The sequence below is a fragment of the Nicotiana tabacum genome, chromosome 23 (assembly GCF_000715075.1).
Source record: "Nicotiana tabacum cultivar K326 chromosome 23, ASM71507v2, whole genome shotgun sequence".
Classification (NCBI taxonomy): domain Eukaryota; kingdom Viridiplantae; phylum Streptophyta; class Magnoliopsida; order Solanales; family Solanaceae; genus Nicotiana; species Nicotiana tabacum.
In genome coordinates this window covers 145,427,952-145,498,701 of record NC_134102.1, presented here as the reverse complement: position 1 = coordinate 145,498,701, position 70,750 = coordinate 145,427,952, and the positions used below count along the sequence as shown (strand labels likewise).

General features: G+C 38.3%; 6 protein-coding genes across 27 annotated transcripts; 3 read left to right on the top strand and 3 right to left on the bottom strand.

Annotated features, from left to right (window-relative positions):
• The first annotated feature begins 5,407 nt into the window (after nt 1–5,407).
• LOC107779655 (uncharacterized) lies at nt 5,408–9,258 on the top strand. Its single transcript, XM_016600113.2, has 6 exons — nt 5,408–6,446; nt 6,531–6,690; nt 6,792–6,968; nt 7,057–7,140; nt 8,255–8,336; nt 8,551–9,258. The coding sequence occupies exons 1-6, from the start codon at nt 6,127–6,129 to the stop codon at nt 8,985–8,987; spliced, it is 1,260 nt and encodes a 419-aa protein (XP_016455599.2). The 5' UTR covers nt 5,408–6,126; the 3' UTR covers nt 8,988–9,258.
• A 6,280-nt stretch (nt 9,259–15,538) lies between these two features.
• LOC107779657 (uncharacterized) lies at nt 15,539–28,748 on the bottom strand. 18 transcript variants are annotated; one of them, XR_012706138.1, is made up of 8 exons: nt 23,201–23,427; nt 22,990–23,118; nt 22,246–22,912; nt 21,363–22,162; nt 21,120–21,174; nt 19,853–19,912; nt 16,818–16,878; nt 15,539–15,804 (listed from the first exon to the last, which is right to left on the bottom strand). XR_012706138.1 is itself a non-coding variant. In XM_016600115.2 (3 exons), exons 1-3 carry the CDS (start codon nt 23,212–23,214, stop codon nt 22,534–22,536), a joined length of 522 nt encoding a protein of 173 aa, XP_016455601.1. In that variant the 5' UTR covers nt 23,215–23,427; the 3' UTR covers nt 22,171–22,533. The 18 variants fall into 18 exon arrangements, 1 of the variants encoding a protein (XP_016455601.1); XR_012706132.1 differs by having other exon boundaries at nt 15,541–15,804; nt 19,793–19,912; XR_012706135.1 differs by having other exon boundaries at nt 15,543–16,729; nt 19,793–19,912.
• A 5,261-nt stretch (nt 28,749–34,009) lies between these two features.
• Nucleotides 34,010–38,772, top strand: LOC107759522 (granule-bound starch synthase 1, chloroplastic/amyloplastic). Of its 3 annotated transcripts, none has more exons than XM_016577487.2 (14): nt 34,010–34,374; nt 35,367–35,735; nt 35,869–35,949; nt 36,032–36,130; nt 36,244–36,333; nt 36,423–36,486; nt 36,572–36,672; nt 36,764–36,873; nt 36,956–37,199; nt 37,294–37,470; nt 37,561–37,752; nt 37,893–37,979; nt 38,088–38,216; nt 38,305–38,772. In XM_016577487.2, exons 2-14 carry the CDS (start codon nt 35,382–35,384, stop codon nt 38,419–38,421), a joined length of 1,845 nt encoding a protein of 614 aa, XP_016432973.1. In that variant the 5' UTR covers nt 34,010–34,374; nt 35,367–35,381; the 3' UTR covers nt 38,422–38,772. The 3 variants fall into 3 exon arrangements, with proteins under 3 accessions (XP_016432973.1, XP_075102895.1, XP_016432972.1); XM_075246794.1 differs by having other exon boundaries at nt 34,138–34,378; XM_016577486.2 differs by having other exon boundaries at nt 34,277–34,496.
• Nucleotides 38,773–40,032: 1,260 nt separating this feature from the next.
• Nucleotides 40,033–42,118, top strand: LOC107759527 (glucan endo-1,3-beta-glucosidase 11). Its single transcript, XM_016577492.2, has 2 exons — nt 40,033–41,387; nt 41,773–42,118. The coding sequence occupies exons 1-2, from the start codon at nt 40,212–40,214 to the stop codon at nt 41,845–41,847; spliced, it is 1,251 nt and encodes a 416-aa protein (XP_016432978.1). The 5' UTR covers nt 40,033–40,211; the 3' UTR covers nt 41,848–42,118.
• Nucleotides 42,119–42,243: 125 nt separating this feature from the next.
• Nucleotides 42,244–51,688, bottom strand: LOC107759526 (ubiquitin carboxyl-terminal hydrolase 9). Of its 2 annotated transcripts, none has more exons than XM_016577491.2 (14): nt 51,467–51,688; nt 51,195–51,362; nt 49,228–49,476; nt 48,585–48,726; nt 47,824–47,883; nt 47,626–47,721; nt 45,991–46,389; nt 45,763–45,903; nt 45,194–45,364; nt 44,571–44,828; nt 44,283–44,431; nt 43,387–43,950; nt 43,028–43,304; nt 42,244–42,819 (listed from the first exon to the last, which is right to left on the bottom strand). In XM_016577491.2, exons 2-14 carry the CDS (start codon nt 51,344–51,346, stop codon nt 42,655–42,657), a joined length of 2,823 nt encoding a protein of 940 aa, XP_016432977.2. In that variant the 5' UTR covers nt 51,347–51,362; nt 51,467–51,688; the 3' UTR covers nt 42,244–42,654. The 2 variants fall into 2 exon arrangements, with proteins under 2 accessions (XP_016432977.2, XP_075102894.1); XM_075246793.1 differs by having other exon boundaries at nt 51,535–51,660.
• Nucleotides 51,689–52,843: 1,155 nt separating this feature from the next.
• Nucleotides 52,844–62,506, bottom strand: LOC107759524 (uncharacterized). 2 transcript variants are annotated; one of them, XM_016577489.2, is made up of 9 exons: nt 62,161–62,506; nt 60,881–61,770; nt 60,199–60,530; nt 55,884–57,026; nt 55,611–55,769; nt 55,189–55,528; nt 54,992–55,062; nt 54,786–54,908; nt 52,844–53,540 (listed from the first exon to the last, which is right to left on the bottom strand). In XM_016577489.2, the coding sequence occupies exons 2-9, from the start codon at nt 61,737–61,739 to the stop codon at nt 53,172–53,174; spliced, it is 3,396 nt and encodes a 1,131-aa protein (XP_016432975.1). In that variant the 5' UTR covers nt 61,740–61,770; nt 62,161–62,506; the 3' UTR covers nt 52,844–53,171. The 2 variants fall into 2 exon arrangements, with proteins under 2 accessions (XP_016432975.1, XP_016432976.1); XM_016577490.2 differs by lacking the exon at nt 62,161–62,506 and having other exon boundaries at nt 60,881–61,873.
• Nucleotides 62,507–70,750: the final 8,244 nt, after the last annotated feature.

Here is a 70,750-nt window from a genome sequence, read left to right as displayed (position 1 = left end):
GATTTCTTGTTTTATGGCCCTAAAATGATAAAAATAAAATGTGAAACGATCACGGTGAAGCGATGACTATTGTTCATTAGGTCGCTTTTATTGGGTCTGCAAAATTTTAGGAGATTCGGGGTCGGTCGGCCGAACTCATGCAAATGGCGTGGACTATGCACACGAAAATCTTAAAATCGTCATGAATTCCTGTTGTATGGCCCTAAAATACCAATAAATGAGGAACTGTCATGGCGAAGCGATGATTATTATTCATTATATCGCTTTTTATAATCTCGCAAAAGTTTAGAAGATTCGGGGTCGGTCATCCAAATTCATGTAGATGGCGTGGACTATAGCACACATAATTATGGGAATCGTCCTGAATTTCTATTTTACGTCCCTAAAACACCAAAAAATAAGAAACGGTTATGACGAAGCGATGGCAAATTTTCATTAGGTCATTTTTCACGGGGCCGCAAAATTTTAGGAGATTTGGGGGTGATCGCCCGAATTTTAGATTGTTTTTATGGGCCCCCAAAATTTTTTGAGATTCGGGGCTGATCGCCCGAATTCATGCAGATGTGGCGTGGACTACGAAAATCTGGAAGTCGTCCTGAATTCTTGTTTTATGGCTCTAATACGCCAAAAATTGAGGAACGATCATGGTGAATCAATGACTATTATTCATTCGATCTTTTTTGATGGGACTGTAAAATTTTAGGAGATTTAGAACCGATCAATCGAATTCATGCAGATGACGTGGACTATAGCACACGAAAAATCTGGGAATCGTCCTGAATTTCTGTTTTATGGCCCTAAAACGCTAAAAACGAGAAACAATTATGGCGAAGCCATGATTAAATTTCATTATATTATTTTTGATAGGCTCGCAAAATTTTAGGATATTCAAGGGTCGGTATCTCGAATTTATGCAGATATCGTGGGCTATAGCACATGAAAATCTACAAAATCGTCCTGAATTCCTGTTTTATGGCCCTAAAAAGCCAAAAACGGGGAATGTCATGGCAAAGCGATGACTATTATTCATCACGTCATTTTTTATGGGCCCGCAAAATTTTAGAAGTTTCGGGGACGGTCGCCCGAATTCATACGGATGGTGTGAACTATTTTGAAGAATTTAGTACATCCCGATTTGAAGAATTTTATGGCTCAAATTCACTTTTTCGTATGTATTAATACATGCTGATTTTGAAGAATTTTTTTGACAGACTCCGATTGACCTAAAATTTGGTGGGTCCATAGAAAACGACCTAGTGATCATTACTTATTGCTTCCCTATAGCTTTTGGGTTCATTTTATGGTATTTCATGGTCATGAAACAATAATTTGTGATTAGATCTATTTTTTTTTATGTGTATTAGTACGTGCTAATTTTGTATAAAAATATTATGGACTCCCATTGGCCATTTTTTCGTGTGTATTAGTATATGTTATTTTTGTGAAAAAAATATTTACCGGATTCTGATTGGCCTAAAACTTTGTAGGTCCATAGGAAATGGCCTAGTGACCAATACTCATTACTTCGCCATGACTTTCGGGTTCATTTTATGGTATTTCAGGATCATGCAACACGTTTATGACTATATCAACTTTTTCATGTGTATTAGTACATGCTGATTTTGTTAAAAGTAATTACAGACTCTATGTGGCCTGAAATTTGGTAAGTCCTAGGAAATAACCTTGTGACCAATAATTACTGATTCGCCATAATTTTCGAGTTTATTTTATGGTATTTTTGCGCCATCCAACTCGAATTTATGATTATATACACTTTTTATATATAGTAGTACATGTTGATTTGGTAGAATTGTTTGACAGACTCCAATTGGCATGAAATTTTGTAGGCCAATAAGAAACGGCCTAGTGACCAATACTTACGCTTCGTCATGACTTTCAGATTCATTTCTTGGTGTTTAGGGTCATACAACACGACTTTGTGATTACATCCACTTTTTCGTATGTAATATACGTGGTGATTCTGTAGTAAATTTTTTCGGACGGATTCCGATTGGCTTGAAATTTTGTAGGTCCATAGAAAACGACCAAGTGATCAATACTTATAGCTTTGGCATAACTAACGTCGCTTTTTGGCGTTTCGGGTTCATTTTATGGCGTTTCGGGGTTATGCAACGCGAATTTTTAATTATATCCACTTTTTCGTGTGTATTAATACTTGCAAATTTTGAAGAAATTTTTTAACGGACTTCGATTGACCTGAAATTTAGAAATTACCCCAAAATGCCAAAAAAAAAGGATGCTAGTCATGGTGAAGCAATGCATATTAGTCACTAGGTTGTTTCCGACGGACCCAACAAATTTCATGTCAATCGGAGTCCGTTAACTTTTTAAGCATTGGTAGGATCCAAGTGGTCATGCATAGTATTCTTATGACCCTGAAATACCAAAACATAACATTAGTCATGTTGAGTATTGCTCATAAAGTCGTATCCGATGGATCCACCTAATTTTAGGTCAATTAGAGTCCGTCTATCAAATTCAATAAAATCATCATGTACATAAACACCCGAAAAAGTGAATATAATCACTAATTCCTATTTCATCTTCCCGAAAGGCTAAAAAATGATATTTGTCAAAACGAGTATTCTTCGTAAAGCTATATCTCATGATCCACTAAATTTTAGGCGAAATGGAATGGGTGGTCCAAATGTGAGTTACAACTTTACAAGACAGAGTATGGAAGAAGGAGTACCACTACATGGGGCAGAAGTTGGATTAAATGGTGAATGGTGTAGCAAATCAGCATCAGTATGATGCACCGGCCACTTTTTGAATTCTGACTTACAAATTTATAGATATATTTTGACATCAGAGTAAGGTTTGGTCGGAGATGAACTATGTTTTCTGCGCAGTTTACTGTTACTATCATTTTTGGCCTTTTTCTTAGTCCTTTTTTTGCTAGATTAGCAATTGATGTCTTAGTATTAACTTTTCTGCACCAAATTTGATTTGGTCAAAGACAAGCCATCCACGTTAAAGTTGGGGGATTTACAAAAAAAAATCTGTTTGCTACTACTACCATACCAGGAATGGAAAACACAAAAAAGGATAAAAGGGAGGAGAATAGTGTGTGCCATTGTGGTCTTCAGTTTGCATAACTCCATCGTGAAGAAATTGTATTTTAGTGGCTAGTACCAATTCTTGGTTAAAAGTCATTTTTGTGATTATATGACGTTAAAAAGCCTAAGGCTAAAATATATATATTAAATAGAATTGAATTTGACCTGCAGAAATTCGCAATTGATAATCCCACGTTGTTACTTAAGCTGTCAAAGGGAGAATGTAAATGTTAATCGTTCCAAAGCTTAAACAAGTCTAGGAAACTAGTTGTAATAGTTTAATGAGTTTGCCAACAACTATCCGCGTCAAGGGTTTGATCCTAATTAAACTGTTTAATCTGACAATCAACTGCTCATTTTATCCTACTACTAGTACTAGTATTGCTTCACCTTAATTTTCAATTCTATAAGATTTTTTACCTCTAAACTTTCTCACATATCAAAATCCCCTAATTGGAAAATTAAGGAAGAGCAATGAGCGTGGCGGTCGAGGCCTTGTGACACTTCAACTCTTGAAGGTCACGACATCATAGATCTCTCCGAGACTATACTAATGAAGAAGAAAAGACATACCCACCATCACTAAAAATACTAGGTGTTGGTTCTTCCGTGAAATGGCATCAAATTGTGTGTAAAACGTGAAACTTTTGTGATAACATTATTTTCATGCTATTATCAGAAGAACCCCACCAACCTACCCCATCAAGAGAGAACAAAATAAAAATAAAAACAAAAACAAAAATGAAGTCCACTAATAGCCTATTTGCCAAAAAAAAAAAAATGAGCTTATTTTGAGAAGTGCTTTTTTCAAAAGTGATTTTGAAAAAAGTACTTTTGAAGAGAATCAGTTTGTGTTTGACTAATCACTATGAAAAACACTTTTGATCAATAATTTGTGTTTGACCAAGCTTTTCAGAAAGTGCTTTTAAGTATCAAATTACGAATAAGGACATGAATAAATTTACTTAATAGTTAATTAATAAGTAAATAAATAATCTTAATTTTTTTTATTACATGGAATAATTAAATTTTTTCATTTTATTTAAGTAAAATATGAAAATAAAATTTAAAAATACTTAATTCTTTTAATATAAGTTAAATATATTAAAAATCATTCAACAAATATAAAAGCATTCACCACCCCTAAAATCACTATACATTAGAAAGCTATCCTAAAAATAATAAAAAATATTTATACATTAATATCCTAAGTATTAGGTTTAACGGTTATTTTGGTATATACTATATTTTGTTAAAGGTATTTTTGATAAGAAGAAAAGTCAAAATTGCTTTTGATTCTGCTTTTGGGGAGAAGTTACTTTTTTCTGCTTCTTCCCAAAAGCACTCCCCCTCCCCCCCTCCCCTCCCCCCCAAAAAAAGCTTGGCCAAACACCTCAAGTTAGAAAAAAGAAGTGCTTTTGAGGGGGAAAAAAATACGTTTGGCCTCTTGAGAAGCTTGGCCAAACAGGTTATGAATTGACATCACTGTGTACTATTGGGGATCGTTTGGTTATAAGGATAAGGTATATAATCTCGACATATAATATATAATTATCGTTTAATTGAGTTTTATTATAGTATAACTAGTCCTCACCCAATTTATACCATAATTGTGGACTAGTATTTGTTTTTTACCTTATTCAATGTGGGATAAGACAAGTGACGCTTGCTCAGTTGGTAAAGCACCTCCACCCACGACCGTTAGGTCATGGGTTCGAGTCACGCTGGAGGGGAAATGTGAAAACGCTATATATCCTCCTAATTTGGGAGGGGGTTAAAAAAGAACTGAGGGATAATAGTCCGAGAATTACTAATCTCACACCGAAACAACAAAATAAGATATTTGTCCTCTCTCCTAAAGTCTTTTAAGAAAGTCAAGGTTAAAATTAAAAATAAAAATTTATTCAAGTTTTCTAGTATAAAATCAAACACATATTCTATATTGTATTCCGTACCTACTTTTTGACTAATGAACCAAACATATACTAATAAATATATATTCACTAAATAATTTTATAATTATTTAATTCCGTATAATTTATATTACACACACATTATAACTTGTCCATAAACCAATGGCTCCCTTATAGTTTAATGAGTTATAATAATAAATTCAATATACCATGCCAAATCCTTTTAATCACACATGAAGCATAAGAAGAGTACACAACTATTAGTCGTACAACGTTGATGTAATGTTGGCTGGTCAGAACACATAACGAGATAGAGAGCCAAAGTCAAATGGTTTGAACGAGAAAGATAAAAACGCGGCGATACTACTCCAAAGTTGGAGTCGTATTTAACCAACCCTTTTTCATTCTAAAGCCAAAGAGCATCTTTTCCTAACACCTCTCTTTCTCTCTCTAAAGAACCACATTAACCTACCAAACCAAAATACATAAAACCAGCACTAATATCCCTTCTTTGTGTCAATTAAAAACCAATGTTCTCATCTTTTATTTTCTCTTTCTAACTAAAACCTCAGATTATAAAAGTTGCACCTACAATTCATTTAATTAATTTCGAAACCACAACCATCTGTCCACTCTACAATAACAACAAAGTAGTAGTAGCAATTTATTCAGCTGGATTTTCTTATTCCGTGTGGCTCTCACGCTTAGAAGCTAAATTGTGAGGAGTACAAGAGAAGGGCGTGAAATGAAAGAGGGCCTACCAGCAATCGAGTAACACGTTTCTCTACCGCTAATATCTCACATCCTTATCCTCTTTCTGACTATTCCCATTTCCCCCCCACCCCCTTTTGTCTCCTCTCTTTCTCTATCTAAATCTATTCCTTCATCTATCTAGCTTATTATCTTTTCTTATTCCATCCATTTAGTATATTTCTTCTGCTTCTTCTTCTTTCTTTTACTTCCCTTTTGCAAGTTGCTATCTTTATTTATCCTTAGGGTTGGTTTTCTCTATCCTTATCTTTTCTTTTCTTTTTTGAAACCCTCGACTCATCGCCGTGCTCAAAGGTTGTACCTTTTTAACGATTGAATCGGGGGTTGTATCTTTTTTGTTTTGTTTTTTGTTGCTTGTTATTATGGCTTTGGTGGCGGCTTTGCTTGAGATTTTAGAAAGACCTAGTTTTTGGGAGGTATTATTAGAGCTGGTGATGTTTATGGGTCCCATCTGGATTGCTGTTGTTGTTGGGGTATTGGTGGGATGGGCATGGAAGCCCAAGTGGGCTAAGCTTGGCCCTGATGATGTTTCTGCCTCCTCTTCTTCTTCCGGTATGCTCCTCCAGAACTTGTCATCTGGGTTTGCTTCCCTCAATACTCTCAAATTCCAACTTCCCACCTGCAACATTCCTTGGATCAAGGAAACTCAGTCCCCGCCCACCGTTTCATGTTCGAGCTTCAGGTTAGTTGGAAAGTCTCTTATCTTTTTGTTTTGTTTCATCTTGCATAAGATAAAATTTCATTTAATTGAATGTGCTGTTAACAGTTCATCCGAGCTGGAAGGCGAGAAATCAGTAGTAACAGAGGCAGACCTTCTTTACTTAGACGGATTGGTTGAAGAATCAGATGGAGGACCCGCTTGGATTCAAATGATGGACCGTTCTACCTCAAACATGTCCTATCAAGCTTGGCGTAGAGATCCTGAGGTACATTTCTCTTCCCCCTGGCCTGGTATGTTGTGTGCCCTTTTAACTATGTTGCACTTAATTGGCTTAATTGGATTGCATTTGTAATATCCTGATGCTAGACTGGACCCCCGCAATATCGTAGCAGAACTATATATGAGGATGCCACTCCAGAAATGGTGAGGGATTTCTTCTGGGATGATGAATTTCGGTTGAAGTGGGATGACATGCTTATACATGCTGAAACTTTGGAAGAGTGTCCTAACACTGGAACCATGATGGTTCAGTGGGTGCGTAAGGTATGAGCGCCTACTCTTTCTTGACTTGTGCATACCTTTGAAATTGCCTAATTGAACTATGGCTTACATAAATTCATTTTTGGTCCAGTTTCCCTTCTTTTGCAGTGATAGAGAATACATTATAGGCCGTCGAATTTGGGAGTCAGGGCGAACTTACTATTGCGTCACAAAGGTAAGAGAATGAGAGCTTTGTCATATATGCACAAGTAGTATATGCCAATTGCAGATAGAATGCTTTACGACTTGGCATGCCATTTTCTACCTAAATTTAAAATCCTTTATATGAGTGGAAGCCAAATAGTCAATACGCGAATCAAATTCAAGGGTGTCCCTAAGTAAGACGTTTTTAGACATGGTATACTAGTTGGGAACCTAAACCTGATAAGCAAATCTACATTTTCATTATCTGAGTAGAGCTCATAGAAGCAGAGTTAGTAGATATGTTTTCTGTTATCTATGAAGAATATGGAGAAATCGGAGTGAGATTACACAAGTCAAATTTAAGAGGGTGTAGTAACCTCTCTTCAAACCCTTTTCCCCTCCTGCTTTTGGCACCTTTTTTAAAGATATCCCAGTTTTGATATGGAATATACTGTGCTTAGTCTTAACTCATTGATGGCCAGACCGACCTCTGCTCTAAGATACTTACCATCTTCAGAGTCAAGCCTTCTCTTAGATACTTACCATTAGTTGACTGGTATTGGAGATTATTTTCTGTCTGGTTTGCATTTAAATAGCGACGATACTTCTAAATTAACTTCCGAAAAAGAATATTCACCTGGCCCTATGGCTTTGGTCTAGTAAGAGCACATTATGTGATGTGTGGTTGTTCGGGTTAGGCGCACGCCCGGGGTTCAAACCCTGCCGCGGATGAAAGCCTGATATTTAAGTGGATAAGGGATGTGTGTGTGTGTTTTTTTTTTTGGGGGGGGGGGGGGGGTCAATCCACAGAGTTTGAAACCATGCTCCACTGGCGTTTCGGGATTTCTCGATTATAAAGAAAGAAGAAGAATATTTTACCTGTGGGAGAGGGAAAGACCCAATAGTACATTGCAGGTACCCTAGTGGGAGCACCTACCTCATGTTTTTCAGTGTCAGCCTAGACGCTGCATGAGTACTGTTGCTTCAGGAGAATAGGGTACTGAACACTAAAATACTGTTTTGACCTGATATTGGTTGACAGTGCCCTCACTCACATTCATATTCTCCGTTGTGCATTATCTTGTTGAAATGTTTAATAGTCATCGTTTAAGATCTTCAAAAATTGAGTTTCTCTTATGTCTCAGGGTGTACCATGCTCCTCTGTGCCCCGTCGCAACAAACCAAGACGTGTTGATCTCTACTATTCAAGCTGGTGCATTCGTGCAGGTAATTTAAAGTAATATTGCTAGCTTGATTGCTCAACTTCCTGTAAAATAGTGGAAGTTAGTGAAGCAATTATGATGAGTAACCATCAAATTCAGTTTCCCTGGGGGTCACGATAGGAAGTATTAAAATTGAAAATTGAAATGTTTCACTTCAACATCTGAGAAGTGTTACTTTAATGACTATGCCTCTAAATTGTTCTTTTTCCCATGAACAGCTGAATCCAAGAGAGATGGTCTGATGACTGCATGTGAAGTGTTACTCTTTCATTATGAAGACATGGGTATACCTTGGGAAATTGCAAAACTCGGGGTTAGACAAGGTATGTGGGGAGCTGTGAGGAAGATTGATCCTGGTTTACGTGCATACCAGAAACAGAGAGCATCCGAAGTCCCAATTTCAAGAAGTGCATTCCTGGCGCAGGTCAACACCAAAGTTGACATTGATAACCTCAGATCACTGGGGAGCAGAGCCATTCTGTCTGAGATTGAGCCTGAGGATTCATACGAGAAGCCTGCGCGAAGGAACATACCAAGGTTCCTAGTTATCGGTGGGGCAGTTGCCCTTGCTTGTAGTCTTGATCGTGGACTCCTGACAAAAGCGGTTATATTTGGAGTTGCTAGAAGGTTTGCAGGGATTGGGAAAAGGTTGTGAAACTGCTCTAGTATGTCAAAGGCATTTATATACATCATCTGACCCATAGGAGAACATACTTTGCCAGCAAGGCAGCCGTTGTGAAGAGCTATGCGAGCTATATCCTCCTCCACCGCGAAGAGCATCGAGAGTTGTATTCTGTTGTTTTCTGTCGAGCTGCAATGCAGCCACTGTTCAGGAGAATCCAGATAATATACATGTATTCTTTGAAAATTCTGGTTATCACTGAATATCTCATGCTGCAAATAAAAAGCAGAGCTGATTCTTTTTATGGACCTTTTGTCGTTGTCTTATATTTTAATTAAATTTTTCTTGCTTTTCTTCTTCGATGGATCGCAGATATTCCCCGACTTAAGGACTGGGAAAACTGGTTCAGATATATGGTGAGAAGAGGCTCAGAATTGGCATGGCCTTTGCATTGTGCTAGCTCACCTTCTATAATAATCCCCAATCTAATACAGTTTGCATAAGACCGTGTAACAAGTGCCTACAACATGACTCATATGCTTGTATCAGGTCAACTGAAATATTACTGCATCGAATAATAGGGGGAAACGTGACATACATCCTCTCCTCTTTTCTTTTCCTCCTGGATATAGGTCTGTCACGAAACCCTTAACCTTTTTTTCTTTTTAGGTTGTTCATTCTAAACAAGTATGGTCTACTTTATTAAAGTGGAAGTTCTAACAAATTTTAAGTACCATAATAAGAAATTCTATGAGAATAGAGCTAAGATTCATAATTGCTGCCCAAATCAAGTTTCCTTACTTCTTGCGGATTGCGTGGGTGGGGGGAGAGAATAATTCTGATGGATAAACTCCAACTTACATCCTAATCTTTTCCGTTAACAATCATGATCAAACTTGTCCTTTTTTCTGATTTTTCTTATGAACACCCAAAATTAGCGCAAGGTATGGGTTTAAGGAGATCATGTTGTATACGGTGTCCGATTTTACTATTTGACCTAGACCGGGAGGTTGCATCGAAGGATGGCCTCGTAACAGAAGACTAAATCACGAGGATAAGGTACCGAGTTCAGAATCGAGGTACCTGTCGAGATCGAGGCTAGTAGCGATCGAAGCCAAATGAGACAGACATCGAGCAAGATCGAAGATAGCACAATAACAGAAAGACGAGATATCTGTAACTGGTCGAGGATCATGGCGTAAATCTCGGAACGGATCAAATCAGAAACGGTTAATTAGCTAATCATGGGATTTCATGTAATTAGAATTATACCATAAGTGAAATTCCTCTACTATTTAAAGGGGGTTCTAATCATTTGTAAGACACATTGTTCACAGATATAAAAACAATATAATTCTCTTTCTCGTTTATACTATTGTTCATCAGCTTGTTATATTTTAATTGTTCTTACATCAACCAGTTCGAGGGTATCCAAACTCGAGGGTTGAGTTCCATTCTAACACTGGTTTGCTTTACTTTATAGTTCATTTCTGTTATTAATCTTCATATTTATCAATTGGTATTAAGTGAAATCACGTGTCCTTAGAACTACATTATAAGTTTAATTGTAATCCAATTTTAAGGGTAAACAGTTTGGCGCCCACCGTGGGGCCAAGGATAATAGTGATTGCTTAATACTGATTCCGATAACACACACTGCTTTACACTTGTTGTCGTAAGAATCTTCGTTTTCGGATAAACATGTCAAACTCACAAGCAGCGCCTACACATGGTGACAACGGCCTCAGATTTCACGGGAAAAATGACAATATAGCCACCCCAGGGATCGAGGCACCTCAGGCTGACCTTGAGGGAGCACCAATTGCAAATCCCGTCGATGTCAGTTCGCATGTCGCCCTAAATGCAAATTTGGGCGTTGATCCCGAAGGTAGCGTACGCAGGGAAGTTCGATAAGGTGGTCAAGTTACGCAGGGCGGAGAAGATGGTGGAGTTAGCCTCCAATTGATATTCGAAATGTTACAGGCTCAACAAGCCGCTATAGCATAACTACAAAATCAGCATCGAACACCGAGTAGGATCGAACCAGAAGTCGTCCACAGGACTGAGCCTGTGCCGGAAAGGTCGAACGCCAACGAATCGGGGACTGACCCCGCCATTATGAAAATGCTCGAGGATCTCACTAAACGGATTGAATCGGGAGAAAAGAAAATCGAGGCAAATGACAAGAAAGTAAAGACATACAACTCCCGGGTTGACCAAATACAGGGGGCACCACCGATTCTAAAGGGTATGGATTCAAAGAAATTCGTACAAAAACCTTTCCCTCCAAGTGCGGCTCCGAAATCCATCCCAAAGAACCCCCAATCAAATATGCAAATACCATGGTACACATGGTCATAGAACCGAAGACTACAGACAACTAAGGGAGAAGGTGGCTCGTCTATTCAACGGGGGTCACCTTCGAGAATTCTTGAGTGACCGAGCTAAAAATCATTTCAGAGACATGGATGCAAACAGGAAAAACGAGCAGGAAGAACTACAATACGTGATTCACATGATCGTTGGGGGGGTCGATACTCCACAAGGGCCCGTGTTTGAACGCACTAAAGTATCAATCACGAGGGAAAAACGAACTCGAGACTATGTGCCAGAAGGCACTTTATCATTAAATGATGAGGAAGCAGAAGGGATCTCACAACCCCACAATGATGCTTTGGTAATCTCTATCCTTATGAATAAAATTCAGGTTAAACATGTTTTAATTGATCCAGGAAGCTCGGCCAATATTATTCGATCGAGGGTCGTGGAGCAGCTCGACCTATAAGATCAGATCGTACCTGCAACTCGGATTCTCAATGGCTTCAACATGGTGAGTGAAACAACTAAATGTGAAATCATCCTACTAGTAAATGTAGCCGGAACTATTCAAGAAACAAAGTTCTATGTGATCGAGGGCGATATGAGATACAACGCACTGCTCGGAAGACCCTGGATTCACAACATGAGGGCGGTCCCCTCAACCCTTCACCAAATGCTGAAGTTCCCAACACCGGATGGAGTAAAAATGGTGTATGGGGAACAACATGCTGCCAAAGAGATGTTCGCGGTCGACGAAGTAATACCGGTATCGGTGCTTTCGTCAAAAAAGGGATCGGAGTCCAAAGGAAAACAGGAAGCTAAATAGCAACCACAACCACCAGCCTCGACTCAGTCGGAGAAGCAGGGAATGCACGAGGACGATGACTACTGGACCCCTCGATCCTTCATAATCCCCGAGGATTCCGACGCCACCAAATCGACAGTCGAAGAGTTGGAGCAAGTCATACTGATCGAGCATCTACCCGATCGAAAGGTATACCTGGGTACGGGATTAACCCCCAAGCTCAGGGAAAAACTCATTAAATTTCTTATCAATAATATGGATTGTTTTGCTTGGTCCCACTTAGATATGATAGGGATCCCGCCAGAGATCACTACACATCGACTGAGCTTGGACCCGATTTCCGCCCGGTAAAATAAAAGAGAAGACCCTAGTCCAAGGTAAAACATACATTCATCAAGGACGAGGTAGCCAAACTTCTCAAAATAGGATCCATTCGGGAAGTAAAATATCTCGAATGATTAGCAAACGTAGTCGTAGTCCCTAAAAAGGGAAATAAACTTAGAATGTGCGTAGACTATAAATATTTAAACAAAGCATGTCCTAAAGACTCATTTCCTCTGCCGAATATCGACCGCATGACCGATGCCACGACCGGCCATGAGATCCTTAGTTTTCTCGATGCCTACTCCGGGTACAATCAAATACAAATGAACCCGGAGGATCAGGAAAAGACTTCGTTCATCACTAAGTACGGCACCTATTGTTATAATGTAAAGCCGTTTGGACTAAAGAATGATGGTGCTACTTATAAACGCTTAGTAAATCGAATGTTCGAAGAAAAAAAAGGTAAATCAATGGAGGTTTATATTGACGATATGCTAGTTAAGTCCCTACGAACAGAGGACCATTTGACACATTTGCAGGAGACCTTCGATATACTAAGGAAATACTACGTGAAACTCAACGAGGAGAAATGTGCATTCGGGGTCGGCTCGGGCAAGTTCCTCGGCATTATGGTATCAAATCGGAGGATCGAAATCAACCCCGATAAGATCAAGGCAATCGAAGACATCAAAGTCGTGGACAATGTTAAGGCTGTACAAAGATTAACAGGGCGCATAGCCGCCCTAGGCCGATTTATCTCGAGGTCTTCAGATAGAAGTCACAAGTTCTTCTCACTGCTCAAAAAGAAGAATAATTTTGCATGGACCCCGGAATGCCAACAAGCATTGGAAGAATTAAAGCGGTACCTCTCGAGCCCGTCACTGCTTCATACTCTGAAAGCGAACGAGCAACTCTACTTGTACTTAGCACTCTCGTAAATCGTGGTAAGTCGGGTCCTAGTTCGAGAAGAGCAAGGTACGGAATTTCCTGTTTACTATGTTAGTCGAACTTTAGGTGAGGCCGAGACCCGGTACCCACACTTAGAAATATTAGCGCTTGCCCTAATAAGCGCCTCTAGGAAATTAAAACCATATTTTTAGTGTCACCCGATCTGTGTGGTGACTACTTATCCCCCTTCGTAATATTTTTCATAAGCCTGAACTTTCGGGCCGATTGGCCAAATGGGCCGTCGAGATCAGTGGGTACGATATCGAGTATCGACCCCAAACGACCATCAAGTCTCAAATCTTAGCGGACTTCATGGACGACTTTACGCCATCCCTCATACCTGAGGTCGAAAAGAAACTATTATTAAAGTCGGGTACATCATCGGGGGTGTGGACCCTCTTCATATACGACACTTTGAACGTGAAGGGGTCTGGACTAGGCATCGTTTTGAAGCCGCCCACGGGTAATACAATTAGGCAAGCTATCAAAACTTCCAAGTTAACTAACAATGAGGCCGAGTATGAGGCCATGATTGTAGGTCTCGAGCTAGATAAAGGTTTGGGAACAGAGGTCATCGAGGCTAAATGTGACTCCCTGCTTGTGGTAAACCAAGTCAACAGAACCTTCGAGGTTCGAGAAGATCGAATGTAGAGGTACTTGGACCAACTACATGTGACTCTACATCGGTTTAAAGAATGGAGCCTATAGCATGTGCCTTGAGAACAAAATAGTGAGGCCGATGCCCTTGGAAATTTGGGGTCATCAGTCGAAGACAACAGGATTAGATCGGGGACTGTCGTCCAACTTTCAAGGTCAGTAATCGAAGAAGGCCACACCTAAATCAACTCCACAAGTCTGACCTAGGATTGGAGGAACAAATATATCAAGTACCTAAAGAACGGGAAGCTTCCATCGGATCTTAAGGAATAGAGGACTCTACGTACAAAAGCTGCACGATTCACATTGGCCGAAGATGGAACACTATATATAAGGATATTAGATTGACCATTGGAAATATGTTTGGGACCAGGAGATACTGACTACGTCCTATGAGAAATCCACGAGGGCACTTGTGGTGCCGAATCATTGGTTCATAAAGTCATCATAGCAGGATACTATTGGGTCGAAATAGAAAAGGATACAAAAGAGATTGTTCGAAAGTGCGACAAATATCAAAGGCATGCGCCGATGATTCACCAACCCGGAGAGCATCTCCACTCAGTCTTATCCCCATGGCCATTCATGAAATGAGGAATGGATATCGTCGGCCCTCTACCATCGGCCCCAGGTAAAGCTAAATTTATTTTGTTTATGATTGACTATTTCTCTAAGTGGGTTGAAGCACATGCTTTCGAGAAAATTAGAGAGAAAGAAGTCATAGACTTCATATGGGACCACAGTATATGCCGATTCGGGATGCCTGCCGAGATCGTATGCGACAATGGAAAGCAATTCGTTGGCAGCAAAGTGACAAAGTTTCTCGAAGATCAAAAAATAAAAAGGATCATGTCGATGCCATATCATCTAGTGGGAACGGACAGGCCGAATCGGCAAACAAGACAATCATTAAAAATCTAAAGAAAAGATTGAATGACGCTAAGGGAAAATGGACAGAAATATTGCCCGAAGTCCTTTGGGCATATCGAACAACGTCAAAATCTAGTACGGGGGCAACACTGTTCTCTTTAGTATATGGAGCCGAAGCTCTGATCCCAATGAAGTCGGGGAACCTAGCATCAGGTTTCGATATGTAATGGAAGAGTCAAATCACGAGGCTATGAATACAAGCCTCGAATTGCTAGATGAAAAATGGGAAGATGCCCTCGTTCGAATGGCCGCACAGAAACAGCGGATCGAAAGGTACTACAATCGAAGAGCCAATCTTTGACACTTTAAAATCGGGGACTTGGTTCTGAGGAAGGTCACCCTCAATACTCGAGACCCAAAAGAAAGAAAACTTGGCCCGAACTGGGAGGGTCCGTATCAAGTCCTCGATATCATCGGAAAGGGATCCTACAAACTTGGCACGATGAACGATGAACAATTACCAAACAATTGGAATATATCACTCCTCAAACAATATTACTCCTAAGGTACTGTCACGACCCAAAATTCTAACCTGTCATGATGGCGCCTATCTCGATACTAGGCAAGCCGACAACCTCAATAAACCACAATTTCTTTTAAGTTTGAAAATATAATATTTAAACACAATCCACAAGTCTTGCAAATACCGATACAAACACTCCCAAAACTTGGTGTTACTGAGTACATGATCATCTATATATTACAAGTCTCTAAAACGTGGTCTATAATAATCTGAGACCAAATACAATAAACAAAAGGATAGGGAAGGAGAGACAAGGTCTGCGAAATATGACAGCTACCTCTGAATCTCCAGAATATCGACTGTGTAAAAGAATCAACACCCACTGTATCCAGGATCACCTGGATCTGCACATGAAGTGCACGGTGTAGTATGAGTACAACCAACTCGGTAAGTAACAATAATAAATAAAGAACTGAAAGTAGTGACGAGCTTCTTATCTAAGTCCAAATACAATACTTTCTAATATAAAAGAGTAGACATTCTCTCAAGTTCAACCTTTAAAATTTCAGTGAAATTTCATATCATGTTTGACCGAAACAGAAAATAATATTTTTCCGAAATTTCCAAAATAGTGATATATGACAGCTAAAATGCAGCAAATAATGGAATCAATGCATCCTCTTAGAGTATCAGTCACTCAATCCTCCCATTCACTCCAAACTCACAGTCACTCTTTCCTCACAGTCGCTCATTCCTAACAGTCGCTCATTCCTCATAGTCACTCTTTCCTCACAGTCGCTCATTCCTCACAGTCACTCATCACTCGGCACTCAGTAGGTACCTGTGCTCACTGGGGGTGTGTACAGACTCCGGAGGGGCTCCTTCATCCAAAGCGCTATAACAAGCCAATCATGGCATATAACAATGAAACATGCTGCGGCGCGCAGCTCGATCCCATAAATATTCTCACAATTAGGCCCTCAGCCTCACTCAGTCATCAACCTCACTAGTCTCTCGAGCTCTCAGAAATCATGATAAGCAGCCCAACAACAATGATATGATGTATCAATAATGAATAAGAGAGAGTGAAAAAATAAATGTGCAAATAGAACTGTGACTGAGTGCAAAACAATAATTTAGCAAATAATTTCACAAGTACACGACCTCTATGGGTCCCAACAGTGTAAACATATGATTTAAACATGATTCATAGATCAATTTCTCTAATACGGGGAAAAATAAACGGATAACAACAGATATTTCAACTACACAGTTCCATGGAGTTGACCAAGTTATAATTGCTACGGTGAACGCCCACACGCCCGTCACCTAACATGTGCGTCACCTCAAAATCAATCACATAATACATAATCCGGGGTTTCATACCTGCATGACCAAATTTAGAACTGTTACTTACCTCAAACCGTGTAATTCATTATTCCGCTATGCCTTTGCCTCGTGAATTGGCCTCCAAATGCCTTGAATATAGCCACAAATAATTCGATTCAGTTAATAAAAATTGTAGGAGTTAATTCCATATGAAAATACAAATTTTCCATAAAATTCCGAAATTTCATCCAAAAATCACCCGTGGGGCCCACATCTTGGAACCCGACAAAGGTTAAAAAATACGGAAGCCCATTCAACCACGAGTCTAACCATAATAATTTTACTAAATCCGACCTCAACTCGACCTCCAAATCTTCAAATCTTATTTTCAAATCCCCGATTTACACCTCAAAAATACGTAATCTAGTCGGATTATTCAATGATAATTCAATATTATGGAGTAGAAATGATCACAAGTGACTTACCTCAAGATTTCCCGTGATTTCTCGCTCAAATATTGCCTCAACCCGTGTTTGGAATGTCCAAAAATTGAGAAAATTATTTTTCTCATTTTCGTTTATATTTTATACTAACCATTTGCAGGTGTTTAATCGAAGACACCAAAGGATTCTTCAAACACATAGTCCTTAGGACTAAAAGCACGCGTTGCACTCTTTTTCCCTTAGACCGGTTTTTGTCCTAAATGTGTTTTTTCGACGAGGTTTTTTACTAGGCAACCATTGTTCGTGCTAACTTAGAGCAATTCAACAGTATCCGAGGCTCCTTTACAATCAACCTCGAATATTGGGGGGTATCACCCTCAGATAATTACAAGGAAAATACTTCATGTCGACAGGGTCTCGATAGGTAAAGGACCAAACGGTCAAATGAACCGTGTCCATGTAGATTACTCGAGTCCTAATGGCAAAACATGTACGCATGTATAATCTATTGAAAGAAATATTTTTCCTTACCAGATGTTCCTTGACTTAGAGAAATTTATACTTTACAATTTCATACGTATGATCTATTGTGGAAACTGGCTTAAGGGCAGATCACAACTGAAGTTCAAATAATTTACCCTATACTCGGGGACTGCCGTCCAAAAAATCGACATGATCGAATAACTAAACCTCGAAATCGTAAGACCTTAAAAAGGCAATCCTCGATTTTATAGGCCACGACCACCTCACTCGAGGACTGACACTTCGAACGAGTTCGAAGTATAGCAGGAAAACAAGCCTAAGGGGCAAATCCCAAACTAAAGGCTACGGCCAAATTAACACGGTTCGGAGACGTCCGAATTCCGTTATAAAACAGGCCTTCAAATATTCTCATAAACCGATTAAAAAAGGCAACCCTCGGCTGAATTACTAAGGGTCTCGATAATATCGACCCTCAAAAAACCCTAAGGGGTAGCGAATTGTTCGAACTCCCGGACAATTTTGTGCTAAGGCATAACAAAGCAAAGGATTTCGATAACACCAATCCTCGAAAAACCTAATGGGTACAAATTTATCTCGTGCTAAGGCATGACAAATTTTTATGATTAATTTTTCAAGACGAGGGGGAAAAGCCATTCTTTTGAGGCCATATCGGCCTAATTCAAGAGCCTAAAGGCCATTTTATTTTTTGAGTTCGAGAAATCGTCCTTACTCAACTAAAACTTAAAGGTAACTCTACTTCGAGTTCGATCAAGTACTCACTCGATTTTAAAGACTACACTGATCCGACTTCGGTCTACTTGCCTAAAGTCCCAAACTTGTGAGCAAAATCTCCATAAGGCATGAATGCATGAATGAAATAGAAGTTTCACGAGGCAGGAAATAAAATAAAGATAAGTCAAAGAGAAAAAAGATCTTTTATCTATACGAAAATATTTACAAGGACCGATCAGGGTCCCGCACAAATAATCAAAAAAGAAAAAGCCTAAGATTCCTAATTTTCCTTATGGGCAACTTCTTCTCCATCGATGTCCTCCCCATTCTCGGACCCGCTCTTGCTGCCATCATCATCATCGGAAAAGGCCAGCGCTCTAGCATCAACTTTATGCTCTTTAGCCTTTATTATCTCGTCGGTAAGATCGAAACCTCGAGATAGATCTCCTCGAGGGTTTCCCTTAGAGATTGGCATTTGGCGAGTTCAGCAATCCAATGTGCTCGATTTTGAGCGGTCTCGGCTGCCTCTCTCGCTTGAACTTGAGCGGATTCAGCATCAGTCCGGTAGACGGCCTCAATTGCCTATGCCTCGTCCTTTGCCTTTTCGGCTTCAGATTTGGCCTTTGCAAGTTCGGAAGACAACCGAGCCTCGAGCTCCTCTATTTTCTTTGCCTGAGCTGGGATCTTCTCCTTCATGCCTAGAAGCTGACTTTCGATCGCTGACAATTGGGCTCGAGCAACCTCTTTTTTAACAGCAAAACGGTCCATACTTTCTTTCCACCCCAAGGTCTCCGCCTTCATCATGTTGACCTCCTCGCAGAACTGCTCGATCCTCTCGACCTTTTGCTGCAGCTGTGAGATTGAAATGTTATCCATCGTTACCGAATCAAGCCCATGAGCTTTTAAGATTTTCATTACCTGCTCGATCAGGTAGGTCTGATCTTGGTGAGCCTTGGCCAACTCGACTCGAAGGTCCTTGATCTCCTCTTCTTTTTGCCCACTGACAAGTTTAAGGGCATTTCTCTCCTCCGTGAGCCCTCGGAGGTCGGCTGTCACGCCCCAAACTCAGGGAGCGCGACCGACGCTCAACTGAGAGAACCCAGCCGGGCAAGCATATTAGACTTACTTCTACCCAAACTCATCCATGAATAAAGAGGAGATGTACTCCATTAATCAATCACTGAAAAGATTTTATTAACAACTTCCTTTTCATTCCCATTAGTAGCTTCATTCATAATTTCCAAAACATTACGAGTTTATAGAATTAATGAATAATATAATTTCCAAGTACCAACATTTCTAATTCAATTTCCAACATCAACCATAACCCACAACCTGTCTACAGAGCCTCTAAATGCAATAGAAAAGTAATATGGAAATGCAGGCAACAAGGCCCCGGCTATACCTCAAAATACTGTACATGAGAAGCAAAAGATACATGACCCCGAAATGAAGTGGGGCTCACCAAATCAGCTGAAAAGAGTGTACTGCTATCACTGATCAATGCCGCTTGCTGAAGAATCACCTGCATCCATTAAAGACAGCGCCCCCGGCAAAAGGGACGTTATTACTGTCGAATAACACTAGTATGTATAGCTAAAAATCCTCTTTCAAAATAGAATGCCCATATAAGAAAAGGCAACATATAGAAACAACAAGTCACAATCAACAATATCCAAACGTCCAGTTAAAACATAATAATTTCCAAAATACAAACTTCATATATAATTTTGGTTGAGAGATCATTAGCACCGATATACCACCGTCTTTGTTAGCACGGAGTCCGATCACGCCCGATCGGCTAGGCCATCTCCCCACGAACAATGTGGTTTGACATGTGATGTGAAAGAAAGTTGTTACCAAGAGTAGTACCACCATATACGCAATATGGCGTCTGATCTCCACCCGATCAGTTAAGCCGCCTTCCCACATATGCCGTGTGGGTTGACTTTTCCAATCCACAAAGGTTCCAGTTTCATCCCAATTAAGGGGAATAATATCACAATCCACCCCTACACCGGCACGTGTAGTTTCAGGTGTGGGCCTTATGACCCACCCTTCCTCGGTATTGCTAATGATGCTCCCAAAAATAGTTTTGATTTGATTTGCAAATAGAAATATCATAAATAAAATTGTACTCACCTCAACATCTTTCACATTGTATGAATTCTCATTAATATTTCCAGTCATTCACAACGACAATATTTCCTTGGCTCATTAGGCCATTCACAAGATTCTTTATTTCTGGCACGATGGCCATATTTCATATTCCACACTTTCACCTCTTTCAATTTCAAAGATCACCATGGAGTATCAACATATAGGATATTTTATAAATCATATACTTCAAATCCATTTGAAATGGAAACTTCAAACACAAATGGTTTCTTCCCAAAGAATGAAGCATACCAATAAACAATAGAAACACACATGAAAAATCATAAACAGTCAATACACTATTTACTCTTGCAATACTCTCCCCCAGAAATGACAATGTACAATTTCAATACATGAGTATGTAGGACTCGAATCACACTAGATATATTTATAAATCAAAACATTAGTTAAAGCAGCCACTAATGGGCATGAATTTAGGACAAAAGTTTTTAGACAATTCTATCTTTCATTGAAACACGACTCAAGCCATAACCTTTTAATACGTAATCTGCACTTTGAAACTTACAGAAACATTATGGAATTCAATTCCAAGAGAGAAAGTTTAGCCAACATACCTCAATCGCGCTTCTTTAGACTCTACAATTATCCGGAACCCTTAGCAACCTCAATCTATTTCAGCAATATACAAATTGAACCCAAAATTAGGAAAACGTTTATGGTTCTAGTTCACTTTTTATTTTTCCCACACTCTTTATCACATGCATGCAAGATGAACCACCCTCATACCCATGAAGTATCACACTAATACCCAATTATAGCTATGTTTGAAATTAAGAGCTGGGGTGATGATGCCTTACCTTTTAGGGTGAAGAATTTTGGTGCTCTACTTGAATATTTCCAAGGCTTTGAGTGATGGTTGAAGATCAATTGATGAAAATTAGCCTCTCCCTCTAGAACCCTCTCTCTCTCACACTAGAAATATCATAAATGAGCTTCAAAATAGACTAAAGGGGTGTTTCAACAGAATGGGGGTCGGGTTTTAAATTAAACAAATGGGTGTCCCGACACAGGTCTGCGGTCGCATATGTGACCGCATAATGGTTATGCGGTCCGCAAAGTGACAGCAGAAATGGACCTCAGGGGCCTGAACGTTCGGCCCAGGTATGCGACCAGTATGCGGTCCGCATACTCGTTCTACGGTCGCATAATGCACCGCAGAACTCCCTCCGCAAAAACCCAAGAGGGATTATAAGACAGATATACGATCCGTATATCGATTATGCGGTCGCATAATCGACCGCAAAACGGAACTCAAGTTGGCCAAACTTACTGCTTCACTCTGCGGCCATTATGCGGTCCGTATAGTGATTATGCGGCCGCATAAACACGTTTTTCCGCAAACAAATTTCTTTTACTTTCCGGTGCATTGTTCAACCTAAAAAGTCCGAACCGCGGCGAGTTTGCTAGCCGCGAAGATCTTATACCATCCTCAAACACGTAAGCCTACTCCGGCACCATGAAACCTTGAATTCATTTGCGAAAATTACGGGGCTTTACACTTAAATACTTCAAAAATTTTCCGGGGTGTTACATCGGCCTCGCATCGGCTCAACTCTGCTCGGGACTTTGAAAACCTCTCCTGATAGAGCGCCAAAGCCTATACGGAAAAAAGAAAGAAAATTAGACAGGAAGAGAAGAAATAAACTAAGTATGATATCAACAAAGGGAGTTGAGACTCACCCGATTCAAGGCTTGTTGAGCCTTATCGAGGAGACTCGATACTTCACTCAGGTCGGTACAATCCTCGACCCTGATAAATTAACCACGTAAGGGGTCCTCCCCTCCATGGGCCCCATCTATTTCGGGAGTCCTCGTAGCTTGGACCTCACGAATTTCCTCATCGGAAAATGCAGGGAGAATCGGCGAGTCTCCAATATCTATTTCCCCAAGTGAGCCACTTGGGGCGTTCACCTCGCTATGAATGCCCTCGTAGCCGGCCCCTTCAAACATACCCGCCTTTTGCTCATCTCAGCGGGAGGCATCTTCGATCTTCGATGACTCGGGGACTTTGCCCGAGTCCTTTTCCAAGACCCCCTCGGATCGAGGCAGAATCACCTCAACCACCACCGACTCAGCGGCCTTTGGGGCCTTGATGGTTTTCTTCACTCGGGCCACCAGTTCCGAGCCATCGTCTTCATCATCTTCTTCTTCCTCCCTTAGCCGTTGAATCACATCCGCAGGCAGGGCAACAATGTCTTTCTTCGGCTTACGAACCAGATTCTTCTCAGGCTTTGGATCCTCGGAGGTTGAGGTCCTATTCCTCTTCTTGTCCTTCGCCGGCTTCGGAACTGGGGTCGAAGTCTCCGCCTCACCAGACGGGGGCCTCATGACCGCATCTTTGCCCAGGCTTGTACACGAGAAAATTGAATAAGTAGATGAAGGGCATCTTAATCAAATCATCAAATACATAAAAAGTGGGCTTACCATGATTCTTGGCCTCCCATCTGTCCTTTGTTAAATCGCTCCATGAGCGCTCGGCGTATGTAGAGGTCAAGGCCAGGTTCCGAACCCAGCTCTCGAGGTCGGGAATCGCACGGGGCATCCAAGCGACCGCTACAACATGGAAAAAGACATCAATGAGAAAAGACAAAGGAAACAAATAATACATGGAAGCTAACAGTGAGACGGTACTTACGATTCATGTTCCATTTCTCAGGAAATGGCATCTTATCGGCTGGGATTAGGTCGGAAGTCCTCACTCAAACGAACCGGCCCATCTAGCCTCGATCCTTGTCCTCGTCTATGCTCGAGAACAACACTTTGGTAGCCCGACTGGTAGAATTTGAGGGTCCACCAAACTCTATAGAGAACCAGGTTCTCTATAAGTTCCCACAGATATAAGTTCGCACAGAAACCACGCACACTGCAGTAGGTAAATGACAAGAGGAATTTTACGTGGAAAATTCCCAGCTCAACGGGATTAAAAATCATGACCTACCCTTGTAGGATTTCAACTTCACTATGAGCAACTTTCAGATTACAACCTATGTAACATAGGAATTAACCTCTTAATCCCTCACTAACTTGTAACAACTCTATTACAAGCCACTTTGTAATAACTCTATTACAAAGACTTAATCTCTCACTAACTTGTAACAACTCTATTACAAGCCACTTTGTAATGACTCTATTACAATGATTTCCAACTCGACTAAACTAGCCAAGACACAAACACAAGGGTTTATGATTTACAAAGGTTTTCCACACAATGCTTCTAACTAAACGAAGTAGGAATTACAAGTAAAGAACTTTAACAAAGGTACAACACAACTAAGGACATGTGATGACTCAATTTTGGAGACTGGTCCTTCGTTATGTTACTCTTTGTTCTTGACGCCTTGAAGGTCACTTGCAGGTTGGCAATACACTTGAGAGAGAGCTTGATTGATTCTAAAGTATGCAAGTGTTGTTTTGCCTTTCCTTCATGTTAATATTGTATAAGTGACCTCACTTGAATGATGTAAGCATGTTTGGTACAAAGGCATTCCCCATAAAAGTTGAATACTCCACTGTTTACACTGTTGCGTGTGTGCAGAGGAACAGTTGCAGTCACTTTACAGTTGTGGGGAGTTGACTGGTACTGTTAGCAAGGGAACTGATGTCGATCTGTTCCCCCTGTTATTTCTTGGACTCTGAAGAATTGAACCACGTCCCCGAACTGAGACTTGTTGTTCTTTAAGTACTTGAGGATGTATATCAAGTTCCTTATCTGGTTCTTGTCATTAAGTCCCTGTTGTTTCTTGGACTTTGAAGAATTGAACCACGTCCCCGAACTGAGACTTGTTGTTCTTTAAGTACTTGAGGATGTATATCAGGTTCCTTATCTGGTTCTTGTCATTAAGTTTGTTAGATCATCAAAACATAACAAGGTACATATAACCTATCACCGACATTGGAGTTTTATTAACCCGCCTCGATAGAGGCGGGGGCTATACAATCTGATAAGATAATCGAGGGTGAAAGGAAGCCCCTCGACTTCACTCACGAAGAATCGGAGCAGAATAACAATTCGCCAAAAGGAAGGATGGATTTGGCCTAGGGTTATTTGATATTGACGGCAAAAATCAACGATGACGGGGTCGAGGGGGCCCAGCATGAAAGGGTAAGTGTAAACACTTAGAAACCCTTCCACATAGGTGGTGATGTATTCTTCGGGGTCGGGATCACCACCTCTTTGCCCTCCCAGTTGTAGTCTTTCTTTACCTGCTTAAGGTATCCCTTAGTTATCGAGCATATATACCTCGACATTGGCTCGCATCGATCAGGAATCGACGAGGCTTTATCGGTCTTGATATCGGAGTTTAGCGCGCACCCCCCAGGAATGCATTCCTCAAAACGGGGTTCCACCGGCGTTTTCCCGCCGGCCGGTTGAGAAGATGAAGCAGCTTCTTTGTGTGGTACCGTTTTCGATGTTTTTGTCATTTTTGTGTAAGTTTGAAGAAGAGGAAGATAATAGGATTTGACGTTTGAGAAAGGATTAACAGCAAAACCTGAAGATTTGTAAAAGGGAAGAACTTAAGAGATGTAAAAACTTTGGAGATTAGAAGGAAGTGAAAGTAAAGTTTGAATCAATGAGGAAGCAGTCTATTTATTGGATTCACGGCGACGGTTCAAAGGCACTAGTGACCGACCACCAACTGACACTCATTAATGACTTGGGGAACTGCACCAACGGGACGTTTCGGTCACTCCCGTTGCTTACGTCACGAGGATGATGTCATGACAGGTCGAGGTAAAAAGACTCAATTAGTTTCTTGTTATTTCACTCCAAAAAACGAGGGGACTATCTATATACGGTTAAAATCGGGCCCACCCGATTTTACTTTTTGACCGAGACCGGTAGGTTGCATCGAAAGATGGCCTCGTAATGGAACAGATTAAATCACGAGAAAAAGGTACCGAGTTCAGAATCAAGGTACTTGTCGAGATCGAGGCTAGTAGCGATCGAAACCGAATGAGACAGACATCGAGCAAGATGGAAGATAGCACAATAACAGAAAGGCGAGATATCCGTGACTGGTCGAGGATCATGGCGTAAATCTCGGAATAGATCAAATCAGAAACGGTTAATTAGCTAATCATGGGATTTCGTTCTGTAATTAGAATTATACCATAAGTGAAATTCCTCTACTATTTAAAGGGGGGTTCTAATCATTTGTAAGACATATTGTTCAAAGATATAAAAGCAATATAATTCTCTTTTTCGTTTATACTATTGTTTATCAGCTTGTTATATTTTAATTGTTGTTACATCAACCAGTTTGAGGGTATCTAAACTCGAGGGCTGAGTTCCATTCTAACACCGGTTTGCTTTACTTTATAGTTCATTTCTATTATTAATCCTCATATTTATCAATTGTTATTAAGTGAAATCACGTGTCTTTAGAACCATATTATAAGTTTAATTGTTATCAAATTTTAAGGGTAAAATATGTTCAAATTCTGACTTGACGCCAATTGACCTTTGGGATTAAAAATGAAATAGCAATAAAACATGTAGTACACGGGTTAAGGTACATTTCACGTTTATAATACGCATAAATCATTTTGTTTGACAGCAAAAGATACTGTCTCCGATCAATTTTAGTTGACTTGTTTCTTATATTAGTTTTAGGGTATACGCGTTGCGCGTATATTCCGTCTAAATAAGTACATAATTTCAAAATCACATTAATAATATATTAACGAATAGTATTTGAGCAATAAAATTGTTGAGGAAAAAAGAGTAAATTCCTAAAAAATAATTATTTTTGTCCTATATAGCTAATTTAACGAAGAAAGAATCCGTTACACAGAAGTTCTTAATCATCTTGGTCAACATATTCAACTAAAGGTTTATTCCATCGTTATAATTTCATTAGTATTTCACAAGTTTTCATGCTTCTTTTTTAGTATTAGTACGAACACATAAACTCTTGAAGATTTAAGAGTTTTTTCTGATTTTATTTAAATATATATGTTTTTAAGTTCATTCTATAAATACAAGCAAGGTACAAAAATCTTTTTTTCGTCGAGAGAAAAATATAAATTCTTCTATTTCTTTAATTAATAGAAATACTATAAGAACGGTAAAACAACTCAAAAAACATAAATAAATTTTGAGAGTTTGGCCAAACAAGCCCAATGATTTTATTAAGGTGCAGATGTATTTTAGATCCTTATCAATTATTACTCAATTTATATTCTAAGATTGTAAATATTTAGTGGCATTCATATTCCTAGCATCTACCGGTAATAAGGCCAATCACATCTCTTTCGTATTCTTCAGCCACGCGCACTATCAACTGTACTAAATTTATTATATATTTCTCTAAGAAGTTTAATTGTTCTAATTTTAAATATTTAAGGCTCATTATTTCTAATTTCATGTAATTGCTTTCTATTTTTCATAAAATAACAAATTACATGTCCACGGAAAACAAACATGGTAATTTGTTATATTTTTCTGTATGAAGTTTGATTGCACAATTCTAAAATATTTAAGGCTCATTGATTTCTAACTTCATGTAGTTACTTTTTTTTTAATACATAATTTCTTCATAAATTGAGAAAGAGTTTCCCTTTTATTTTACGAAAATTTTTTCTCAAAAAAATAAATATTTTATTTGTATTTATAATTTTATCCAACATAAAGTACGAGGGTAAAAAAGACGAACATATTTCGCTAAGTACCTTCGTGCTTTTAATATAGTATAAATATAATATAATATAATATATGAATATGATATGATATTTTCATCATAAAAAAATATTTTGCTAGAGAAATAAAGTAAAAAAGAATTGCGAGAAGTGGTGCTAATGCATTGCATCTTCGTCAAACGTTGAAATTTATCACTAATCCCTCTTGTTCACTTTTAGTTGTCAAATATTCTAAAAATAAATTTTCAATTTTATTTGTCATTTTTCGCATATCAAGAGAAAAATAATTTATTTTTTTTATTTTGCCTTTAACATTAATTACTCATTTCAAATCATTTTTCAAATCTATTAAGACTATACACCAATTAATATGAGTATCATGATAAATTATGCACTTTATTTATTATTTCTTAAGGGTTGTGCAAAGTCATAATAGACGAGTAAAAATGAACGGGAAGAACTTATGTTTCTGCCCAGAAGGAAGAAAAATAAATAAATGACTTGAAGATGTACATAATTGTACTTAATTCTTCCATGAGAGATGTGAAAAGTGAAATTAAACACCAAAAAGTCAAGCTTGTCAAGTCCACTCATACCTCGAATATTTGGTGTTTGTATGTTAACTTGGGTAGTCTCTTGAGTTTTAATTGTCTTTGGCATTTATCGGTGCTTACGTATTGTAATAAATTCTAATTGCTTCTGTCTTTATTGAATATGGACATGTTTTGTAGGATTTGCACTAAAGCTTAATTAGATAAACCTTGCCCGAGAAAATCGAAAGTCTTACTAAAAGCTGATCATATGAGTGCTGTGCTTGTAATGAATTGGAAGGGACTCACGGGCATTAATAATGAATAATCTAGCTGAAATTATTTAATATTTTTTTTGGTGAAGGGCAAAATAGTCAATCAGTTTATTACGAATATTTTTGTAATTTAACTTTAGGCTTCCCACTTTTATATATATATATATATATATATATATATATATATATATATATATATATATATATATATATATATATATATATATGATGATGATGATTAATCAATCCCAATATTCTAATAATCTCTTCATTACGTAGTATACATTTTCCTCATTCAACGAATATAAACTAATATTGTCTTATACTATTCGGCACTTAATGTAACAATTGAACTAACATCCCAATAATCTATAAACAATTCTTCAAACTTTCTTTAGAAAATTCAGAACGAACTATATGAAATATCAAATTCTAATGGGACGCGCGACATGAGTAATTAGAATCTAGGAGAATAGAAAATGGATAAAATGAAAAGATAGGAGTAGAAGGCACGCAACAGCTAAAAAAGGAGGACTATTTGATCGTCTCGTACAGAGTAAAAGAACACACAAAGTAATTAAATTAGATCAACATTGACATACCACATAATATATACACTTACCCTCTTCCTCTGGTTAATAATACTGTTATATAAAAGGAAAAAGCATCGACAAGTATATCTTCAAGGCACAAGAATTACGTACGGATAAAGAGAAGAGGGAGCTTTTTCATGATGAATTCACGAGCAAAGCCAACAGATACTGCTGAAGCCTTGGCGTTGGTTAGGGCAGGGCTTTTTGATTTGTTTTGTATTTGGTTGAGCAGCCATGGATATTTGTGTTGGCGGAGAACAATTGTGGTCCTCTTCTTCTTGTGGGAAGACATGAGCAGCAGCACAGGGCATAGCAGCCCCGACTTTTTGCCCCAAGAATTCAGCACAAACAGCATCAAATGAACTGAACAATGAATTCATGATTCCTGGCCTGTCACTACTGAGGATTGATAGTAACAGCTTGAATTGAATAGATGGTTACCGAAGGAGATAGAGTAGAGAGCTATAGATATATAGAGGAGCCAAGGAAGGAAAGCTGGATGCCGAGTGTGGCTAAGAAAAGCTTATAATAGGACAAAAATTGTGTCACCTGGTTGTCCCCACAGGCACGAATCACATGATCGGAGGAGGGAACTTCATATTCATATATTACATGAATAATGCCTTATTGGATTGGAAATTGGAAATGGAGAGCGTGATACTAATATGAATATTGACCGCCCGCTGTGTTACAGCTGAGCAGTTTTGGGTCCCATTTCTAGCTTGTTAGAAAAGATAGCCATTATCGAGCTTCATATCTATCTATAGCAGACTAGCAGTAAAGCCGCCAACGTACGACAGCATTATACAGCTATTTTATGTTTGGCACATTGTGCAATTTTTAAGATGGCAAAACCCAAAACAATAAAATTTAAATTCTTTTTAAAAAAAAAAATAAGATGTAGGGAGTTGCTACAAAAAGGGGAATAATTTTCCGAGTGCACGACTCGAGGGGGAGTTAAGCTTACTGTAAAAACTAGTCCCAACAAATTCAGCAAGCCAAGGACTTGATTTTTTTTCAAGCCAAGTACACAATCATGTTAACTATTCCCTCCGTCCACTTTAAGCGATCTTTTAATTTTTTTTTTTTATGATTTAAAATATTTAATTTTTTTAGATACTAGTTGTTTTATAAGTCAATTGACCAAACTCTATTTTAATATAAATCACTCACCAAACTTTGTATTATTTCGATCCCAACATTTATAACCTTACTTATTCACATACTAGAAGCGCATAATATCATCTATTACGGATGAAGTAATTTGTGAGAGGTTTCATCATTTTACAGAGTTACACAGCCGACGAACGAAATTGAAATACCCAAAACGAGGACATCTGTAATAATGGCGTCTAATGCATCTCCATGGATTTAGACAGTGAGATCTGTTTTTCATCTTTGAGGATTAGTTTATTTTAAAATGCGTGTTGACCTAAAGTCCAAATTAACGGCGTCCAGAGAAAGCATATCTGCGACAACGGGACCCAGCATCTCCTACTTTCCAGAACACAATGAATGCAGTTGAAAGCTCTGCGTCACCTTTCGCGGTTTCCAATGCAACGACTGACGGGCACAACACTTTTGAATCAAGTTATTCTTACACGTTAGCACTATACGTTTTCAACTAACAGAGTATGAGGGAGTAAATTCAAGAGCGACACAGAGAGTTGTTGAAAAGATGAAGCTGTTAGTCTATCGAAAATAAATTTCTTATTTCGGAATATAAATAAAATTTGTATATAAATTATTTTTTATATATTTTATTAGTAAAAATTATATTGAATTATTATTGTTCTTATTCTTACAAATAAATTTAAATTCATTTCATGTTCCAGCCACTTAATTATTCTAATTTTGCTTTTTTTTCTTGCTTCTTTAATAAATAATTTAGGTAATGAAACTGACTCTAAACTGGCGTTCGGGTTTTAGTTTAATTGTCAAAAAAAATACTTGAACTTGTTCTCGAGGAAATAATTATGCACCTCCATTTTAGAGTAGATAGTTTAAGTACACACATTTCTTTCTTGCCAAGGGAGTCGTTATGAGTCATACTTACATTTTTACATAAGAAATACTCCTATTTTAGATGATTTTTTTTTTCTAATTTAGGACGCGAAATAAAAAATTAAGGACGCGATATACGAGGAAAGAAATTAACCTGTGATAGGCCACATGGGGAGAAGTAGATACGTCCCCGGAATTAACATAAGCTATTAAATAGGGTTTGATAAAATGGGAAGCGTCCAAGCCTTATTCAGACGGAACAGAGTATTTAGACTGAAAAGACGCCCCCGCTGACGCAAAAAGAGATAACATCTACAGGTCGAGATCCGGCGAGTTTCGTCGGATTTCGTCCCTAACAAACTGCATCTCCGGCGTACGTCTGTTTGATTATTTCCTTTCTTTTTTTTGTTGTTTCCGACGAAGAAATGAAGGGCTCCTGCACTCTCGTTGCTTCCATGCTTGCCGCTTCCACCGTGGCTATTAGCTCCACTTCCTATTCCTCCTCCTCCGCTGAGCCTGATGTCACCTTTCACTCGCCTTCTACCGAGGTAAATGTCCTTGCTATGTGTATATGTGGTGTTATCAATGTTAAAAGAGAATGTTTTCTTTCATGTTTGTCTAATTATTTGATTCTAAATTATATTTCAGCGGAATTAATAATGGAGCTCTTCAAAACATTAAGTTATCTATCTGCTGGATATCCACGTTTAGTGTCTCAATCATTTCGAAACTTTGTGATTTTTTTTCATGCATTAGCCTAAAGTTTCTCCATTGCTAATGTAATTATTCGATAGATTGCATGATATGGATCTTTTATTTTCGCTGTATTTGGCTATCGGCTCGGCTTTGTTTTATCTCTATAACATCTGATTAAAAATGGTGCTAATTATTGGCGAATGATAGATTAAAAGAAGAAGAATTTGAATCGCAGGGACTTGGGTGTTCTTCGTCGACGGAGAAGCGCAGATCTGACAACTCAAGGAAACAGCCATTGAGATCAGAGAAGGAGAAATTCACTCCTAGATTTGACGGCCTGAGATTCATCGAGACTTTGATTACGGCTCACAGGTGAAATCGATCATCAATGTAATTACAGGGTCAATTAATAGGATTTGAGGAACCGAGGTAGCATTAGGCCCATTTGTTTATCGACTGAAATAGTCATGATTCATGAACATGGCATCTTTGTGCAATGTGATTGATTGACTTGTTTTATTTTTCTCTTAACACTTATTTTGGAAATTGCATCTCTAATGGATTTTTGGAAATGCTTGGTTGATCATCCTTCATTATTTGGTAGTACTAATTACTCTGGAGCATGGACGTATAGTTGTTCTTGTAACACGGTTTTGTTGTCAAGTTTGTTTGGCATGTTGTTTCAAGTCATGGTCAAATCAAAATTTATATAAACACTTGATTTGATTGTTGTTGGTGAAGATATGTTAGTATTGCCATGATTTCAGAGCTAAAATTTTAAAGAACTGAGGCAATGAAAAGAGGTGCAAAAGAAGAGAAAAAAAGGAGAGGAAACAACAACATACCCATTATTATCTCAGGTGGGGTATGGGGTGGGGTATGAGGAGGGTAGTTTGTACGCAGACCTTACCCCTACTTTTGTGAAGATAGAAAGAATGTTTTTAATAGACCCTAATTGTTTGAATATGCAGCTTGAGTTCCGACCTATCCATCTTACAGTAAAGCAGTCTCCTTTTGCAGTTTTTGAGTTCGGAATTATCAAGTCATTCAAGTGTTATTTCCTTGTACATCTGAGTATAGTCTATTATGATCTACTAATTTGTATAGTCGCTATTTTCCAATTGGCCCGAAGCGCTTTATGGAGACTAAAGAAACTTTGTATGCTATAAAAATTGGTCCAAGAAGGTTTGGTCAATCGCGAACAAATCTGTGTCGCAAATGTCGAATACCATTGTGCCTTGTACATAACATCAGCAAGTTCAATAGTTTATGTACCAAACCTTTCATTTACGGTGGCTATCTCTTCATATTCTTTCCTATTCTAACCATTTAGAGTCGTAGCTTTTGACCAAAATCATGTATTCAAACAATATTGAACTTCCTGAATATAACGATATTGTTTCATTATGGAGCAAGCAATACTTGAGAGGTTAATTTGTGGTGGGAAATAATGATGTAGGTTTGTTGAGTGTCACACTAACTTGATTGCTGACTAATCCCTTAGATTGGCTAATCCCCCAGATAAATTGTAGTCCATAAAGACTATGAGGTCGCCTTCCCCACCTCCCTCCCTTCCTCCTTTAACTACAGATTAGCCCATTGTTACGCGCCATTAATTAGCTGCAAAAGGTATATGATGAATGACATTCACAATTTCTTCCTACTGGCCCGCCACGCCCCACCTAGTATCTCGTAATTCCTTTGCTCTTTGGATATTTTCTGCCAAGTGGAAGAGCATACAAAACCTAAACAGGGACAGGTTACGTGCTACTAAGTCACGTGAAGTTCGTGTGTATGTGTGTGTTAATGGTCATACATCTCAGTATCGTTTTATAACGATTTTCCTTTGTTGCACAGTATCAAATTTGATAATAAATTCACTGGTGATGAATATAATACTATTTCAATCCTAATGAAATAGATTAACTTTGACTTGCCTTTTATTTTTGTGAGATGATACGTTTTTCTTCCTACAACTGCTCAATTTAGCGCTAAGTTGTATTACACTATCCTAATTCAACCATTAATACCCAACGACTACTAAAACACTTATTTTACCAAGCCTTATAATTAGATGTTCTTTATCATAACAAATGAAATGTCGATAATTGAGTTGATATATGGATTTGCATAACTTGTCTTGAACGGCATATAAAGCTCTGAAAGAGGATGGAAATACAAGCGGGCAGAAGTAAGATATGTGGCTCAAGTCCAACTGAAACACCAAATAAATGTAGTAAACGAAATGAGATGAAGGGAAATTTTGAATAAACAAGCTAACAGGGAGTTGTGAATTTGGGGTAGCATGTTAGCCGTAAATTTTGGACGGGTAGGAAGTGCGCAAGAAAATCGTGGACATAAAAATCTAGTCGATAGACCACTACCCGAACTGACTTCTAGAAATGCATGAGATTTTTGCGCAAATAGACTTTACTTTTTTTAGATTATATATAATTTTATATATATATATTCATCGATTATTTTTAATTTAAGTGATAGGATAAACGATTATTTGAGTTAATTATTCTGCTTAATACATTGATATGCCACTTGAAATACATAGGAATGCGACAGGAGATCCAAATTGGTGTATCAAATGACACAAAATCTAGTGGTAGTCGTACGATTTGTTTAGTTGATCACATGTTCATATACTAGGAGACAGAAGACCATATCACATCAACAAGAAGAGGAGCCCTTTGCGAGGCCCAAGTTGAAGTTGAGCCGTGAATTGGAAAGAAACAAACAAATAAACAAAAATTAAGCAGCGACGTCGTTAGCACTTAGCTCAACTTGAGATAAAATCTCGATAACCAAAGTCCAAAACCCAGCATATTCGCAGGAGCGTTAGGTGATAAGTCCCTACGTACCATGTGATTTTCTACTAATACTGAGGGATAGCCACCCATTATTCTAATGACACGTGTCGCCAATAATGAAGACTGAAAACTTGCCACCTGCTACAAATAATGAAGACTCTCAGCCGTTGGTTCCTCCTCATTCATTCACAGTAAAATTCATTTCACCAACTCAGCTCACATCACTGCCGGACAATCACTTCCCTGTGAACTGGTTGGTATATTTTATTCGTCTCATCATCTTCCCTTTCTTATTGATCTTCTGCCCAACTCCTTAATACCCTCCCTCTTTCACTTACTTTTTCACGTTCAAATCTAATACTAGCTGATTTCCAGGTACAGTGATCGATTATCTTTACTTTTTTATGTCTAGAATTGAAAACATTAAGTGATAGCCTTTCAGTCTTATTCCATAGTAATATATATTATTATCTTGATTCGTTCCGCAATTGAAGCATTTTTTTAATGTGCTGTTGTATTTCGTTAAATGACAGCCTTCCAGTCTTATTCCATACATATATATTATAATCTTTGGTTCACTCCGCAATTGAAGCATTTTTTTAATGTGCTGTTGTATTTCGTTACTACTCACTGGTAAGTGGTAACGCACAGGCTTGATTTCCTTTTTCTTTTCTTTTCATTTTTTATGTTGCGAACTGAGAAGTGGTAATGTAATAAGTGTCTGATGCTCTTCTAATTTTGCTTTGTCTACACATTTATTAAAGTCCTCGGCAAAAAGCAGATCTTTTAAGCATCCACCTTTTTGTGGTTGATTCTTTTGCCTAAAAGGTGCAAGTCATCTGTTTTACTTCCTACATCTTTAGACGGAGCACTAAGTCCAAGCAATAGTTCACTTTTAGAGTGAACAGTGACTGAAAATGATAACTTAATGCTTTCCCTGACATATGCTGATGCTGGCCTCGAATTCACTGTGGCTTTGGTAATACCCCATTGCTGCTTTAATTTCTTGCTGTAATAGGAGCACGATGAAAATGACATGATTTATTTATTGCATGAATGGGGAATCATCAATGATAAACGTTAAGGCTCTTAAGTGCATTTATGTCAGAAATCAATTTCTGGAGGGTAAAGTATACAACAAAGTTTTGCAATCCTATGTTGTTCCTTTAAGTTGGTATAAGACTGTAGCTTAGTCTCTCGTAGATTCTCATTCTGAATATTAATATACCCCCTTCCTTCTTGTAGACCGCAATATCACACATGGCAAGCATCACAGCTTCACACTTTGTGTCAAGAAGCTCAAATGTCTGCAGTGGAGCAGCCTCTGTAGACACCAGAGCAAACTTGTCACAGATAGGGCTGAGGAACCATGCTCTGACTCACAATGGGTTGAGGGCTGTTAACAAGGTTGATATGCTGCAATCAAGAACTAATACTAAGGCAACAGCCAAGAGATCCAGCAAACAGGGATCCGGAACTGAGATGGAGAGGCCATCAGGTACAATTGTTTGTGGAAAGGGGATGAACGTGATCCTTGTTGGAACTGAGGTCGGTCCTTGGAGCAAAACTGGCGGGCTAGGTGATGTTCTTGGTGGACTACCACCAGCCTTGGCAGTAAGTATCAGTCTTTGGTTTGGTTTTTATTACATTGTCGTACTCATTATTTTGTTTTAGTTTGAACTGCATCAGTTTGCAACTGATCTATGTCTCAACTCTTAACGTGTCCTAACATACGATAATCATTTAGGCCCGTGGACATCGCGTAATGACAGTATCTCCCCGTTATGACCAATACAAAGATGCTTGGGATACTAGCGTTGTCGTTGAGGTACTCCTGTAGTAACTGCCTATGATTCAATATATCTGTTCCATTCCCCGATTCAAGCATGTGACCCCTGCTTCGTTTGCAGATCAAAGTTGGAGACAAAATTGAAATTGTTCGTTTTTTTCACTGCTATAAACGTGGGGTTGATCGTGTTTTTGTCGACCACCCAATGTTCTTGGAGAAAGTAAGCATAGTCTAAACCCTTGGAGAGGTCCTGAGGGATACTCCAATGTGTGAATACACAGAACACATCGATTTGAATTTCTTTTGACTCTACTGGTGCTTTTACCCTTGAAGGTTTGGGGCAAAACTGCTTCAAAAATCTATGGCCCTAAAGCTGGACAAGATTATTTGGACAATGAACTTAGGTTTAGCTTGTTGTGTCAAGTAAGTTAATTGTTGGACTATTGTCTTGACTCTATGTGGCATTTTACTCAGTCAATCCTTATTTAACCTTGTTTTCTTGTCACTCTCAGGCAGCTCTAGAAGCACCTAGAGTTTTGAATTTGAACTGCAGCGAGTACTTCTCAGGACCATATGGTAACACCTCCCAGTTTCAGAAAGCTCCTTCGCAGTCATAGTATGTCCTAGTAGGTAATCATCTTTATTGTGCCTATTTCTACAGGAGAGGATGTTGTCTTCATTGCCAACGATTGGCACACTGCTCTCCTTCCCTGCTACCTAAAGTCGATGTACCAATCAAGAGGAATCTATGTGAATGCCAAGGTAATAATCTCATTGTTGTCACTTTATTGCACTTTAATCTGCCAATAAAAAAGATTGTACTGATATATGATAAATTTCACATTGCCTCCAGGTCGCTTTCTGCATCCATAACATTGCCTACCAAGGCCGATTTTCTTTTTCAGACTTCTCTCTTCTCAATCTGCCTGATGAATACAAGAGTTCTTTTGATTTCATTGATGGGTATGAATTTAATTCTTGGAATCAAACCACCAACTTTAGAAGTCTTTTGATGCTAGTAAACTCAGTCTTTTTAATCTTGCAGATATGAAAAGCCTGTTAAGGGTAGGAAAATCAACTGGATGAAGGCTGGGATATTGGAATCACATAGGGTGGTTACTGTGAGCCCATACTATGCCCAAGAACTTATTTCCGGTGTTGACAAGGGTGTCGAACTGGATAACGTCCTTCGTAAGACTTGCATAACTGGGATTGTGAATGGCATGGATATCCAAGAGTGGAACCCAGCAACTGACAAATACACCGATGTCAAATATGATATAACCACTGTAAGATGGGATCTTTCTGACTTCAGGATATGCTGAAATATTTTGTAGGTTTATGAAATGAAGGAGTTCTGTGCTAATCAAAATCTCTATACAGGTCATGGACGCAAAACCTTTACTGAAGGAGGCTCTTCAAGCAGCAGTTGGCTTACCTGTTGACAGGAAGATCCCTTTGATTGGATTCATTGGTAGACTTGAAGAGCAGAAAGGTTCTGACATTCTTGTTGCTGCAATTCACAAGTTCATCGGGTTGGATGTTCAAATAATAGTCCTTGTAAGTAGTGAATAGACTCATGATGTCTGCCTTGTTGTGGTTACTTGTGCTGAAAATTGAAATTGGCTTGCAACTTGTCCTATGCATTAGGGAACTGGCAAAAAGGAGTTCGAACAGGAGATTGAACAGCTCGAAGTGTTGTATCCTAACAAAGCTAAAGGAGTGGCAAAATTCAATGTCCCTTTGGCTCACATGATCACAGCTGGTGCTGATTTTATGTTGGTTCCAAGCAGATTTGAACCTTGTGGTCTCATTCAATTACATGCTATGCGCTATGGAACAGTAAGAATCTTAAGACCTTAGTACCCTTCTACTGATTTTTAAAAAAAAAGAATCATAAGACCCCAAAACTTGTTACTCCAGCAGGCTTTTCGTTGCTAAAAATTGGTTATCTGGTTTTAACATAATCATCTTTGAATCAGGTGCCAATCTGTGCCTCAACTGGTGGACTTGTTGACACTGTGAAAGAAGGCTATACTGGATTCCATATGGGAGCCTTCAACGTTGAAGTATGTGATTTTACATCAATTGTGTACTTGGACATGGTCCATCTCGTTCTGAAGATATATCCCTTATTGCACAAACATTAACTTATTATGCTTCTTGAATCTGGTCAGTGCGATGTCGTTGACCCAGCTGATGTGCTTAAGATAGTAACAACAGTTGCTAGAGCTCTTGAAGTTTATGGCACCCTCGCGTTTGCTGAGATGATAAAAAACTGCATGTCACAGGAGCTCTCCTGGAAGGTAGGGATCAATTTGATAATTTCTGTAGGTACGTGTGGGTTGTGGTTCTCGTCAATGAGTGATAGCAACTGTTCTTTAATTTATGCAGGAACCTGCCAAGAAATGGGAGACACTGCTATTGAGCTTAGGAGCTGCTGGCAGTGAAGCCGGTGTTGAAGGGGATGAAATCGCCCCACTTGCCAAGGAAAATGTGGCCGCTCCCTAAATGAACTTCGGTCATATATATATCCTTGTTTCAACAATAAGGCCATTAAACTAACGTGTCCAGTAAAAACATGTGGAATCCAATGGCATCAATCATCAACTAGATGATTTGGTTTCTCCTAGCAAGCAGCGTAGCAGGCTGTAAAACTCTGATTAACGTTTTTGTAGGGAGGGCTATTTAAGGTGGTGTTGATCAATGACAATAGTAAATAGTTACTACTAACCAATGCAACTTATGAGATGGATAACTAGTTGTGTCATTCACTCGATGTGTGAATTCGTTTTTCTTTACTGGCATAATTATTTGCAGTACATGCATAATGAAAATTAGAAAAGGAATCATGTTTTCCTACCTCTAAGGCTTTCATTTATGCTCATCCCGCAGTTGATGTCTACAATTGCCGCTTCATTGTATGATCCTCCACGTTCTCATTAATCTCCAGAAGTTTACAGTTGCAATCTAGCACATATTATTTCTCTAAGTGGCAGACATATGTATAGGCAATGGAAATGGGGATGGACCATTATCACATACCTAAGGAACTCGTAGCTCTCCCAGGAGGTGACGTGGCTTTAGTTGTCATCCATCCAAGATGACTTTGAAATTCAATTCAATATAGAGCTAGAAGTTTAAGTTATGAAATTCTGCGTAAAAGTCGTTTTTAATAGAGAATGGAAAGAACTCAATCAATTACAATTTACACAAGGTCAGAATCTCAAATTATTTGGTTGATCACATGAACGACGCTTAACATGTGCACAATTTCTTCGAAAAGGAAAAGTGGTTATTCTCAGTCCTTGATGACTGTGAATGTCATTAAATCAACATGGCAAGATTCTCAAAGTTAAGAAATGAAATTCTTCATTTTACTTTAATAGTTGTCAACAAAATACTGCTGTATTACTCCACGTACTATAAAGTAATGTATCCGTCCTGTCAATTGCTGATTGATCCATTGATTCAGAGGTAAAATGAGCAATAGATTAGAGGCTATGATTGATATAATTACCTCACTAAGCTGGACGTGAAAAACCAAACCATCTGGTTTGTCCATTTCCTATCAACATTTTCATAATTGCATTTAGGTATCACCGAAAGATTTTTTGACATTTTACAACCCCCCCACCCCCCCCACCCCCGCCAATTTTTTTTTTTTTTTGTCTGCTTCGCATTCAAAAAGTAAGTAGCATGATTGAGGAGCGGAATGGCCTCCAGCTCAATCAAGGCATCTTCCTTTACACAATCCTATAACGGCACCTGGCTACTACTCTATTAGTATTTCTTGTCCAAACATCACACGGAGAGAGAGTTGCGTCTAGGCATGTGTCTTTTCAACTAATCAACTATACTTACAAATGTTACACATCTATTTTATTCAAATCGAATCAATATGATTCTAAATTCTATGTCTACTGTCTACTAAGCTATTAATGCAGCTAAATTGATCTACTTAAAAGTGTTGTTAGTTTTATTCTTTCGTCAAACTAAAGCAACAAATTTAATTCCGTTGAAACTGAATGCATTTAGGACAAAGATCTCTATGTTCCGAACCAAACACAAGTCGGTGATAGTCTCTGTTCTCGCAGATATTTTATTAATTACTAAAAAGAACAAGAGATCACAAAAAGCAGCCGCCGTTAATAATCTTTCACTCCGTTACTTATTACACTCCCTTCTCCCAGTCATTCACCACTCTCTCTCTTTCACCTTTTTCTAGGCTTTCACCATTTTGCTTTAGCATAGAACTTAGCTTTAGCTCCTTTCTCCGGTATCCATTTGCTGCTACGGTAATGGAACCCTTCACACATAGGCACTGCTCTTTTACCACATTGCTTGTTGCATGCCTGTTTTTCAGCCCAATAATGGTGACTTCTCTGGGTATCAACTATGGCCAAATCGCCAACAATCTTCCCTCGCCGGAAAACGTAATACCCTTAGTCAAATCCATCGGAGCTAGCAGAGTGAAGCTGTACGACGCTGACCCGAAAGTCCTCAAAGCATTTGCTAATACCAACATTGAATTCATTGTCAGTCTTGGTAATGAGTACCTTTCTACTATGAAAGATCCATCCAAAGCTCAAGCCTGGGTTAAAAAGAACGTCCAAGCTTACTTACCTTCCACCAAAATCATCTGTATCGCCGTCGGTAACGAAGTCCTCACATTTAACGATACTTCCTTAACCTCCAATCTCCTCCCTGCTATGCAAAGCGTTCACACTGCTCTAGTAAACCTCAAATTAGATAAGCAAGTAACCGTCACCACCGCACATTCACTTGCTGTTCTAGAATCTTCCTACCCGCCTTCCGCCGGAGCATTTCGTAAGGATCTCGTCGATTGTGTGACTCAGATCGTCGACTTCCATTGTAAAACTGGATCGCCTTTTTTAATAAATGCGTATCCTTACTTTGCTTACAAGGGAAATCCGAAGCAGGTGTCACTGGATTTTGTTCTGTTTCAGCCTAATTCTGGTATTGTTGATCCGAAGTCCAATCTCCACTACGATAACATGCTTTTCGCTCAGATCGATGCTGTTCACTCAGCTTTAGCTTCGATTGGGTACAAAAACGTGTGCGTACAGATCTCGGAGACGGGATGGCCGTCAAAGGGAGACGCCGACGAGGCCGGAGCTACACCGGAGAATGCTAGGAAGTACAACTGTAATCTAATAAAGCTTATTGGTCAGAAAAAAGGAACGCCTATGAGGCCTAACTCCGATTTGAATATATACGTGTTTGCCTTGTTCAATGAGAACCTCAAGCCTGGTCCTAGCTCGGAGAGGAATTATGGCCTCTTCAATCCCGATCGATCTCAGGCCTACCCCTTAGGTGTCCCGGCAGTCGACGCCTTCAGTAAAAATAGCAGCAGCTCCGGTGGTGGTTCTGGAGCTGGCACCGGTGCCACGTCGTCAGCGTCATTGCCCCCAGCAAGTTCCTCCTCCGGCTATCTTGCCATTACTTCCGATTCAGTGAGCCTTTTACCTTCTTCTTTTCATTTATTACATTTTAAATTTTTATTTTCTAGAATTATGACTTAATATATTTTATAAAGTTGCTCTCTAAATATATTTGAGCCGATATTAAATAAAAGAATTGATACAACTTGAGGTTTAGATTTCATAGTTTGGAAATGAAAGGTGAATGCATTCTGCTTAGTAAAATGAACTTGTGCCTTTGTTATACGTTCCAAAGTATTAACCACCCCAAAAAAGAAATGTAGTAGTATCAATGTCTGGCATACTTTTCAAGAATGGAAATTTTTTTGGGTATAATTTGTTGTTACTAGTAAAGTATGAAGTTTCTCTAGAATCAAATGATACTTCTCGCACTGCTAATATTCTCTTTTTATTTCAGGGAACAATTCTTTCCAGCTGCAAGTCCTTGTCTCTCTACCTTTTGGGTTTTATTTCATTGGCTCTCCAATTTTGACATTTGAGCTTTGGACTATGGATATTTCAGTCGAAAGATAGTAGTCTAGTTTCTGCCCAGTCCCCAGTGTGCATGGAGGAGAACTGCCGTCAACTTTGTAATAGCTATTTATCATAACCTTAGAGCCAGTAGTCTTTGTATTCTTTGATTATTTTGTTCGACCCCTAGCGGCAACTTGGGTTATGGCATTAGGTTTACTATCATCCTATTCATCTGTCAGATTTTATGGCTGGTTTCTCCTAGTTTAGCTGTCATTGAATTTTCAGTTTAATGAGTTGTCCCTTCGTCCTATCCATTTACTCTGCTTTCTCCCATAAATCTCAAGAAAAAACCACGAGACTTCAATTGTATCTAAACACGCTAAAACCAGAAAAAGTATGATAGTGCTTCCAGAGGTAAAAACAAAACGCTGATGTATCATTAGATTGAAGGAAGGTTTTGCCCTTACATATAAGTTTTTGTCATGAATGGCAAAAACAATACTACTCTACAAGAGTATAATGCCTCTTAAGAATAACTTGGATACCAGCTGATACCCAAAAGATACAAAATTTTTCTGCAAAAAAAATTTAACTTTCAACAGACAGCCAACGCTCGAGCCTACCCAGTTTCTATTTTCCCCTATGTGCCAGTCTTACTAATACAACACTATCACCTGCTTCTAACTGGTTGGATAAAGCTCAGCCATGTTAGCTGACATCCGAGCAAGCCATGCGATCCCAGCCAAGAATTCAGCAGTATTTGCCGCAAAAAGGGAAGCATCCAAAGCTTATCATTGTGATAAAAAGAGCAAATGGCCCATGGTATTCAAGAGCTTCTATTGCACTGGGATGGCCCTCCTACAACTCCATTTTGTTGAACTTTAACTCTTCGATAGAACAAGACATATGCAGCTGAAGTTTTAATATCAGATTCAGCGGCAGCTGAAACATGGGAATCATCAAAATGATACCATCTATCATCATCGATCAACTGCAAATTAAAAGAACCCGTCAGTTGTTTGTAGGTGTACAATGGACCTATAGTCGACCAAGATTATAGGAGCCCCTTGAACGACTCATGCCAAATCTCCAAGCTACAAAATTAACTAATTGCTAACTCGAGAAAAATATATTCTGGGGTGCAACATAGCCGACGAGAACAATACTCTACAACAAAAGGACAAGACAAATTAAGATACCTTGCAGTAAGCAGTGTAATGCCCGCCACCTAGTCCGCCATAATGGTTGCTTATTGCGTATAGCTCATACACATGTGAGCTCTCAGTTGCATCCTTACATTTCACATACTTGCTTAAATCCAAATTATGTATGGGAAAATTCACAAAGGTATCAAGCTTGTTCTTCAGCCATCGGCTATAAGAGAACCGCTTTAAGTGGAAAACAAGTATGTCAGGTAATCTCCATAAATCTAACTTCTTGGAGGCTTGTCTATGCTCCTTGCAGCCAGGACAATACCTGCATTAAAATTATAAACAGCCAATTAAATCCACACTAAAGGAGCAACAAGCTTCTTAGTACAACACATGTCATTACATACCACATATCATCTGGTCCTAAAGGTTCTTCCTTCAGGAAGGCCTCCAAGCATGAAAATAAGGATATAGCTTCTTGCTTGGTTTTCTTCACTGTAAGTCCACTTTTGTGAACCTCAGGAAGATCCTTGAGGTAGCTGGCATCATATAGTTCATATTCCTTCTCAGTCCAATCCAAAATCACCTTTAGCATTCTAGCTGGTTGTATCACCGTATCTTTTACAACTGGCCTGCAGCAGGTGCCCTGTTCATCAGTTAAACAAAGATGAAATGCCATCCCCCTGCTGGAATTTTCCACCGGTTCTGTGTACTCCATTGATCTGCCTTCATGACCAAATTGAATAGTACAGCTGTTCATTGGTTCTTCAATTATTTCCGAGGGAGAACCATTTTCTGCACCATCCTTAAAAACAGGTTCTGGTGAGATGAATGTTTTTCTTCTCAATGGAGAAAGCACCTTATCGACAGAAAAATCAATATCGATTCCATTACGCGGGTCTTCCAAGAAAGTGACAAGCGGTGTCAAGAACAACTTCCTCTCACTAGCCTTCGAACTGTCTATGATACATCTGGAGAAAATGCATAAAGATCAATAGGAGGTGAAGAACAAGATATAACATGTACAGTCAAGACACTACTCCAAAAGCTACTTCTTCTTGATGAGCGATTAGTAACTAAGAAATTTAGAATTCACCAAACATGTTCACAAATCCACATTTTCACTCCAGCTGCTAAGAGCAAGACGGGCAAAACACTAGTAAATTATCAAATGCATGAACAACGGGATAGCTGCTGGGAAAAAACAGCAGCACTTTTCAATTTTGACCGCTTGCATATTAGCTACAAGATTCAAGGATTTTTTTATGAACAAGTACTACAGAATTCAACAACTTAAACTTACTTGTCCTGGTACCTATGACTAATCTCCAATCTTGTTAATAGGGCCACGTTTTTCGGGAGTCTATATGCAACAATATGTTCATCATCCTTGATTGAATTCAACATATCTGTAGGGTTCTCAAAGTATCGAAATATCCGATGCTCATAGACCTGTTCAAGGAACATTTATGTGAAACAAACAGTAGCAAAGCATGCCACACCAACACAATTCTACGTACTATTCTAGTACATACATTTGCATAAGCATGCACATGGCTGTACCAGTGCATAAATGAGCAAAGAGAATTACCTCTGCAAGTAGCAGGTATTCATCAGTCCTTAAGCAGCATGCACTTTCTAAAGCCTGTATAAGATCCTTAATGTAACCATGTTTCAAAACAGTAACAGTATATGGCATTGGAAGGCCACTGCCATCACTATAAAACACTGTTACTGTCATTGTCCTTGTCACTGTTGAAGGAAGTGGTAAAGACAAATACATGAAGGGGTCAAATGTTATTGAGATTTTGTTGCAGACCGGACAAACCAGAGTAGACTTATATTGACCCTGCAATAAATAGTTTCAATATGAGTAAAATTGCTGGCCATAGACACTAAAACAAGCTAATTCCCTCAAACAACAAAACAAATAGCAATTTCAGATATTTTATATGCCAGCAGGGTTCTGTCAAAGAATTACTGGAAGTGACATAGCCTTAGTTGACAAACAGAAATAAGTGATTATCCGCCTCCATTGCTGAAAGGCATTGTAGATCTCCAGCAGACCAAGGTAAGAGAAAAATAAAGTAATTCCCAGGTCTAGTCAGGGACGTAGAAAAGAAAATCAATTAAATAAAAGCCAAACAAGAAACAGTCCTACTCAATTTTAAGAAAGTTTAGCACAGAGACAATAAAAGACAGAAAGCTGAGAACCTGACAAGTGTCAACTATAACAGAGTCATTTCTGGCTCTGTGATATCTCCAAAGCTCGTCAGCAACTTCTTCATCTGGACGACCATCTGAGTCTTTTGTCTCAAAGTACGGTTTTTGCTTAACACGATTAAGATCTTCATGTAATCCATCCAAGAGGAAAGCAAGTAGTTCCTAGAAAGAGAAGCACAACACTTTATAATATATCTACCAGCATTTTACCAGAGACAATGGAAACATCTCAACATCGGACCATCTGCTCATAGTGAGAAGCCCTACCAGTAATATTCTAGGCGACGAAATATAATATAGGCTTTACTAGTGGCAAATGTAGGGTACTTTCATCCAAGACTAAGAGTTCCATTTCTCCACTTACGGAGGGAATAGGAAAAAATATTTTGGGACATAAAACCTAAAATCTTTTTAAATAAAGGAGGACACATACATGATATGTAAACAAGTAACCATCTAATATCATCAGATGATTCAAAAGCATTCCCAAAGACCAAAATCAATATTGAGAAAAACGTACGGCAGATATGGCAAACTCGGCCAAGACGAGCAATACCAACCTGAGAATCATGCTGGTTATATCCACTAAACTGGGGAGCAAATCGACCAAGTTTTCCTTTGAATGCACGTGGCGCAACAGGTGCCCGGCCGGAGGACCAAAGTTTCCTCAATAGTTCACCAAATGCAAATGCAAGTTCACCCTGTAAAACTAAAACAGATATTAGAAACTTAAATCAAATATCTTCCTAACAGAAAGTTCACACAATAGACAAAAAAACCAACATTACATGCATCCCCAAAGGATTCTGCCTGTTGATCTCATCTGTGTAATCCTGCAAGAAGTACTCAACAAGTGGAGGGGTATGAACCAGACATTGAATTGCACTATTCATGAAGCATGTGTTGCCCAAATTCTGCAGTCCTGCCAACCCTCCCTTTTCGCCTCTACTTGCAGGTCTCATACTATCATATCCATCCTCCATGTCACCATAAGTGGAGCTCAAAGAACTCCCTTGATAAGCATTAGAGCTATATCCAGCAGAAAAACCATTGGACAAAGTCGGACCACCAGCGATTGTGACAGATGACCTCAGTGGTTCAATTGGAACCAATGCCAAGTCGTTTCCAGTTGAATCGAAGCCAAAACCAGAAAGCAGCAATCCTTCAGCTTGCACCTCCAGGAGAATCTGGCGGGAGTGCATTCCATCAGCAATATTAACTAGAAAGAATGTATCAAATAATTTTAAGCCTTCTTAAATTTTATTTACTTAATAACGTGTTATTGTGTATCGTAAGGTTCCCCCACACTCTAATCTCCATCATAAGAACTCTGCATCTTAGTAGTCAGGAATCTCTCTATGTTTCAACAGAAAGTAGTCATCACCACCCCTCCCTCATTTCATGTTTACTTGGGAGTTGGAGGGAATATGAATTCCAGTTAAGGAACACAATACCCAATTTGAAGCTTACAACTCTTTCCTTTTTAGTCAATTTAAAACAGAATGCCACTTCCCATATTATTTTCTATTTTCAATATTCCCATTTTACCTTAATGACACTACCTTACAGGAATGGCATGGGTTAAGACCACATGACTGAAGGGTATTTTGGTATGTTATACAAAATAAAGATTCAAAAGACCACAAGATTAAGGCCACCTATTTATTTCAAGATTAAAGATTCAAAAGCCTTCTTTACACTCTTAAACTTCGTGCACAGTCAAACTAACACACAAAATGAGATGGAGGAGATAACAAGAATATAACTACATGCCAGCATGTTGCAGATTATTCCAATAATTCCTCAGGTCGTTTGGTTCACAAACTACTTATTCATGCATATAATGCAGGGAATGTGAATAATAATGGAATGATTGTTATACTGGGATTGCTTGCTTTAAAGAATTTTTTTTTTAATTCCCGAGAGCCCGTGGTGCACGATCCGGAACTCCGTGGATAATGGTCCCAGCCCACTACCCTTCTCCACTTAAATACTAGGATTTTGTTTGCGGCAGGGTTCCAACGCATGACGTGCGCCTAACTCACACATCACAAGTTGCGCTCTTACCACTAGACTAAAGCCCTAAGGCCACGCTTATCTGTATAAACTATAATAATATTAGATTACACCTATTTTTATTTCATGTTCTATCCCGCAATGTAACTTGTGCAGGTTTTAGCAATGCAGAGTTTACTAAGGCCTACCATATGTTTTATTAAGTTATTTGGCGACTTTTTTGGTACAGTAGACCAACCATTGTATTACTTATGCGGAATTTTTATACTGGGTTATTTTTGTTAATGTGGTAAACCAAACAACCCCTTAGTGTCTGATTAATGCATAGCACTGTAATCTAATCTTTCTCGTTTTCAAAGAAAAATAAAATGATAATGCACAGATTGCATATTGCATGAGAAACTCACATCTTGATCCATCTGCAAGTTGGAGTCCTCAAGTGTTTGGTCTGAAGCAACTAATACTGTATGCTTCCTTTTATTAAAATAATCCCAGATGCGTGCCTGCATAATCCAGGAAATGATAGATAAAAGCGTAAATTTTTTTCTCAGCTTAATGACATGAAAATAGAACTAGATAGTGTCCTACTCTAAAAAGAAACAAACCTTTTCTGGCGCTATTCCTTTGAGCCTACACACTATGCTATAAAGTTCATGTAAAGATGCCTGAAACATATAACACCATTTAAGAGTTACTTAAGAACTGGAAAAAAAAACAAATCCATTAAACAGAGGAAATCACCAAAAACACAAAGAAAAGATGCAGCTAGTACGTCACATTGATGAATATCCGGACAAAAATGAAATGAACGTGCCACAATATAACCTTATGAGCAGCCTCCATAGAGCTAGCAGTTTCACCCAGTCACTAAGTTAAAGAGGGTGCAAAAGTACAAAAAAAGACCATGAAAGTTTATGTGTGCTCCAATAGCATATTAGACATCATTCTCCATGCACCGCTCCTCATTTTCTATCACATTTGATCAATTTGGAATTTAAATTGATAATGATAATGATGAGGACAGCAATGACAATAACGACAATGATGAGCGGATCTAAGTTCCACAATTATACGATGATGATCAGCGGATCCAAATCCCACAATTATTTATTTAAACTAAAACCGACTGACAAAACGATTGATATTTCTCCAGCGAAAAACAAAAAAAAAGTAAATAGTGTATTTAGCAATATTCTTAAACAGCCACGACACTACCGGCTGAAAGGATAAGTGGATGTAGACTGATTGTTAATTAGAGATCAAAAGCAAAAGATAACAAGAGGGCACCCTGACATAAGGTGATTTTTTTATTTGAAGTGGCAAAAATGAATTTCCTTTAAATAGAGAGAGCAAGGCCGTACTATACCTTTTTACTTAACCTTATAACCTTGTGACTTCTATCTCTAGTATCGTGTAAATTGAGACACAATGGGAACACTTCCACGCTAAGTTGCTTGGCATCTCCCATAGAAATCATCTTTCGAGGCAATGCTGGTCCTCCCTTGTACCTAAAGGCAGTAGAGTATTTATCCCCAAAAAAAAGATTAGGAAAGGAAAGCACGTGAGAACCCAGATACTTCACTCATGATATTAGCAGATCACTAGCATGTATTAAAAACCAGGGCAAAGAATGGCACGGAAATCCTAGTGGAAAGTCAATACTCGTACAATCGGCTCTGAAGAAGTATTTTGAAACCCTAACTAGCACAGTCACTTAATTGCAAGAAGAAGAACTACTGCTCTGATTGAGTTCCCCCTTCCAATGAAAACGAAAAATTATTAAGGAACAGAAAAATAATCTAATCTTGACAGTCAACCATAACCATCCATATACATAACTGTTAATTCCAACCATATGGAAAATTGCATAGCTGTCATTTCAACAGAAAATGCCTCTAGTACAAAATTGGAGTACTTTCCAGAACATCATAAGAGGTGTTGCCAAGATAAGTTCCACTGCACCATCTGCTAATGGGAAGTGTAAAGAGAAATAAACAAGAAAAACTTACCATTCAGAGAGCCTCTCCCATACTTCTTGTGCGACCAACACATAATCACGCCCTTCTTCCAAAGTTATGATAAGCTGGGGATCATCACTCTCGCCATCAATTTCCCTAATTATTATATCACTATTATCGATTGGTCCAGGTCTACTAGCTGTGTTTGGCAATAGAGAAGGCTGAGATTGAGTAGCGTCCTCGTTAAAGGGATAAGCACCCAGTGGCTGGCCAACGTACCTCTGCCAATCCATGAACCACCTAAACATACATACAAAACCAAATGAGCATGCCTAATATGTTTTTCCCTTTATTTGACATGTTTTAATTTTCTTCTTTCAGCTATTGGAAAAAAATTCTGGCTTCCACAAACTATCCGAACACTACCAGTGAAAGCAGAGAAAAGAAGTAAGAAATAATCAAACAGTTGGGAAGTAAGCAGTGCTGTGATCAGATCAATTTCTTATCTGGAAGTGGTTTACGTGTCGATAGGCAACCATATTCTGGAGCAACAATCTTAAAGTTTAAGATGAAAAAGCAAGATGGAGAATTCAATAGAAGGGAAGATCTGAAGAGAAGACCATACAACTAGGTGAGAAGAAAGCAAATAGTAGCTTTTTTTGCCTCTGTTGCAATTCGAAGCCTGGTCTCTACCAAATACCAAATATTAAGCAATCATTTTCAACAGATCCAAACAATCATTGTGAATATAGCCCTTTAGCTCTCATAGTTTCTATGTGATTCAGCACATTCAGGTCGTTGATGATTTTAACTTGACCAATGTTGCGTGCTTACTGCATGAACTCGATAACTCTTTGCATGGTGTAGATTCTGCCAAGAGGAGAAAAAAGAGAGGCGCACAGAAAACAAATATCTTCATTTTCTTCCATATAGGTGAGGAAAAAACCGAGTTGTACTATGCTGCCTGGAATTATTATTTTTTTGTGATGGCATTGCAGTCCGGGCCAGCTTACGCGCACCTAACTATTCCACTGTGTACCTGCTACCTCCCATCAGCCCAGGTGCCGGGTAACTCAATCCACTAGGGCTAAGCAAATCACCTATTATTTTTTGTACTCCATTGGAATTTGAACCTGAGACCTCATGGTCTCCTTCCACTTCATTGACCACTAGTAAGCCACACCTTAAAGTGTGGTACGCTGCCCGAACACTTGAGCCATTTTTACCGTTTCAACGCGCAAGGAATAAATTATGTTTTAATATCGCACCGACATGGGGGAGCTGACAAGCTAGAGTGCACCTCAACTAATTCCATCGGGTACATGCTACCTCCCACCCGCACAGGTACTGGGTAATTCTGTCCACCAAGGCTTAAGACAAATGGTAAGAAAAAACTTAGTATTTTTGTCTCCATTGGAATTTCAACCCGAGACCTCATAGTTCTCCACCAACTTTATTAACTCTCACAATTATGATTCTTATACCTTGTTGTGATAATTACTGAGAATTACTCCCTCAGTCCCAAAATACTTGTCATGTTTCGTTTCTCGAAAGTCAATTTGACTAATCTTTGAAGCTAAGTTAGATTAGATTAATTTAAAAAATTTAAATTAAATTTTAGATATTCGAAAACTATATGAAAAATACTATAATTTGCAATTCTTGTCATATCAATATGGTGGAAAAATACATATCAAAATATTGATCAAGCTCATGTCCTTTGATGCTCGAGACGTGAAACACGACAAGTATTTTGGGACGGATGGAGTAGCACATTCACCACCTTATAATTAAAACAAAGAAGAATCCTTTCAACATGCAGAAGCACAAGTTAGCTGATAGATGTGAGTGGATAAGATAAGCAGCATAACAGCGGATTCAGAATAAGCAAATCATCATTTTTTTTCATGTTTAGAAAGAAAAAAGAAACACAAACTGAGAACTCCGTGCAATGCCTAGTTAAAGCATCAATGGCAAACAAAAGTAGATAAAAGAAAAGCAAAGTAGGGATGAGGAACCTGTTAGAAATAACATAATAGGTATTGCCTTCTCGCAAATTGGATTCAGCTTTGCGGGTAAGCTCCTGAATGATCCTAGCCTCTTCTTCGGGCGTGCACGGCAATTCAATAGATCCATTTTCCATCATGTATCCCGAATCTGGAATCGTCATGATCCACTACTCAATTCTACAAAATACCAAAAAACAAATAGAAAAGTGTCAACTATAAATTAAAAATCTGAATAAATTGGATTTTCCAAAATAAGAGTATAAAGAAAAGAATATACGAACCCTAAGGATCGGAAAGCGAAAAAGGGGAGGTAAATGGGAAGGAAGAACCCTAGATTACAGGAGAATACCCAAATTTCCCCCGATTTGGATTTTTGAGGTGATGCACAAATACACAAACCGTCTCTCTCCCTTACTGTCTTTTGAGTTTTCCTCCACCTACCTTTTATATATGATATACCCAATCACACCCTGTACTTTCTCGAATTCACTACTCTTTCCCTCTTTTCTTCAATATTGTATTTCCTTATTTAAGTTTATTTTTTTGGTAAATTGAATATACTTCTTCTTCTTTTTTTTTCTTTTAGATTATCGAAATGCTCCAAATATTACCTGAATATTCAAACCAACAAAGACAATTCCGAGCCTCCTTTTCTTCTTTTTTCTTGTTTGACTAAAATTTAAAGGAAACAGCGTCGCCCGGCAAGGCTCAATCCTATACCGAATTATACTTAGTTTACATTCAATTTTTGCGATTTATTTGATGACTTATAATTTATTTTTTTAAGATTAAATTAATTTAAAACATTATCCGCATCTTCATTAAGTCAATGGCTCGAAAAACTTAAAGCTACTCATCTCAAAAAGTTGATATGATTAGTGTAAAGTCAAAGCACTTAATCTTCTGTATGAATAAGAATATAGTTTTTTTTTATACTTGAAATAAGACTTAGGTATTAGAGATTGTTCAAAATGTATTCTAAATTTAAACCTTTCATAATTGTTAACAAGACCGTGATGGAAGAGAGATATTTAACCCCTCAAACAATAACTCACAAAGTCTTTTAATTTTTAAAAAAACGAAGAATTAAAGAGGTCTAAATTGTTTCTTATTGTCCAAGTATTATTTTCCGGTGTAATTTATCTGTACTTTATTATACTAGTATATATCTTTAATAGATAGCAAGGAGGCTGCAAGAACTTTTACTCCTTACAAAATGAAATGCAGCAAGTAGAACTTAAGCATGGAGCAAGAATCAAACAGAGACGGCTTCAAAAGCACTTTGCGTAAGCTGCTCAACGTTTGCTTCCCCAATCCGCCGATCCAAATACTAACGAATCCTGCAACGAACAAATCACCGAGCATCTTTTTCGACAGCATATCAAAATTGTCGAAATGCGCTCCAAGAGGGCTTACACAACATATATAAAGCCATTCAGCATTTTAATTAACCAACTTCCCTAACCGAGAGAGAGAGAGAGAGATCCAAATGTGTTAACCAGCTTAATACCGTGAAATCAGAAATCAACTAAAAGCAAGGGAATAACTGAAATTGTCAAGCTTCACTCCACAGAAGCTTCAAAACTTTCAGGAGCACAAATACACAAAAATTTGCAGTTTAGAAGTTGTGGAGCATCTAAAATATTTACAGCGGATTACAGCTTCCGCAGACAACTTTCATCTACTAATCACTGCATGAATCTTAATGACAAAATCATAAGGTATCAACAGGCAGCTGATGGTATACCCAGGCCACCCAAGAACACATACCAGCAAACATGCAAATAGGACTGGTACATGACATGGCCAATGCTACGAGTCAACACACCCTATAAACAATGACTATAGTGCCGTAACCTCATGTATGCAAGAATCTGCAGTGAGTATAGAAAGTTATTGCCACTTAACAAGATCTGCGAGTTAGTGTTGCTAATCATAGATGTCATGTATTAAACACCCCACGAAAAAAAAAGCACCTAACACAAATTATAACATGGTCACTCTCTCATCAGAGCTAGCAGAGGCCTCATTTCCAGCTGGAGAAGTTTCACCACCTTGTACCTCATCTTCGCTGAACATGCTGTCCTCACGCGATTCAGAGGATGAGGCAATCTCCTCATCACTAGAAACCTCAGCCTTGTGCCGCCTCCTCACATCCTTTATGCCTCTTCCTTGAAGAGCCAGTCGCCTGCGCTTTCTCGCCTTCCTCTTGCCTTTGGGAAACTCTTCCTGATTTGATTCAAAAGTCCTGTTCCTGATATCTTTTGCAGCTCTATCCATGCAATCTTCATTATCCTCTGATTCAGTAAATTGGGAATCAACATCAAGCTTGCGTCTCTTCCTACTTGTACTGGTCTGATAAAGAAAAGTTAAACATTAAAAGGATATAAGTCAAATAAGAATCCAAATGGTAAATTGAATATGCACACCATTCCTTAACAAGCATTAATCAACATAGTTCCTTTCAGCAGTAACCTAAGCTTCATGGATGGTTTTCTGCCTTATTTGGGTGGGCACGCAAGCGGGCAGGGTTACAAGGAGATCAGTAGGTCAAGACAACAAACTTCGACATTCACTCTTTTTCGAAAGAAATCGAGGTGAAGCATAAATCAGCCGCAGAGCCTTCAAAACTAACTATTTTCCCAATATTTGATGCCCACACCATCGATTCTTCCCAGTGACCTCACTCTAGGACAAGAGACTGCCTCAAATTGAACCTTCCCTCGCTCAACAATTAAATATAGCCACAGTAACATATTACTTTAAGAAATTTCATCAACTCAACCATTGATGCGACAAGTTTCTTTAATTGCAAGAGCTATCCAGATTTACTGCAGGAGTTTGGAAAGGTAAAAGGAAACATAGCGCAGTTGCCTATTTCCTTCACACAGTATGCTCAGGGAACCAGCCAAATCGCACTTTGGCGGCTGCATACTGAGAGAAACCCTTTTTAATACTCCTAAAAATTACTAGGAGAATTATTTCTTTTATAGTCAAAATAAAGACCATTCTTCTTCTCCCTCATTTGGGGTGCAATCACCACTTTGGCAAACAGGAAATGGTATCTCCGGGATTCTATGAACAAAGAGAAATCCATGGTGAACAGAAGAATTTTCTTTTTTATTCCATCGTCTAATAAATGTGAGGGACAACAACTTTTTGATGCCATATATATGGCAAGCCAGTGTTACCAACTTTTTCGACAAGCTTCTGAAAAGGTAAGAATGTGGAGATTCTCATTGTCAGAAAGATGTACCAGTTGAACCCACAGAGCTGGATATTGAATTTGAGTTTTATCTCCCATAACTCTCTCTTTCTCCAAGTCTTCCCTTCTTTATTAGGAAGTGTAAAAAAGCACTTGGCAGATGACTTAAATGGCAACCTTAGCTGAGTCTTTCAGAATTGGAGAAGGCTGAAACATGTCATTTAGTTTACAATGGAGGCTTTGTTTATTCACTGTTAGTCTTAAACATTAAGGGTATTTCTTGTTAGTTACAATATATTAAGGATGAATTTAAACTTCTAGGTAAACTTAAGGGATATTTTAAGTTAAAAAATCAAACCAAGTGATAAAATGTCACAGGAATTGTTAAAGCATACCTTGGGACCTCGATCGACCAGGCGAGACCATTCACTTCGGTTCCTTAAGCAATCAAGAACAGCCTGAGAGTGACTTGAATACGCGTAACGTTCTCCGTTGTGCTTCCTCAAGTTGGGCCAGTGCTACAGCAAAAGAAGGAAGATGAGAAGACAAATTAATTAACACCAGAAAGAGATTGTATCTTATCTCTTTAAAGCAACTGTACCGGAAGGACTGCATTGCAAAGCTCTTCATAAGTCATTCTTTGACCTTTGCTCATAATCTCAGCAAGCAAGCCTAAAAATGCAGAAAAATATGTAGCAACAATAAGGAGGAATTTCATAGTAACAGTCAGAAGATCCAAAATATAAGGAATTATTTTTTAAGAACATCCAGCATATATAACTCTCGAGAAGGCAAAACCTGGTAAAGTACGACGCGAAGGATGTCCAACCACTTTTGCATCATCAGCAGCAGCTGCACTTGGTGAATTGTGCATTGAGGACAAGTTCTGCTTATTTGCCTCTTTTGAGGCACACAAACTACTACTTGCAGAAGTATTGGAGGCAAGTATGTTACTCTTCTTCAGAGACTGCACACTTTTTGCTGATCCACCATCTCCTCCTCTCTTAATAACAGAATCTTCTTCTCTCCTACAACCAGGAGAAATTGATCTCTCGGATTTCTTAGTTTCCTGAACCACCTCTTCCTGGGAACAGTTTGAACCATCTTTGCCTATATCCTTTGACTTTCTTTTAGATGTCTACAGCAAATATAAACTCATATGTCAGAATAAATCCAAAAAAAGCAGATGATTGCCCATTACAGGAAAAAATCTAGCTTACCAAACCATGATCTTTTCCTCCACCACTGGATGTTCGCTTCATTAGCACACTTGTACCCGTTGGAGAGGTTAACTGAGGTAAGCTACCAGCATGACGCATCCGTGGCACTCGAGGAACTCTAGGAGAACTATTAAGTTCTTGATGAAGCAGTAGAGCAAGCTACATATGGATGATGGACAAGTGTAAGCTAAGTGAGAAAACAGTAAGCTTTATCTTTTTTTTTTGAAGAAGAGAAAACAGTAAGCTTTATAAATTCATTAATTCAACTTCTACCTCTTCATCACTTAGTGCCGCAGGAGATGACGAAGATGGAGGATGCATCAGATGTGTATTCACTTTAGAAGATGGTTGGGAATTGGGCTGGTTTATCTTTTCACCTTTCTGTGTCAAATGTGTACCTGTAGCTTTATTATGTACATGTGAGGCACTCTCACTTTGCAGTGAAGTAGAAGACTCTGCAGAGTGTGAACCAGCAGGGTTGCTACGCACAGCTGATGTTTTAGCAGACGAATTGAGGACTGAATCCTTTGCTTCTGATACTGTTCGCTTCACTGGAGCATGAGAGAGCTTGGTCGACTGCGAGGTCTTCGATGCCGAACCAACTGATGACTTTGGGAGCTCTTTCAACATTTTCTTTGGTCTTTCACGCCTCTCCTCATCCCTACCAGAATCCATTGACTCTCTCTCTCTTTTATTACTAAGATTAATCTCAGACATTCCTCTCGGTCTACCATTAGAATCGTGATTACGAGCTTTTGAGGATGTTTGATTCTCAGGAGCAGAAGACTTGGTTGTTCCAGTAGATGATTTTCCCATGGATAAAACTACTTTACGGTGATTAGAAGCTGGTAAAGGATTTGTGACTGGTAAGCTGGATCTAGGTGCATCTTCAGCAGGTTTTGAACTTTCCTTGTGTCCTGAACTCTTCCTTGGTCCTACCGCAACTTCAGCAATCTTAGATTCTTGATTCGATTGACAGAGAGCGCTGGGTGATTCATCAGTATTAGTTATATTATTATCACCCATTGGTGCCTTTTTATCGTCTTCCTCTAATTTACAGTCACTATATTCTGAATTGACTACAGTGGTAATATTTACTTCAGCTTTTTCAGACAAGCATCCTGAAGATATCCCTGAAGGTTTTGGCAAGGATTTTGTTATATCCAACTTACCATTGCTTGAAAGTGAATATTGAAATTCAAGGCCTGCAGGATCAGAATGGACTTCTGCTGTCAATTTAGCATCGAGTTCTGAAGAGCAAATGACCTTATCATCACTTGAACTTTCAATATTTGGGTGCCTTTTAATGTCTGAACCACGACATGTAACAATTTCTATCATGGGCTCCACCATCTGTGATTCAGTCCCAAGACATACCGCAACCTCTTCCTTATTGTTGGTAGCATTAGTAGCAACCTAATTTCACAATCAATGTTATAACACAAGAATTCCTTAAACAGAAAAGAAAAATCAAGAACAAATAATAAAGAGAAAATGCATAAAGTACCCATTCAACTTGTCCGGGAAAATCATATACACACCTAAACTTTACGGGCGACCTAATACCCCACTATTCTCATCTAAACTAAATTTAATACCTCCTTCAAAATACTGAACCAGTCTTGTGTTGGGCTGTGTTAACAGGCGCCATGTATCAAATGCTACACTATTTCATTTTTTTTACTTCTTCTTTCCTTTTCCATTCTTTTTTTCATTTCATCTTCTCCACCTTCCTTCATCATTATTTTTGCCGCCCGCCACCATGGAAGCCATTCACCGCCGCAACCTCCCATAAACCCATCAACTCTATCTCTATTCTTCTTTTTTTGTTGTAGATAAATTTATTTGTGGCTTTGACATTACACGAAATTAAGGAGAAAAAGGGCCGGAAAGCTTGGGATAGAGAGAAATGTTTGGTTGGCCGGAAAGCTTGGTGTCGTCGGTACCGTATTTTTTGACAAGGTGGGTTTGTGCTCCTAATTCCCTTCGCTGGGTTTCCTTAGGAGAATTTTTGTCACTTTATTCCTCCTAGTTTTGTATTGGAAGATTGAACGAAACCTGAGATATAGAGCCACTAGTTAAGGACCTATAAATTTTCTCCGGCCGGAGAATTTTCTGGTGACACCTTGTCTTCTTTTCAACACTATTTCTGGTTCTAAAGAAGTATTTTTCAGCAAATAGATGAAAAATCGAATGGAGAAAATCTCAATTGGAGAAGGACGGAGATAAGAATAAGGTCACCGGAAATGGATAATTTAGCCAAGCTAGAGCCATTGGTTCACTGCTTCTGTTAAAATGAAGAAAGAGAAGAAAAACGAAAAAGAAAAGAAAAATGAATAAGAAAAGAGAAAAAATTAGTATTAAGTTTAATTAGTTATAATATCCAATAGGAAAGTGACACCTGGACAATTAAATTAGTTTTAAGCTGGTTTTTTTGCCTTCACGCGCATGAAATGAACTACACTTGTCATCTCTCAAGAGGGTATTAAATTCACTTAAGTTTAGAATAAGGGGGTAAAAGGTCGCCCGTAAAGTTTAGGTGTGCAAATGATTTTTCTGGACAAGTTTAATGGGTACTTTATGCATTTTCTCAATAATAAACATTAGCATGATGCAAAGCTCCCTTCTCTCCACAACTTTATAAAAGGTAGGGCTCAGTAAGACATTTTAGATCCAAAATCTGCATCTTAACCAGACCCATAACCAGGAGGGCATAGTCGATAAACTTGCATTTCTCAAGGAACTACATAGCCCTAAGCTTGGCCAGCATAAAATGCTAATGACACTGCAAACTTGACATGCAATGACAGTAAAACATGAAAGTAATGCATATTCTACTTGGTAAAAGAGAAATCCGGCAACTGACAATAGCTTTAACAGAAACTTGGCCCGAAAGAACAGCCAACTTCGCTTCATATTTAATATGAATGAGAACGACCATCAAAATAATGCATATTCTACTTGGTAGAAGAGAAAGTCGACTACTGACAATAACTTCTGCATAAACCTAAACCCATTCAACTGTTATAGCCCCTTTCTTAGATTGTAGAGGGAGCAAGGGAAAAAAGAAACAAACACCATCTTATCACCTCCCATTCCGTCCCAGAAGAAAGCCAATAACTATCTATCATCTTCTATTTCTTTAATCAAAATCCAACCAGTTGCCCTACCACCACGGTTGATCCAGCCCACTTCAGATCCACATGCTTCACCATAATGGCTAGATTTTAATTACTTTCAGTCACTTAACAAATGCTATAAGCTCCAGTTTTAACATGTTTCAACACGTGCATAAATATTCTCTCATGTTTTATTGGATTTAAATATGGCTAACCTAAAAAAAAATAAACAACAACAAACTCAGTATGTTCCCAACAGGTGGGGTTTGGGGAGGATAGTCTGTACGCAAACCTTACCCCTACCTAATGCAGGTAGAGAGGTTGTTTCCAATAGACCCTCGGCTCGGGAAGAAGAAGAAGAAGATAAATGATAAGTAGTACCAAATAATAGCAACAGGGAATACAACACCCGAGGTGAACAAAACCACATAACATAATAAAAATCTAAGAATATGAAGGGGCATGCGTGCTACTAAGACTATCAGTGAGCAACTAAGAAACTACCTACTAACTTTCTACCCTAATCCTCGACCTCCACACCCTCTAATAAAGGGCCATATCCTCAGTGAGCTGAAGCAGCGCCATGTCCTTTCTAATCACTTCTCCCCAGTACTTCTTAGGCCTACCTCGACATGTTCTCAAACTCGCCATGGCCAACTTCTCGCACCTCTTAACAGGAGCATCAATGCTTCTCCTCTTAACATGTCCGAACCATCCCATCCTCGACTCCCGCATCTTGTCCTCCACGGAGGTTACTTCCACTCTGTCCCGGATAGCTTCATTCTTAATCTTATCTCTCCTGGTACACCCACACATCCATCTCAACATCCTCATCTCTGCTACTTTCATCTTCTGCACGTGGGAGTTCTTGACTGGCCAACACTCAGCCCCATACAGCATAATCGGTCGAACCACCATTCTATAAAACTTACCCTTCAGTCTTTGAAAGGACTGATGAACAAAATAATGGTGGCGAGAAGAGATAGAGCACCAGAGAAGGTTCACTGGCTTTGAAAGTGTCAAGAGTTTTAGACTTGTCAAGAAAGAGAATGTGTGAGGAATTTTACTGCTTTTTGCAACAAAAAAAAAAAACCATAGTAAGAAGACCTTATCTCCTTTTCATTTTTAATAAGATCATTTGTAAATCTGACGAGGTCAAGTCCATTCTTTTTACCTCTATAACCAAGGGGAGGGAAAGAGACAATGTTTTCATGCATTTTCTGGTTGTTTTGAAATTCAGAAATAAAAATGAAATAGCCTATCTTCGACCTGCTTACAAAGGTTTGTTCTCCAAACCTTAAAGTTTTACAAACTTTAAGTGCAAACAGGATTATAGCACATAAAAATTACTCTACCACTTGAAAAAATGCAGTACTGAACATAATTGGTCATAAACTTGGGGCGATGTGTGCCAAAAGAAGTCACCACATAATCACAGGAAATTGTAGCATGAGAACCTGATGACATACCTTGTCTGTTGTAGGTAAACTAGCAGAATCACTACGCTCTAAACTTGTTGCTGCTCCATCATTCTCCATAGGAGAATCCTCTACCCTAGCAGGAACATAGTTTCTAATCTTGTCTTCCCGCAGATGTGCTTCACTTGTCGAGCAGCGTTTAGACACATCACAAGATACAATTTTTGAAGAGCACTCACTTGAAGCTGGAATGTCACAGTAGCTTTTTGTGTTGTGGTTATGTACACGGGGTCCTTCCAAAATGCCAACAGCAGCCAGAACTTCCCTTGTATTTCCAAATTTTGTTCTCTGAATATCTGTCTTGACAGCCATGGGGCCTCTGTCTTTATAAAATTGCAATTTTCCTGAGTTAAGTCCATTATAACTTGAAAAATATAACAGTCTTAGCAGTACTAGTAGCAATTCAAATAGTAGACGAAGCAGCAGTAGCAGCAGTAACACAAATCAACATTTGAAAGTCACGACAGTATATATATATATATATATATATATATATATATATATATATTTTTTTTTTTTTTTTTTTTTTTTTTTTTTGAACTGGAAATCAAGAAAGTATTAGACATGCAAGCAAAGCTATATACATATAGATGGGTGTATATGAACTAGATACTAAAGTATCAAAGTTATTTTCTGTTTTAGATAAGTAACAAAATGGTAGTAGCTTAATCACCTGGTCTAGAAGCATGAGTATCTTTCTTAAGATATCCCTCCTTTTCAACGATCTTAGACTTCTTCTTACCACTTTGGTCCTTAGACATCCCAAACTCTTCTTTTTTACGTTTGCTGCCTTGTATCATGCTGGGGCCCAATAAACCTGTGCCCTTCTTCACATCATTAGCTGAGCGTGTAGTTGCATCTGAATCCATAGCACCGTTAGATTCAATAACCGGCTTCTCAGAAACAGGGTTAACTGCCGGTGAAAACAAGCGGTTTTCTTTTGACAACAAGAATAAAGCACCAGCACCATTACCAGTAGTCATCTCATTGCCTTTGTCACTGGTGTTATCGTGAGCCTCCCTTGTTTCATTCTCCCAACAAGGAAACTCCCTATATTGAAAATTAAACTTTTTGGGAACATAACCACCACATTTCCACAATTCACGACCAAATACAGATGATAACCCAGAGAATAAACCTGGATCACCACCCGGAACACCTTGCATGTGAACCCTTTCCTCCATTGGCAAATCAGTCCAAAGCCTAAAGGGCTTTCGGATAGGCACATTATTAGGATATGGATGATTCATCCTCAAAGTCTTGGTGGGCAACTCAACAAGTAGCCGAGCAACCTCAGTTTCTTCGCTATCATTCCTCCTGGCCTTATTCTTACATTTATCACACGCAAACAGCTTCTCACTCTTGACATAGCGCTCGCAACGAGTATGTACCCACACACCGCACTCGTCGCAATTCACCATCTCCTCCCCATCATCAAAATTCACACCACACACACAATCCACTGTCCATGAACCATCCACCCAGTCATCCTGTGGGTTTGCAACAGGAAGCCGGTGAGACCGGCTCTTCATAGCTGCCTCTCCGCTAATTCCAACCCTAAAACTGCATTAAACAGAAAACCTAAGATCCCCAAAAAGTAATCTCCTATAAAGCAAAATTCCTACTTATACCCACCTCAATTATCAATAACTAAATGCCAATTGAAACGTCCAATAACTCAATTATCAAACCCTTTACCAGTGAAATATCAAATTAGGACCACCAAAGGACCATAGAAGAACCAAGCCTATAATTGCAATACCCAAACAAAAAAAAACTAAAATACCCAAAAGTAATCCTCTTTTAAGCTACTAATTACCACATCAATTATCATAGCTCGATGCCAAAATGAACGGCGAAAAACTCAATTATCAAACCCTTTCCCAGTGATACATAAAATTCAGACCGTAAATAAGGGGGAAAAGGAAGAAGTTATAGCTAGAGGATATGTACCGTGACGCTGGAGATGCTTTCCACGCAATCAATTGAAGCTTTGAGATTATTATTATTATTATAAGGATGAATACGGGAATTACAGGGATTCGAATTGAATATTTGCAGGGATTAGAGTGTCAGCAAAAAAAGCTGCAGAGGGGTTTGGCAGCTGGCCTTCTCGAGCGGGCTCGGAATTCTGGGATTGTATGAAATTCTGGTTGAAAAAGTATATTGGCGTCCGTCACGGCTCTACTGCTTTGGCTCGGCTCCACATTACGACTTCGGCGTCGGCCGTGCATTGGCCGTTACCCCAGAAAAAGTATGCAAGGACTTACGGGGTCAATTATCAATTCTTTTTTGGACAAACATATTATTTGTAAATAATAAATATTTATTTCAGAATTTTGTTATTATTTCAACCTTCGTTTAAAATAGAGAATCCAAAATTGATAAGTGGTTTAAGTAATATTTCAAATGAAATACTACTTAAGAATTTTCACTCAATAAAACTTCGACACTTTATTTAATCGAAATTCATGTTTAAACATAGATTTAGATTTTCATAATATTTTTACTTTAGCTTTCTCTCCTATGGGAGAGTGAAATACTTTGAGACACAATGAATGCAGAATACTCCACTCTCTCTTTCTCTTTATTTTGTTCTATATTTCAACAAACAAAAACAATGTTCTACATATGATTTTTTACAAGGAATTGGTAATATTTTAATGTAATAACTTTATAAAACATGCGATGCATTCTAATCAATTAGTTCTTTTTAAAAATGTAGTTTTCGAAATCAAAGTCAAATATTTTCACATTTAGAACCTCTTTCACTATTATAATGCTTCTGTCAAATAAATCTCTCGCCAATTGAATCATTGTACCGAATGATACGTCTTACGATTACATCTTTTTTTTGAGATCCCTTAGTTTTGGGCTTTGCCAAATCTGGCTCGCACTCATTTTCTCGCTCCTTTACTCATTTGAAGTACAAAATACCCCATGTAAAGAAATTCTCATTAATGATTCCATTACCATATAAGTTATTTGAAACAACTTGCATAAACTTTTATAATATTCATTTGAGAAAAGTTGCTTCATTTCGGATGGTTAATATGCAATGTTTGTTTTGCATATTAGTATTTGTTTTTCGTTATTGAGTTCTTAGTGATATATAACGTGATGTTGGTTATTCCATATGTCGAGCAATTGTACCAAATTTGAAATTTATTAACAATGGGCAGAACTTTTGACCTAATCTTTCAACTTCTTCTGAAAACACCTATCGTTGGATGATAGAACACACAAAAAATTTTTTTGCTGCAGCTCTGGTATTCATATTGGATGATAAATTGAGCTTTTTGCCTGGAAAAATAAATTGTGATCGAACTCGTCGGCCAACGTGACATCGATAGTAATGGACCCAAGGGATCTCTGCAGTATGAGTAGGATTAATTACTTGCTTCTGGTGTGAGATTGTGTTTGGTGTTTGGGTAGAGATGTAAAAAACGAGCAAAATGACATTGTAATAAGTCTAGGAGTACCCATTTATCAAGTTAAGCTGGCATCCGTTTCATTTAAATAAGTCTAAACTAGTAGCAAATCATAGAATTCTAGCATTAGTAATTAGGCACTGTTATTTCAAAGTTGAAGGTAGAGCCAGTTTGCTTGGACTAGGCCTAACCATGCTATTTTTTATTTGTAATTTTTGGTAGGAATACGAAATCTTCATTCATTAGATAATGCGATTACATAAAGCTAGAGTCCCTTTGAGCTCTCAGTAGATACAGCCACAGTGTTGTTATCAACTTATCATTAGGATTACAAGTTACAAAAGGATTTCCAAGTTCAACTAAGCTATTGAGAACATTAGTAGATACAAGTCTAGAGTTAGTAGAACAGATTTTGTCATCATGGACTAGTTTCAAAAAGGCAGCTGGCGGTTGCTCCCAAAGAGATAGAGGGATGTTGTTTGCTTGCTTGGATACTTTGGTGGCCAAAAAGTGAGAAACTTTGTTTCCTTCTCCGAAGTAATGTCGGATCGGCGAATTCCCCAGTTTCCTCAGTAGCGACCTGTACTTAGTAACCAAGTTAGTATACAGTGAACAAGTGTCCATTCCAAGCAAGGCGAATGATATCCGTAGCATCAGTTTCAATTTCTAAGCTTAAATTATTATTTTTCACATGCTAATTGTAGCCCAGTCGTAAGAGCCAATAGCTCCTATGTAAGCAGGAGTATATGCAACGATTGAGGTGCAAAATCCCAGGATCCACATTACAACAAAAACTACTTTTAGCAATAATTATTTAGTGGTAATTAATTAATTGCCACTAATTTATCTCCTAACCTCAAAAATTAACAGCAAATATTAATTAGCCAGGAAAGAGTATTACTTTATCGGCAATTACAAGAAATGGCCGGAAAAAGAATCTTCTTTTACTTTTTATATTCCTCCAAATGAGTTGAAAGATAAAAATAGTATTCCCTCCAAAAGAAAACCCTATATGACCCTTTCCTTCTCTCTTCTCCAACTCCTCCCGCCTACCCTCACTCCCTTGTACTTCAAATGGCTATGCTGCTCTCCGATTATCGGAACAACATAGAGATCATCACTACTCAAGGAGTCAGTTGCTACAACTCTCGTAATACAACCTACGTTGGTCTCCCAGGTATGCTATCATTTCTTACTCTAATTTATTTTATTTTTCGAGTATTTATTTCTTATTTAATCTATTTTGAGCGATCTACATTATCTATCATCTTATCAAGATGTGTGATGCTCTACTTTAACCATTACAAACCCTTCGATCCCAAAAATAATTCTTAGGATTTTTGTTGTATTTCGTGTTTCATCTATGGAGTAAATTTTTTTCTTTATGTGTATACAGAAGTCAAGTTCTATTGGAAAATCACAAGATTATAAAGTTCTTTGATAAAATGATAGGAGATTGGGTTTGATTATGATTCATTTGTCTATTACTATATCGCTGGTTGTATTTGCCTCTAAAGAAAAAATTCAAGCAGCTTGTTTGGTGTTCGATAAAATATTACACATAGATATTATATTAAGAAGTGGGATATATAACTGACATGATATCTATAAGTTGTTACTACACTATTGTAACTATTTTTTATTAATGAAAATCTTTTCAATTGTCTAATTCTCCTTAGGTTCATCAAATCCATAATCCTTCCCCTGTTAAATTTGCTTCTGAAGTGATAACTTTTGAAGTTTCTCTACCAAAAATAATATTTTGCTATGATATTTTGTTACTGTCTGACCTTGTATATGAAATCGTTTCGGAGATATTCAAAAGTTTAGAGAAAGCACCTTTTCATTTTTCCATTTTTTGGTGGACATCCACATTTGATGTTGTCCGTATGTAATGCATAAAGCATAAGCTCTCTATTTTTATCTTGCAGGTGGACACGATGGATCTTTAGTTCTTTTATTTTCTTTTCCACAAAGTTCAAAGTTCGTCATTTTAATTTGTAAGTCCAGTAGTTTCAATGTTTGATTAATGTTTTTGCTGAGTTGATGTTGCAGCCAAACGCACACGCAAGTATACACGGTCGTCAAGTAATAAAGTGACTAAAAGTTGGATGTCGAACCCACGAGAACTTGTGATTAACTATTAACTAAATTAAACTATCCTAATTATCTAAACAAGAATTAAACCTAAAAATATTTGATTCTAAACTAATTAAATAAAAAAATATAAATAATGAACTTTGAACAGAGAAAGATCGGATTTTTATGATATCAATGTAATAAAGACGATCTAGGGTTATGGACTATCTAACAATCCTATTGTATTCTTCAATTGAATTGACCGACTAATTTATCTAGCTTATTGGTTGACAGGGTTAATATTGCTCATAAGAATCTGTCGAGTTCTTACTCGCCTATTCAAGCTAACCTAACGCTTATATGTCTATGGAGTTAGAATCAACAAGAACGCATTTATAATTCCTGTAAATCAACCAAGCAATGCAATTAGGTATATGTCTATCCTAACCACGAATCCGTTCCCCAATGCCCGAGTTCAAGAACTTGCCCTACTCAATCCTATATGTAATATAGAATTCCCACTTTCGAGTTCAATTCTAGATTCGTAGATAATATTCAATTGGTGATCAAGCAATCAAATAATTAAGCGCAAGATTGAATAAATAAAGTAATATGATAAATCAAGAAGTCAAAATCAATATCCGAATAACAATAGTCATGAAAGAACCACAACCCTAGAACGTGAAGTTTAGCTCCATATAGACATGGTAGCCAAACAACAAATCATACAAAGAAATATAAAGATTACTAAGTTTGGTGGGAGAAAGATGAAACTTGATGAATTCCGGCCTCCACAGCTTTTTCGTGACTTTTTTCCTCTTCCCAATATGTTAGATGACCTAAAGGAGGCGTTTTTGGCTTATATATTGCGTACAAAAGTCGTGGGCCAAAGTTCTCCTATTCCTAGTCCAAATCGGCTTCAGGGATTGATGCTAAGGTGGATGCGACGCATCCACCTCGTCCTCCATTTCTCAACTTCACATACGAGGGTGGATGCGACGCATCCACCTCGTCCTCTACTTCTCAGCTTTGCATGCGAGGGTGGATGCGACTCATCCAACCCTTGTTCCTCCATCTCAGCTTTGCCCAGGTGCGGATGCTATGGGCCGACTTCACTACTAAGGGTGCACGAAATCTGATTTTTTTCTAGATTGGATGCGACGCATCCAATCTCTCTTCCTCTACCTAGAGCACCTTTTCTTTATATTTTTGCACTCCAAACACCCTAATTCACCACACACAACTCAATTAGTCATAAAACCAATAATTAAACTATGTTGGGCATTTTAAAGATCAAATAGCATTAAGAAGCGGTTAAAACATGGGTAAAGTAACATCAACACATATCGAAATATACCAAACATCACTACCCCACACTTAAACCTTTGTTCGTCCTCGAACAAACCATCACTATAGTAGACAAAACAAAATTAAGATCTTATCATTCAAAGCACACCACACCTATGACCATGGTCATTTGCCACAATTAGGCTCTAGAATATGCATCATATGCACTTACCTTTACTTGTGTCATTCTTTTAAAAATATTCAAACAAAGACAACATGCTCACAACAATCCTAACCTCAAAAACCGACTCAATGTACTATGCACTCATGTCTTGAACACCCAACATCATAGAAAAGTCTAATAACGTTACCTATCCCTCGTGAAACCATGTGCCCTCACAACAAGAACAAGAGAGCGAGTTCAATCCACACATTCGAATCTCATGATCAAATATATTTTAATGACTCACATATATCAAAGAAAATCGCTCACTCTCATAAAGAAGTCACATGCATGCAATTGGTACCATAGGCTTGCCCTTAATGTAAATCTCTACTAATGTAAGCTCGCTCGATCTAGAATCAATTAGGACTTTTTCATGGTTGTAATGTGGGCTAAGGGACGAGTAGGATATATTTTAGGAATAGTGACTCAACCTCCTAAGCACTTTAATACATCACCAAATAACTTAAGCACAAATTCTTCAACACCATTTCAATTTCAAAAATAATATCATCCCCAACAATATTTCCTCTTTCTTTAAGCACTATAATTCATACCCACTAGCAAGAACAAGATAACAATTTATTCATCTATATTTTTCCTTTTTTTTCCAACTATTTTTTCAATTTCCGCTAGTGGTGTATTATTTTACAAAACAAGTGCACCTTTCTTCCTTTCATTGGTTTCACTCAAAAGCCACCCTACACTTAGTTCCTTCTTACTTCTTTTAGTGTTCATCTAACAACTAAAGTGTTTCAAGAGGTAAAAGGATCAAAACAATGTCAATTAAAAATAAAAAGGGTATAGGCTTGTAATATGGGTACCAAATAACAGGTCTACAGGCTCAAAAGGGTTAACTAGGGATAGATTTTATTTGTGATAAGCAATAAGCTCAAAAAGATCAAAGAAAGCTTAAAATCATTTTTCAAACCGAGCATCACCTAAAATTTCGCTTCAATTCACATACCGGGCAAGTTCTAAACACAAGTACAATACATGGACAACACAAAAACCTCACCAGACATGGCACATGACTCACTAAGGACGATCACATTCCGACTCTCAAGCAATGCAAGTATTCACGGAGCCACGAGATATTAAGTATTAAACACAAGGTGAACATAAGTCATGTAAACGAGACATAGGCGCCACAAAACATGCTATCCAATTTAACAAGGCATCATCAATAAATTCAAATCATACAGAAGATACTACACATGCCAAAGCATAAATATGTTACTATCAAACAAGCCAAGGGCGCTTAGGTTCATCATTCTTGCTCCTTTTATTCCCTAAATTCCTAATCTACTCGGGAAGAAAAAAGCTACCCGGTTCAAACTACATCCCATGGAAAAGAACCGAGGCACAAAGAAAAATCACAGGGAATTATTACTACCTAAAGAAAGCTAAAAGACATATTTTGGTTTTTTGTTTAGACTTTAATCCCTCAAGAAAACTGTCTAGGAGATCAATCGTCGGGAAAAGTCCAATTTTTCTACTTTTTTCGTTTTTTTTCTTTTCACAAAAGCTACTACACTTAAGAATGAGTACTACAACTAAGCTAAAATAGCACAGAAACTCATCCAAACGATCTCCTCACCCCACACTTAAAATTTTGTAATGTTCTCAATGCACACTATAAATAAAAAGAGGGTAAACGAGACTCCCTGGTAGGCCAAAGGCCGAAGCAACAACGGCTCACGAGGTACTCAGACTTCCCCCAGGCATCGTCCTTTGTGTGGGCACCCCACACTTAGTCCTCACCATCTAGCTCGCTTTTGCACTCTTCTAATGGCTTTGCTTCCGATGCTCATAATCCTACAAAATAAAAATAAATATTACAAAATAATAAAAATAAAATAAAATGGAAAGTAAACAAAAATAAAAGAAAGCAGTAAAGCTGGGTTGCCTCCCAACAAGCGCCTGATTTAATGTCGTGGCACGACGTGAACCGCTTTTTGCCTCCACCTCGAACTTATGAATTGAGCCCCTAACATGGCATCCAGTCTGCGGCTATGCTCCAGTGGTGGGGCTATAACGATAACCAGACCAAGTAATAAATTTTTCACTCTACACTTCTCGGCCTTTAGATGAGGAATGTATTTTTTGCTTTTTGGCATGACAAATTCAAGAATACAAGCACTCTCATCCTCACTCTTTGACTCCCCCATAGGCTCAGATGGCTTGATTACTATCTTACTATCTAAACACAATGTGAAAAAATAATTGGAATGAGGACCAATACGCCCTAACTCTAGAATTGTATTACTCTTTACATCCTCATATTTACATACACAAGAATTTTCAAATATAACAGTATCTACTTCCTCACATGGCTCTAGTGTACTTTTCTCAACATGGGCATCATCAACAACAATATGGTCTAATGATTGGTATTCTCATTTTAGCTCCTCAATTTGGTCTAGAAGATTTTTTTCAGCTTCACACAACTCATCATTAAATTATTGGGCGTTACACGCATCAACCTTTGCACTCAAATATGCATCCAAGTTATGCACAACCAAGCCAAAATTGTTAATTTTATGTGCAAGCTCATCTCTCTCCTTAGACCAGTTACTCACCAACGTTGTTAGAAGACAACGTCGGTCCGCATATTCTCTTAATCGAGAATATCCGTTCCAATACCAACCCTTACTCCCATATTCAAATTCAGACCTCCCAGAGTTCAAGTCATGACAAGCCCCAAAATACGGGCTATAAAAGTCTTCCGTCAACTAAGCGTCTTCATCAATAACCTTACCTTCGGATATTTCATCCCCAGATGTCATGTTGAAAGAACTAGAAACACACTAAGAGAAAGATCAAATTGTTATAAAATTAAAAATATTTACAAAAAGGAAAAAAAACTTGTAAAGATAAAAGTAAAAGTCTAATATAGAAAATAAGCTAATTCTAAGTCCCCGGCAACGACGCCAAAAACTTGTTGCAGCCAAACGCACACGCAAGTATACGCGGTCGTCAAGTAATAAAGTGACTAAAAGTCGGATGTCGAACCCACGAGGACTTGTGATTAACTATTAACTAAATTAGACTATCCTAATTATCTAAACAAGAATTAAACCTAAAAATATTTGATTCTAAACTAATTAAATAAAAAAATATAAATAATGAACTTTGAACAGAGAAAGATCGGATTTTTATGATATCAATGTAATAAAAACGATCTAGGGTTATGGGCTATCTAACAATCCTATTGTATTCTTCAATTGAATTGACCGACTAATTTATCTAGCTTATTGGTTGACAGGGTTAATATTGCTCATAAGAATCTGTCGAGTTCTTACTCGCCTATTCAAGCTAACCTAACGCCTATATGTCTATGGAGTTAGAATCAACAAGAACGCATTTATAATTCCTGTAAATCAACTAAGCAAGGCAATTAGGTATATGTCTATCCTAACCACGAATCCGTTCCCCAATGCCCGAGTTCAAGAACTTGCCCTACTCAATCCTATATGCAATATAGAATTCCCACTTTCGAGTTCAATTCTAGATTCGTAGA

Bases quoted from the DNA above. Each gene is read 5' to 3' on its own strand.
- LOC107779655 (XM_016600113.2), top strand. From the start codon at position 6,127: ATGGCTTTGGTGGCGGCTTTGCTTGAGATTTTAGAAAGACCTAGTTTT. The intron at 6,447-6,530 runs GTTAGTTGGAAA...TGCTGTTAACAG, and splicing joins GTTTCATGTTCGAGCTTCAG to TTCATCCGAGCTGGAAGGCG. The intron at 7,141-8,254 runs GTAAGAGAATGA...CTTATGTCTCAG, and splicing joins CTTACTATTGCGTCACAAAG to GGTGTACCATGCTCCTCTGT.
- LOC107779657 (XM_016600115.2), bottom strand. The intron at 22,913-22,989 runs GTAAGCCCACTT...CTCGTGTACAAG, and splicing joins ATGGGAGGCCAAGAATCATG to CCTGGGCAAAGATGCGGTCA.
- LOC107759522 (XM_075246794.1), top strand. From the start codon at position 34,238: ATGAAGACTGAAAACTTGCCACCTGCTACAAATAATGAAGACTCTCAG. The intron at 36,334-36,422 runs GTAAGTTAATTG...TGTCACTCTCAG, and splicing joins GGTTTAGCTTGTTGTGTCAA to GCAGCTCTAGAAGCACCTAG. The intron at 36,673-36,763 runs GTAATAATCTCA...CATTGCCTCCAG, and splicing joins GAATCTATGTGAATGCCAAG to GTCGCTTTCTGCATCCATAA.
- LOC107759527 (XM_016577492.2), top strand. From the start codon at position 40,212: ATGGAACCCTTCACACATAGGCACTGCTCTTTTACCACATTGCTTGTT. The intron at 41,388-41,772 runs GTGAGCCTTTTA...TTTTTATTTCAG, and splicing joins TTGCCATTACTTCCGATTCA to GGAACAATTCTTTCCAGCTG.
- LOC107759526 (XM_016577491.2), bottom strand. From the start codon at position 51,346: ATGACGATTCCAGATTCGGGATACATGATGGAAAATGGATCTATTGAA. The intron at 47,722-47,823 runs GTTTGTTTCTTT...TGGATTATGCAG, and splicing joins AAGGAATAGCGCCAGAAAAG to GCACGCATCTGGGATTATTT. The intron at 46,390-47,625 runs GTGAGTTTCTCA...CACTCCCGCCAG, and splicing joins ACTTGCAGATGGATCAAGAT to ATTCTCCTGGAGGTGCAAGC.
- LOC107759524 (XM_016577489.2), bottom strand. From the start codon at position 61,739: ATGAAGAGCCGGTCTCACCGGCTTCCTGTTGCAAACCCACAGGATGAC. The intron at 57,027-60,198 runs GTATGTCATCAG...TTGTGAAATTAG, and splicing joins GTTTACCTACAACAGACAAG to GTTGCTACTAATGCTACCAA. The intron at 55,770-55,883 runs GTAGAAGTTGAA...ATCCATATGTAG, and splicing joins CGGCACTAAGTGATGAAGAG to CTTGCTCTACTGCTTCATCA.